This window comes from Silene latifolia, chromosome Y (genome assembly GCF_048544455.1).
Source record: "Silene latifolia isolate original U9 population chromosome Y, ASM4854445v1, whole genome shotgun sequence".
NCBI lineage: Eukaryota > Viridiplantae > Streptophyta > Magnoliopsida > Caryophyllales > Caryophyllaceae > Silene > Silene latifolia.
Genome location: NC_133538.1, coordinates 483,595,731 through 483,667,819, shown reverse-complemented (window position 1 = coordinate 483,667,819; position 72,089 = coordinate 483,595,731). Strand labels below are relative to the sequence as shown.

General features: G+C 36.2%; 1 protein-coding gene across 1 annotated transcript; it reads left to right on the top strand.

Moving 5' to 3' along the window:
- Positions 1–19,783: 19,783 nt before the first annotated feature.
- LOC141633031 (uncharacterized) lies at positions 19,784–48,938 on the top strand. The gene is made up of 5 exons (XM_074445528.1): positions 19,784–20,336; positions 20,441–21,418; positions 42,254–42,441; positions 48,358–48,795; positions 48,888–48,938. Exons 1-5 carry the CDS (start codon positions 19,784–19,786, stop codon positions 48,936–48,938), a joined length of 2,208 nt encoding a protein of 735 aa, XP_074301629.1.
- The last annotated feature ends 23,151 nt before the right edge of the window (positions 48,939–72,089 follow it).

Below are 72,089 nucleotides of genomic sequence, written 5' to 3'. Positions count from 1 at the left end.
ACGATTTAGTCGTGATGGGATTATCAAAGTGAAGACCTTGATATAAGCCAAAGGAAATGTGATATAAGATCACAAGTTAATCTCTCTTAGCACGCATTATGGAATAATGTGTGGTTGGATAAGAAATCAAACGCTATTCGATATGGTTTGGACTTCAATCAAGTTACTTTGAGTTACTTGATCCTTTTTGGGATTTTATCATTTTTGTCTAAATTATTTTTCCACTAAATCGAATCATATGAGATATGAAATGGTAAGGGTACCATGTTTGTAAGTTTTCACAAGAAACAAACACTCATTTTTCCCTTTTCAATTATCACGAGTACGACGGGTTTGCGGCTCGTGAAGCTGTCTTACTAAAATACAAGTTTATTTATAGAAGACAGAGTGGGAGAAATTATTCAAGAGCCACAAAGAATGCCACAAAGAATGTTATGTCGCAAGAAACTGGTCTTTCATGGCTACATGAGACATTTTGTGTAAGACGTTGTTTCTTTAAAACCTAGGAGGTTAAATTCGTCACTTGTTAAAAATGATGAATTCATGCTACTTTTAAGAAAGTAAAGAGCTTATAACTTACAAAAGAAATTGTTTGATTCAAGTTGATTACTTCTAGAAAGTAATGAACATATGACTTACATAAGAGTGTTTAAGTCACAACTCAATACAAGGCTTAGAGCCATGAAAATCCGAAATGAAAGGGCTTGATTAGTGACAAAGGGTTTTGCACAAATAAAGAGATATTTCAAAGCAAGATTGGTTGCAAAGGGTTTTGCACTAATTGAAATGATTAAGTCTATTTGGATCTTCTTAGGGATTGTGTTTCATTATGAGGATATGCATACAGCAAGTGAATCTAAAACCCACTTCTTCAATAGAAGGAATGTATTCAATACATGTCATGAGTTTTATAGATTCTTGCAATCCTAAGATAATGTGAAACTTAAGAGAGAATCTTAAGTAGGACATCAATGAGTTGGAGTCAACATTTTGATCATGTGATAAAACTGTTCTCGATAAGTCGAGAAGTTGTGTTTATACATGGAGTTTAGTGGGAGTTACGGAAGTTTTAATTAGTCTTATATGTGAATGACATATTGATCATTGCGAATGATATAAGACTTTTGGAGTATTATGATACATCTTTATTATCCAGATTTATGAAGATAAATCCACATGATATTAGCGTCAATAAGAAGTCTTATGTTGATAAGATTCATGACTAGTTCAATTAATTTGAACATATTTGATTGATTCCATTTGCTTCCTTGCCGATCAATTAAATGAGTAATGATGTATAACACTTCATATGCTTTGAATATGATGAATTGTTTTCAAAATCGAATTTAAGTAATCTTTACCAAGTAAGCTATAAAGATTACCCTTAAGTGCTTGCAGAAGCATTAAGGAAGTAAAGCAAAGTGTTTATGATGCAATATTGTGTAAGGGTGTTACACAAGTGACAATTGACAATTGAGATTGCGCATGGTTTCCGACAAAACCATAATCAAAACACATTAGGATGGTTAAGATACCATTGTGGCAATGTTAATTAAGAAGTAGATTTTCTAGAATCGTTGTAGGCAATAAAGAACAATGAGAGATATTTATAACGGAAATTGAGTACACTTGCGATCATGAGATGTGCAAGAAAGATGAGTCCTGCACCCTGTGAAAACAGTGGGAGCTATTCTTAGGCTAGAGGGCCTATGTCTTGATTGGATCTCGACACGTACTCAGAAAGTTTTGTAATGCAAATGTATACATTACAAAGGAAAACGAGTATGTAGTAAGGTTGAGTAAGGTACAAGAAGTTGATAAAACCTACTAACCAAAGCCTTCTCAAAGGCTAAACATGATGAGTCATGTCATTTCAATTGAATTGAAATGAACAACTACATACAAGATCAAATTAGATTATAGAATATGAAATAGTAATCAGGCATTGACTATTCATATGTGATAATCACATTTGTCGTTCGAGTTTTACTTTAAAACTATCTTATTATACTTTGTTACATCCAAACGGGTTGTAGAGACAATTGAACCCCGTTAAAGTGAACACGGATTAGCATTGTATTCGCCCATAGTCATTTGTATGAGGTGACGTCTCGAAGTGACTAGAGTGTGATGCGATTGATGGCAAGTTCAAGTGCCATACAGTCATGTGAGATGACTAGTCGATCACATAGGCAGATTGTTAGGAACACCTTGTCGGGCCTTATGACCGCTTATAGAGTTCTGGCAATTTATATAGCATGGTCGTGGCGAGAGCTACTATAGTATTCTAATGAGTCGATTCTTTTGACTAAAGATTATTCACCTAAGATGGCACAGTTTCAGATTAACATTGATTTGTGTTACTACGACCTTCGTAAATGGGGTCAAGTGGGCATATTTTGGGTTATGATGGATGTGGCTAGTCAAAGGGAATAAGTGCGATAGGAATTGTCCACCCCCTTGTCAGGGTTAAAACAATATCTCAGGGCCACTCGAGGAGTAATGCACTGGAAATGCGTGGCCACGCTCGGAATGTATCTATGATAGATAAATCCGGTCAATCAGTTATTCTCCAGATCGAGGAAACCACTCTCGATATGATCACTTGCAAGTACGACCTGAAAGACACCTTGCATTGAGTGGGAGATAGTAATAGGACAAGAGAATTGGTGACGCACACTTGTCGAGGACAAGTGGGAGATTGTTGGGAAATGTGTCCTCAACAATAGTGCGATCACATGATTTAAATATCATTATTAAATCTCATTTTAAGAATACATGTGGGATGTAATATTTTACATCAAAACTGGTCCACACATATCGGTAATGATTGGGTGACTAGAGTTTGACATTACGCGTGTGCGACGGTGGTGATCAGTTGATCCCCTTAGGTCATACCTATAAGGAAATACTATTAATTGATTATTTAATTGATCGTATACCGATACGAGTTAATTAAATTGCTTAAAATTGACGGATGATTTTGCGAGTATAATTTACGTATCTTATTGTAAATATGTTTAAATAAGACACGGTCTAAGTAATCGAATTATTTTATTACTTGGATGAAATTATTGTTTACAGAAACAATTGAAACGGAATGAATAAATTATTATAAATACAGAATGTTGTAGTTTATAATTTGGAAACATTTTTTGGTACAAGTAATTACGAATTACTAGTCGATTTTGTAAATGACATATTTTATGAGTATGTTGATTTTTAATATGTTAAAAATACATTACATTGTGACATGTCATGTAACATGTTACATGTGACAAATTTGACAAATGACAAAAATAAAATGGATTCTCCATTTTATGCCCAAAACCGAAAATAAGGGGGTGTGTACATAGTTTATATTGTGTTGTTTATTTTTAAATGAAAACACAATCATGACACTAGGTAGTAGGCTTGCATGCCTAGTCTCTTGTGAAGAGCACAAATGAAAAGTGTTGGGCATCCTACCCAAGCATTTTTTCGGCCACTCCAAAGAAAAGAGAGAAGAGCTTTTCTCATACATTATCATTATTCATTCCTATCATCTAATTTTCTAGAGAAAGAAAAATTGATATGCTTTCTACATCTTATGAGATTTCTAGAGAAATAAAACACACAAAATACTACCTCTTGACCGAAATTTTCAAAAGTAAAATACAATTTATTTTGTGTCAATTTTATAGTAAAACTAATATTATTACTAGATCTAAATAATATTGGTTATTATGAGTTTTCCTTGGGTATATGCTTTTGGGAGGGATTCTATACTTGAATCCTTGTTCTTCCATTTGGAGAGCTCAAGAATAAGTGAGTAGGTGAACTCACTTGTGCCCATAAATCCGAAGATCACAATGTAAGATGATGGTTTCTTCTTTATATTGTTTTAATGTTTGCATGCATAAGTTCCACCATTTAATTTTATGACAACTTAAAATATAACATATATGAGTATGTTAGTATATAGATCTACTTTTCCTTCATTGTCAATTATCCTTGTATCATTCAAAGCACTTGGAAATGGAGCTTGTGGCTCATATTCCGGAAGAGGTTCATTGATCTTAACTTGTTCGGGTGTAGATGCTTCCCCATGTTCCACTACCACTTCAATTTCATCTTCAACCACATCTTCCACTTCATGAACAATAGGATGTGGCCTTGATTCCTTAGGAGCCTTGGGTGCCTCTTCCAATTCTCTACCATTCCTCAAAGAGACCGCTTTTGCTTGTTCTTTGGTGGGTGGAGGAATTGTGTGGGAAGGGAGGCTCCCTCCTTGAGTGGGTTGAGGATTGAGTGTGTTGAGAATTTGACCAACTTGGGTCTCAAGGTTAACAAACCTAGAGTCGGTGAGCCGATTTTGTTGAAGCATGGTGGTTTGAAATTCATTGGTATTATTTAGCAAGGCTTGGCTTTCTTTTTGCATTGCCATTTGATTCATAACAAGTGTTTTCATTATGTCTTCTAAAGATGTTGAAGTTTTAGGAGGGGGTTGTTGAGAGTTTTGAAAGTCCCATTGATAAGTTTCATTAGCCAAGTATAGAAAAAATTCCCACTTCTCTTCATAGCTAAACATATATCTAAATTTCCCCTCACTCAAATGATAAACATGTAACACCGTTTCATCATTCAAACCATTAAACACCACATGACATAACTCCCAAGTTCGATATGGGTATCGACATCTAGAGACATACTCACTCAACCTATCAAAATACTTGTAAAATGGTTCAACCTTAAATTGAGGAAAATCAAGAGAAGCCATTAAAACAAACAAGAGAGCAATAGAAACTAGTTAAACTAATCCTAATATTTACAAAAACACACAACTACTCTAAAAACACCAACAAAAACACTAGCAAAACCGTTACCTTCCCCGGCAACGGCGCCAAAATTTGACACGCCTAAAATGTCGCACTAAAAGACGGCCAAATTAACAATTTATATACCACTAAACACACAAATTAGCACTAATTATAAACTAGTAAAATAGCAAGCAAGGGGTCGAACCCAAGAGAAGATGGGTTTTGCAATAGTGAAATTAAAGAGCAATTAGAACAATTGTGACAACAATAACAACAAATATATAAAAAGGGGGGGTGGTTTTGGTTGCGTTTTCAATTGTAACAAAAGCAAGGCAAATTCAAACAAGAGTGCAAGGCAAGTAAACAATCAAGAGTTTAAGATGGAAATTAATCAATATTAAGAGAGACTTAACCCGACCCAAAGTTTGGCACTTTAGTTGACAAAACCCCTCATTCAATCCTTCAATTATATATTATCACTCTATTGTGAAGATAAATCTTCTAAATCTCCTTAGTAATGGCCAAATGACAAAGAAATCACACTTAATCAAATAACCCAACTTATCAATTCTACCAAGTAGAAATCACATACATTGGTCAAATTAACAAGAAGATATGAGCACAAGAGATTCAATAGAGGTAATTAGACACAATGAAATCACAATTAATGCCTAATTACAAGATAATCCTTTACTTGCTAATTAAGCCAAGAAGAAATCACATTCATTAGCATAATAACAAGGTGTTGCAAAGATGAGATTACAAGGAAATCACACTTAATAATCCCAACAACAATAAATTAAGGAACTTGATTAATTAAGCAACAAGGAAATCACACTTAATTACTCAATATAAACAAGGATTCCAAAATTCAAACAATAAACACAAAAGGATTAACAATGATAATGAAAATTAAGGAAGGATTAAAGGGTCTTACAACCAAAGATTAAGACTTGAGTCGGATTAAGATAGGAGATTAGTTCTCCATAATTAGATCTAAAACCCAATTCAAAAGATGAAAAATATTCCCAAATTACAACCTAGATTAATTAAAGTGAACAAAAGATCTTGAAATCCTAGAGGCAATCATCTATATATAGTCTAGGTATGAAAGGGATTAATAGGTCATAACATGGTGCAAGCCCGTAATCAAAACATGCCAAAACACGCTGAAACCCAGATATTTCGCACCGTGCGAAATATGGGTCCTGGAATTTCGCACGGTGCGAGTTCCCTGCTGGACAGCATTTTTTTCGAAGGTCATATCTCTCACGTTACTTGGCCAAATGAGGCGTGTGACCTACCGTTGGAAATCTAAGAACATAAGCTTTCACCTCCACTTGGCCTTGTATCGATACGAGCTATAGAACTCAAGATATACCGATTTGAAGTCGATCCTTATGCAAACGACGCTTCAAATCTTCAATTGCTTCATCATTTCACTTCTTCATGTCTTAGCTAGTCTTCCTTTTTGCTTGTAGATATTTTGTACCATGGTAGACTTCAAGACATGCCTTTGCTTCCGATCATTGCTCAAAACTCCATTACTTACTCGACATTAAGAATATGGTAAATGTGACGTAAATCATGTGAAACCACGTCCCAAATGACGCTTTATTATGCATAAAATAAGCTAAATAGATAGTATAAATACGAGCTTATCAGCGGCGTAAAGATGCTTTCGACCGGATCGTTATAGATCGGTCGGTTTCGTCTCAGTAAGGGTCTCGAAACGATTAGAGATGTTCGGAGTCGCCACCAAGCATTTGTGGGATGCCTGGAACCCGTTCGAAATCCACTTTATACCTCGGTCAAATCGAAGCACAAAGCAGCGTTTGACATAGGTACTAAAGATAAGGAAATCGTCCCTCTTTAGTATCCTATCTCTAGAATGAATCTCGTACGCCTTGGATAAGGTCGTCCACTATCCAAAGTTTCTGAGCAAGAGGTGAAGGTACGTATTGGGAAGCCCTTTAATCAGACACCCAATCCCGTTCGCGTTTAGCGGCCTCTACTGATCGATCTTGGTTGGTTGAATGCAAAAGTTGATAAAACGGTTTAAATGCATGAATGCGCATCGAATGATTTAAACCTTACATGTGAGAGCTTTCTAAGTCGGTTGATTTAATCTAAGTATCAAGTATAAGATGTCGAGTTGGATTAATTGTTGATTTGCATGCAAGACGGAAATTAAACATCCATTTACCGTATTAGGTTTAGGGTGCATAACATGATCCATTTGTCTTAGTAAGGCATTTGGCAAATATGGTTTGAATATTCGTCTGATCCGTCCTATATCCGGGTTAACCGGAGTCGGGATCGTCCTGGACTAATGCTGGAAGGAAACAGGCCCTGTACCAGACGGCTATAAGAGGCGCGAGCCAGCCGGCGGTGTAAGGGGCCTTCCTCTGGTTTTGAAAATGGGAAATGGGGAGCCTGTTTGAGGCGCGGGTTAGCCAACGGTTATATGCCGTGTTCTGACTATTTAGAAAACGTTATAAAACGTGTTGAAAATGGGTATTTGAACCCGGTTTGATTTTGAAAGGGTCGTTTAGACCGCATTTGATAATATTCTTTGTCGGGTTCGATTTGACAAACATGAGATGAATAGTTTTGAAAAATGATTATGGACTAATTGTTTTAAGTCTATTTTGAATGTAATTATTAGTCGATACTCGTCATCGTACCCGGGTTAAAATCTGGCATGGTATGTAGAACAAAGGATGATTTTGTGTTGGTGACTAATATGTTTGTTTGAAAATGTGAGGAAATGTAATAAAAGGCTTTAAAATAACTTCTAAATGTCATTAACCAAATATTATCACCGAAACACGGATTTAACCGCCATGGTATGAGGAACCAAGGGTGAAAAATGTTTTATGGTTAAAACATGTGAAATGAAACAAAAAGGTTTCGGAAATACTTGAAATGGTAAAAACCGATTACAAATATGAAAAATGGATTAAGGGAAATGACGAGAACAAACACGGTTGATTTTTGGTCTGAATACCCCATTTAGGCGCAAGCCAGTTGGCGACCTAAGGGGCTTCTACCTCAGACCAAAAATCAGTTTTGGCTCGTTTATTCCATATTTTGGTTCATGTTATGCAACTATTAGCATGTTAGAGTCATGAAACAAATGAAAACATAATAAAAGAGGATTTTTACACCCTCATACTTAAATGTTTTGTTATGGCGAGTGACCGACGTAAGTGTAACAACTCGTTTGATCGGAAAAAACTCGATTTAAAACCGTTTTGGTAAGTAAAAATAGTGTTTTAAAAGTTTAGTGATGGTGTAGTGGTCGAAGTGGTCGGTCAAGTGTTTTAATGCACGATGACGGTACCAAACAATGTGTAAGGCTCGTGTTTACGATCGGTAGGTCGTAAATACGCGTCGGATTGTGACTTAAGAAGTCGAGTCGAGAATTTTAAGGGAGAAAAGAGGGGGCGGACACTCGCGTAAGTCTCAAATGGGTGGCATTTGAGGGGTATTTATAGGAGAATGAGTGGTTGTGTGAGTTTTGAGCGACGTGGCCACCTGGGCTGCTCAAAGAGGCGCGAGCCACGTCGCGGGTCTTCGAGCTGTGTTGTCGCTTTCACAACAAACGCAATCATGATTTGTTCTATCCTAGGATTTGTAGTCATATGTTTGGTACTTGACCATTCATAAATCCAGGAAATCTTAGCATAGAAGGTCTGAAATGTTTGTTTTTTGTGGGTTGACTTGGTTTGGCTCGTTGTTGGAGTCGGGATTTGAATTTTTTAGTCGGTTTTTGGTCCGGTGCCGGTTTTGACTCTAGTTAGTGTCATCGCGACCCCATCGCCGTGCATTAAACACTCCAGGTATTTTTGAAATGTTTTGAAATGTTTTATTTTCGAAATCGTTTTATGTTTTCCGACGTAAATTTGTGCACAAACTGTCGATCAAACGCCGCGATTCCCAAAACATGTTGTAGTCCGATAATCATCGGGTGTTTGTTGGAGTCTCAGCAGATACCGGGTATCTACAAGATGTAAACAATTGATTAAGATACTAGTATGTCATGGGATCATAAGGAAATCATGGTGAGATAGCATAAATGCGTTATGTGGGTGCAAGCAATTATTATTGCTGGAATTGAGTTAGTTCATGTCTTATAATTCATAAGAAGATTTGGGTCCCGGAGCCGAGTCATTTGTGACTTTACAACACCTACAAGTCAACTTAATTCTTCCTATTAAACTACATGCATGATAAACAAATTCTTAGAGAAACTTACATCTCGGAGCCGAGTCGGTTAAGACTTTACAACACCTACACATCGACTCAGGTTTTCCCTACTTCAACTATATGCGAGGTCTAACAAGGCTTGAGTTGGTTTATATCTCACAAGCCTTGTTGAAAGGATAAGAGAAACATGCTAGAATGTCAATCAAGCATTTCATCAAACATGATATGTGCATAAGTTGAAGAACAATAAGCAAGCATTCATATGAACTCATATTAAGCATAAGTCTATCACATGATTAACCCCTCTAATCCTTAACTAGTCCTAGTTAAGTAACTACTCACTCATTATCATGGAAGACATGTTATTAATGTTGTCAATCATCACAACAAGTATAAACATGATTAAAGAGTGAGGAAATAAACAATAAAGAGTAAAGAGTAAAGATATTGTACCAAACTTAAGATGAACAATTGGAAAGGAAAGAATAATAGAAGAACACTTGATTTATTGATGAAGAGTTGTCAATTCTCCAATAATAACCCAATAATCTTCAATTACCCAGTAATAAACTTGAATAATAATTAAGGAAAGATTAATGTGTAATTTTGTGGAATGATTGAGATTAATCTATTCTAATCTACTCCTAATGAAAGCCTTGCCTCCACTAAGAGGGCTTGGTCTATTTTATTACTATAAATTGAGTATATATAGTGGTACATCATTAGTTTAAATAAGGCTAGATTAGTAAATAACATGCTTAAGTGTTGAATAGAACTTTGCAAGTCCCGCAGGGACATGCGCGTCCTAGCTTGCAACTCTCTCGAGGACACGCGCGTCCTAGCGTGCAGAGAAAATCTTGCTGCATAACGATCTGCTCGACCCGAACGAAAAATGCGCATTCTGAGCTTCAACTTAAATGGGTAGAGATTGACCCGAGCGGGTTGAGGAACAACTCGAGCGGGTTGAGCTGCAGTTTCCCTTTTTCTTGCTTTTAAGCCTATGATCCTTCTATATACTCTTTATTCCTACATCCTTGGTCATCATTCTTGCCTCCTCTCCATACTAGTCCATCCAAGATCGTCAACAAGCTTCCGAATATGCGCGAAAGTCGGGAATTCCGTCGCATTATCTCCTTTTCTATAAAACATATAAAATGCACTAGGAAAACAAAATAGAAAGAATTTGGTGGATGAAATGGCCATAAAATGCTATATTAGTATGCAAAATTAGGTTTAATTAGGGGACTATATTTGTGCAATTCAGAGCTACATCAAACATCCCCAAATCGAACCTTTACTCGTCCCGAGTAAAGAGGTGACTAGAACTAGACCTTTATTAAAACTATCTTAATAATATAACCGATGTGAGAGAATTATAAGGTCTTACTCTGCCCCTTCAACTCACAACAAGACATCTATGAGGTAAGATGCCTTCTTGCAAGGCAAGGTGGAGCTAGCCAAAATGATGATACATCCAAGCATTAAGCACACAAAACAAGTAATGGATGCATCTACAAAAGAATAGCCACTTTCCTCATCTAAGTAGCGGAAATCATCGAAAGGGGAAGCAATCTAAGGGTACACATTCCATTGTAGATATCATTTCTCCAAGTTACTAAGTCTAAAAGCATACCAACAAATCATCTCCAAGTTGTGTCAAACTAGGGTACCTTTGTCCACAATCGCTAAATGCTTTTGTCAAGAGCAGTCTCCTTATGGTGTTAGAAACACTGTAGGATCGCAGAATTCCCCCTCTTGCCTAGACAAGAAGAAGGGTCGTCTCCTCTCCACCATGCAACAAAGTAGGATCATCAAAGGATAGAAAGGGTTTCAAGATGCATGAGTTTCATAATAGTAGTTTGATTTTGATTTGTTTTTCCCCCCAAATTGTTGTGGCATTTGACTTTTTGAGAACATTTCTTTGCCATTTTTTATGTTTGTCATTTTGATACTTGCCAAATTTTTCAATGTTTTCATTTTTGAACATTTTTCAGAGTAATCCCATTTTGTCCAAGGGTACTTTTATTGAAGCATGGGAGTTTATTTTTTTATTCCTATTTTCATTGATGCAATTTGCAAACTTTTTGATTTTGATTTTGATTTTGTACTTGACCCCAATTTAATGATTTTTGTGCCCATTCCCTTTTTGTTGAGAAAATATGATGATAAAATTGTAAGAACGGTTTCATGGCTTCAAAGGTCACCTCGGAATAAACGGTAGCCAAGGAGATATCACACCATAAGGTACTCTTGACTAGGCCTTAGTCCATGGGTCAAAAGATATTAGTATGACACATCCTATGGTATCTTGAAGGTATTCTAGCGAACAAAGTCTCAAGGAGAAAAATTATTTACAAGGGCCTTATATACACTTGTCAAGCTTCCCAAATAGGCATTTTCACAACATTTTTCTAACCATGCAAACTACATGCCATGATGCAACTAACATATATACAACTATAATACATATGCTTCTATCAACTAAAATGTCATATAATCTAGATGCAAACTCTTAGCAACACATTGGTTCATACCGCATCAATCAAAATATAGCCACATTATCATTAACATATAAAAAAGAGGAAGGAGATTTGGAAAGATCATACCATGCAGTTTTCTATTTCCTTCGTGCCTCGAATATGGCGTAGTTGACCCAGTGTGATAAGAGTTACAAACAAACACACAAATATATACAATATATACAATTCTACACTAAAATAGAAAGAACATATTTTTGAAATTTTTAAATTTTCAAGTTTTTATGGATTTTGTTTTAATGAAATTATAAAATATATTTTAGGGATTTTTTGAAAATTTTCAATTTTTATGCATTTTTGGAATATAAATTCCCATCCCCCACTTTATTTTGGACATTGTCCCCAACGTACATGTAGGAGTAAGAATGAAAAAGAAATACATGTTTTTGGATTTTTAAAGTTTAATGAGACTTGAAGTACAAATGCAATGATATGATATTAATGAATGCATGTTCTAACTAAATGCAATTCTATATGACATATATAACAAATGAATGCAATCTAAACTACACTAAATGATGCATGTTCTCACATATGATCAAACCTCTCCAAACCGATTTAATCACTATTTCTAGTGTAGAAAGGGATAGGTTTGGTCATTAGTGACTATGCATGAATTCTAGTCTATATGCAACTAACTACATGAATCATGTGAGATATATTACAATGCAAGCTATACTATATGAGTAACTATGATGTATGTTAGTTCATGCTTGAACCTCCCAAAACCGAATTTAAACACTATTGCTAATGTAGGAAAAAAGAGGTTTAATCATGAGGTAACTACATAAATTTAACCATACATGAGAGATAAGGAAAGAAAAGGGTTCTTACAATCATTGTAGGAGATGAAGATGGTAGATAGGATGCATATATAGCCATGCCACGAGCCAAATGAGAGGAAAAGTTGAATTTCATGGTCAACCCACTCTGGTCAAATATAACCCACTCGAGTTCAGCCTTAACCCGCTCGAGTTGATTTCGACCCGTTCGGGTTGAAGCTCTGGGACGCGCGTATTTTCAGGAACTCGCCCAAATTCTTAGACTGGAAGAATTCTATCTTTCCTTGGTCTTCAACCCGCGCGAGTTGGGCTTGGTCCCCACGGATTGATGCACTACTTTGCCCAAAACTCCTATAATGATATGTAGGATATGCACAAGCCCAAATTTTCGATTTTCTTCATTTCTTTAAATTTCCATCTTCTCATTTTCATCAATTTCTTTCAAGATACTTAATCAAAATATGAGACCCCTTATTTTCATCTCTCATGTGATGAATGCATGCAAGATTAAATGCAAGCATATTACAAATTATGGTTTGAGATAGGACTCCACCAATACTAAGTCAAATTAAAATTTTCATTGTCCATGAAGCTTAATGATCTTAATAGGCGATCAAAGGCTTGTGAATAGGCCTCAAATAAGCACAAGTAGGACCTTGGCCACTTCAAAATAGAATAGATCCAATCCACCACAAGGGGCTTCTTACATAAATTTCTCCCCTTCACTTTGGCCTTTTCACCATAGCCTTCTTGTCTCTGCAAACTAGCAAGCTTATAATTCTTTCATCGGGAGGCTTCCATTCTCTACCGCCTCCCTCAAAAATGGTGATGATGATAGCATTTGTATTTATAGATCCTTCAAGAATAGAGGGAGAATTCTCATAGCATTGATGACGGGGTAGCTTAAGAATTGAGATTGTGGGTGCCAACTCTCCACAAGTAACCTCATTCATAACTTTGTTCTTGAGCTTCTCCACCAAGTACCTTTTATATGACAATTTGACTTCTTGGAGAAGGTTTACCTTATCATCTCCAACAATCATAGGTTCCATGGTGGGTGCGAAAAGGTCTTTATAGTCAATAGGAACGAGACATTCATCTTCTCCATGGACGCATCCCTAAAACTTCTCAATGATGGGCTCCTCAAGTGAGGAAATCTCACAACTCAATTCCTCTTTTTCATTCCATAAGTCCTTGCAAAAAACATATTCCGTATAAGCTTCTTCCATAGGCTTGTCATCATCGCTATCTCCATACGAATCATAGATAGGGGCTTCACTCCTATTCATTAACTCTTTCTCCAACACTTTAATGTCCACATCAAATGACATACCCTCATACTAACAAAGGCTAAGACTATTTGGATTACTCAACCTCATATCTTCCTCATCAAAACCACACTTTCAAACTCAAAAGAGCTCATGGAGATTGGATCTTCCCACTTCACATCTTCTTCATCAAAGGTCATTGCCTCAAATTCACATTCATGGTCAATGCTCAAGGATTGGTGGGGAGTGGTTACTTGGGTTTTTTATTGGGTTGCCTTCATTTGGGCAATTCGAATTGCCAACTTCTCACCATGGGTAACAATGCTTTGGAGAAAATTATTCCTATTTTGGCTTTCTTCTAGAATTTGTGTGAAGAAATTTTGTTGGTCTCCCATCATTTGGAGAACCATATTTTGAATGTCAAAGTTGGGCTCAGCTTTTTGTTGTGGTTGGGTGTGAAAGTGCTCATATTGTGGCATTTGAAATTGATTGTAAAGTGAGTTTTGGGTGGGTGGTTGTTGTGGGTAATGGGTGTGGTGATTTTGGTGGGGAAAGTTGGGGTAGTAGTTAGGACTTTCATTTTATGAGTTGTAAGGTAGGTTTGTGTTGACTTGCTCCTCAAACTCCCCATACCCATAGTCATACTCAAAAGCTCCACCACATGCTCCATATGTCAAGTCTTGAGCCATCATCATAGCTAAGACAAGGAAACAACTACAAGCACGGAAACTACAATAAAACGGTAAGAACGACCTAGAGGAACAAGTTCCTCAAGGTTAAAGCACAATTAAAATAGACACACATGTAATAACTTAATCACATAACACCGTCCCCGGCAATGGCGCCATTTTAATGAGCGTTTCATTGTTCACTACATCAAACACATTTATAATCTCAACAAACAACTAGTTAATGGTTAAGTCGAGGTCGATCTACGTGAGGGTGTGCTTTGGGTTCTAAGTCTATCTATCTCAATTTATGCTAGTGTCACAATTATTGGGGTTTGAAGTTGACGAGTCTAAACTAATGAAAGCAATAAGGTAAAACAACCAATAGATTAAAAGATGTAAACAATTGATTAAGATAATAGGATGTCATGGGATTATAAAGGAATCATGGTGAGATAGCATAAATCGTATGAAGAATTGTGTCCGGGAGCCGAGTCATTTGTGACTTTACAACACCTACAAGACGACTTAATTATTCCTATTAAACTACAGGCATGATAAACCAATTCTCAGAGAAACTTACGTCTCGGAGCGGAGTCGTGTAAGACTTTACAACGCCTACAAGTCGACTTGGGTTTTCCCTACTTAAACTATATGCAAGGTCTAACAAGGCTTGAGTTTGTTTATATCTTACAAGCCTTGTTGAAAGGATAAGAGAAACATGCTAGGTTGTCAATCAAGCATTTCATCAAACATGATATGTGCATAAGTTGAAGAACAATAAGCAAGCATTCATATGAACTCATTAAGCATAAATCTATCCCACGATTAACTCCCCTAATCCCCCACTAGTCCTAGTTAAGTAACTACTCACACATTATCATGGAAGACATGTTAATAATGGTGTCAATCCTCACAATAAGTATAAACATGATTAAAGAGTGAGGAAATAAACAATAAAGAGTAAAGACTAAAGAGATTATACCAAACTTAAGGTGAATAATTGGAAAGGAAAGAATAATAGAAGAAAACTTGATTGATTGATGAAGTGTTGTCAATTCTCCAATAATAACCCAATAATCTTCAATTACCCAATAATAAACTTGAATAATAATTAAGGAAAGATTAATGTGTAATTTTGTGGAATGATTGAGATTAATCTATTCTAATCTACTCCTAATGAAAGCCTAGCCTCCACTAAGAGGGCTTGATCTATTTGATTATTATAAATGAAGTATATATAGTGGTGCATCATTAGGTTAAGAAAGGGTAGATTAGTAAATAACATGCTTAAGTGTTGAATAGAACTTTGCATGTCCCGCAGGGACATGCGCGTCCTAGCTTGCAACTCCCTCGAGGACACGCTCATCCTAGCTTGCAGAGAAAAGCTTGCTGCATAAGGATCCGCATGAACCGAGTGAAAACGCGCGTCATGAGCTTCAACTCAAGCGGGTTGAGATTGACCCGAGAGGGTTGAGAAACAACTGGAGCGGGATGCTCTTGACCTGAGCGGGTTGAGCTGCAGTTTCCCTTTTTCTTTCTTTTAAGCCTTTGATCCTCCTATATACTCTTTATTCCTACATCCTTGGTCATCATTCTTGCCTCCTCTCCATACTAGTCCATCCAAGATCGTTAACAAGCTTTTGAATATGCGCGAGAATCGGGAATCCCGTCTCATTATCTCCTTTCCTATAAAACATATAAAATGCACTAGGAAAGCAAAATAGTAAGGATTTGACGGATGAAATGGCAATAAAATGCTATATTAGTATGCAAAATTAGGTTCAATTAGGGGACCAAATGTGCGCAACTAAGAGCTATGTCAATGCTTAATAACAATATCCCTCATCATGTAACTCAAACCTCATTAACTATCCATAAGTTCAAATGTTCGACCTAGATCACGCATCACTCATTATCCACAAATTACCTCATACCAGTATTTTACACAATTCAAGAAACCTTATGCAAGCTAAAGTCACTTTCTTCTAATCCTAATTTCCAAACATGAATCTTGAGAAGCAAGTCTACACAAACCTACCTTACAACTCAAAAAATGAAAGTCCTAACTACTACCCCAACTTTCCCCACCAAAATCACCACACCCATTACCCACAACAACCACCCACCCAAAACTCACTTTACAACCAATTTCAAATGCCACAATATGAGCACTTTCACACCCAACCACAACAAAAAGCTGAGCCCAACTTTGACATTCAAAATATGGTTCTCCAAATGATGGGAGACCAACAAAATTTCTTCACACAAATTCTAGAAGAGAGCCAAAATAGGATTTGGATTACTCAACCTCATATCTTCCTCATCAAAACCACACTTTCAAACTCACAAGAGCTCATGGAGATTGGATCTTCCCACTTCACATCTTCTTCATCAAAGGTCATTGCCTCAAATTCACATTCATGGTCAATGCTCAAGGATTGGTGGGAAGTGGTTACTTGGGTTTTTTATTGGGTTGCCTTCATTTGGGCAATTCGAATTGCCAACTTCTCACCATGGGTAACAATGCTTTGGAGAACATTATTCCTATTTTGGCTCTCTTCTAGAACTTGTGTGAAGAAATTTTGTTGGTCTCCCATCATTTGGAGAACCATATTTTGAATGTCAAAGTTGGGCTCAGCTTTTTTTTGTGGTTGGCTGTGAAAGTGCTCATATTGTGGCATTTGAAATTGGTTGTAAAGTGAGTTTTGGGTGGGTGGTTGTTGTGGGTAATGGGTGTGGTGATTTTGATGGGGAAAGTTGAGGTAGTAGTTAGGACTTTCATTTTATGAGTTGTAAGGTAGGTTTGTGTTGACTTGGTCCTCAAACTCCCCATACCCATAGTCATACTCAAAAGCTCCACCACATGCTCCATATGTCAAGTCTTGAGCCATCATCATAGCTAAGACAAGGAAACAACTACAAGCACGGAAACTACAATAAATCAATAAGAACGACCTAGAGGAACAAGTTCCTCAAGGTTAAAGCACAATTAAAATAGACACACATGTAATAACTTAATCACATAACACCGTCCCCGGCAATGGCGCGATTTTGATGAGCGTTTCATAGTTCACTACATCAAACACATTTATAATCTCAACAAACAACTAGTTAGTGGTTAAGTCAAGGTCGATCTACGGGAGGGTGTGCTTTGGGTTCTAAGTCTATCTATCTCAATTTATGCTAGTGTCACAATTATTGGGGTTTGAAGTTGACGAGTCTAAACTAATAAAAGCAATAAGGTAAAACAACCAATAGATTAAAAGATGTAAACAATTGATTAAGATACTAGGATGTCATGGGATTATAAAGGAATCATGGTGAGATAGCATAACTCGTATGAAGAATTGTGTCCCGGAGCCGAGTCATTTGTGACTTTAAAACACCTACAAGACGACTTAATTATTCCTATTAAACTACAGGCATGATAAACTAATTCTCAAAGAAACTTACGTCTCGGAGCGGAGTAGTGTAAGACTTTACAACACCTACAAGTCGACTTGGGTTTTCCCTACTTAAACTATATGCAAGGTCTAACAAGGCTTGAGTTTGTTTATATCTTACCAGCCTTGTTGAAAGGATAAGAGAAACATGCTAGGTTGTCAATCAAGCATTTCATCAATCATGATATGTGCATAAGTTGAAGAACAATAAGCAAGCATTCATATGAACTCATTAAGCATAAATCTATCCCACGATTAACTCCCCTAATCCCCCACTAGTCCTAGTTAAGTAACTACTCACACATTATCATGGAAGACATGTTAGTAATGGTGTCAATCCTCACAATAAGTATAAACATGATTAAAGAGTGAGGAAATAAACAATAAAGAGTAAAGAGTAAAGAGATTATACCAAACTTAAGGTGAGTAATTGGAAAGGAAAGAATAATAGAAGAAAACTTGATTGATTGATGAAGTGTTGTCAATTCTCCAATAATAACCCAATAATCTTCAATTACCCAATAATAAACTTGAACAATAATTAAGGAAAGATTAATGTGTAATTTTGTGGAATGATTGAGATTAATCTATTCTAATCTACTCCTAATGAAAGCCTGGCCTCCACTAAGAGGGCTTGGTCTATTTGATTATTATAAATGAAGTATATATAGTGGTGCATCAATAGGTTAAGAAATGGTAGATTAGTAAATAACATGCTTAAGTGTTGAATAGAGCTTTGCAAGTCCCGCAGGGACATGCGCGTCCTAGCTTGCAACTCCGTCGAGGACAGTCTCATCCTAGCTTGCAGAGAAAAGCTTGCTGCATAAGGATCCGCATGAACCGAGTGAAAACGCGCGTCATGAGCTTCAACTCGAGTGGGTTGAGATTGACCCGAGAGGGTTGAGAAACAACTGGAGCGGGATGCTCTTGACCTGAGCGGGTTGAGCTGCAGTTTCCCTTTTTCTTTCTTTTAAGCCTTTGATCCTCCTATATAATCTTTATTCCTACATCCTTGGTCATCATTCTTGCCTCCTCTCCGTACTAGTCCATCCAAGATCGTTAACAAGCTTTTGAATATGCGCGAGAATCGGGAATTCCGTCTCATTATCTCCTTTCCTATAAAACATATAAAATGCACTAGGAAAGCAAAATAGTAAGGATTTGACGGATGAAATGGCAATAAAATGCTATATTAGTATGCAAAATTAGGTTCAATTAGGGGACTAAATGTGCGCAACTAAGAGCTATGTCAATGCTTAATAAAAATATCCCTCATCATGTAACTCAAACCTCATTCACTATCCATAAGTTCAAATGTTCGACCTAGATCACGCATCACTCATTATCCACAAATTACCTCATACCAGTATTTTACTCAATTCAAGACACCTTATGCAAGCTAAAGTCACTTTCTTCTAATCCTAATTTCCAAACATGAATCATACACCTAACAATGTACACGGTTCAAATTCACTTCAAACAGACAACATACATCAATCCCAATAAAACACATGTTTCACATTCATAACTCTCAAGTTGCATACCCCTCTTCATATGAATGCTCATTTTATTACAGTTCAGGTGACTGAACTAGGTACAAGATATAATTTTTTGCTGTCTATTGTTTATGGCTCTAATGATGATGTGGAGAGACAGGATCTCTAGACTCATCTGAGGACTATGAAAAATCAATATCATGGTCCTTGGGGGGGGGAGGGGGGGGGGAGGGGGGGGGGGTATGTGGGGACTTCAATAATGTGTTAAATTTTAATCAGAGAATTGGCAATGATGTTCTACGGGCTGATATTTCTGACTTTAGAGACTGTGTTCATTATTGTAGTTTCAATGATATCAAGGACATGGTGCTTTCTTCACTTGGAATAACAAGCAAGCTCCTGCTACAAGGGAATTTTATAGGATTGATAGATTTCTGGTGAATGTTGAGTGGATGGATTTATAGCCTAATCCTTATGCACATTTCCTCCCTGAGGGGTTATTTGATCATACTCCTATTGTCTGCTATAGGAGTATAAGTAGGGAGAAAAGAAAGGGTCATTTTAAGTACTATAATATGTGGAGCATAGATCCTAAGTTCAAGAAAATTGTGCATCAGTCTTGGAACTGTCAGATAAATGGGACTCCTATGTTTAAATTGGTGACTAAATTAAAAAATCTCAAGAAGCCTCTGAGAATGCTTAATAGAAATGGCTTTTCTGATATTGGGAAAACAGTAGTTGTTGCTAAGGCTCTCTTCGAGGAGCTTCGACTGGCTATGCATGCAAATCCCACTGATTTGGGTCTTCTTGCAGCTGAGACTGATGCAACTGAGTCTTATAGGCAACCGTGTAAAATGCACCATAGCTTCTTATCTCAGAAAGGTAAGGCTGACTGGTTATCTCATGGAGATGAAAATTCCAAGTTTTTTCATTCTCAGATCAGAGCTAGGCAAGGTCATAATAGAGTTATGAGCATTCATGGCTTAAATGACTTGCTGTACTCCACCTGCCCAGAAGGGGCTTTTTTGGACTATTATAAAAGCCTTCTTGGATCTTACATGCCTATAAGGCTGTCCATGTGCCTACTGTTAGGAAAGGGAAGCTACTTACTGTGGAACATCACTCTCTGTTGCTTGCTGCTGTGACTGACATTGAAATTAAAGAATGCTTATTTGATATTGGGTCCTCTAAATCTCCATGACCTGATGGATATTCAAGTCAATTCTTTAAAGACTCTTGGGAGACTGTTGGGGGTGATGTCACTGCTGCATTTAAGGACTTTTTTCAGACTGGTCAGCTTTTAAAGCAGGTGAATACTTCAACTTTTACTCTTATTCCTAAAACTTCCAATCCTGCTAGTGTACTGGAATTTCATCCTATTGCTTGTTGTAACACAATTAACAAGGTGTTGGCTAAGGTTTTATGCAATAGACTTGGTAAAGTCCTACCTGACATAGTTAGTGAGAATCAAGGAGGGTTTGTTCAGGGTAGAAACATTGTAGAAAACGTTCTTATTTGTCAAGATTTGGTAAGACTATACAATAGGAAAGCTGCATCACCAAGGTGCTTAATTATAATAGACCTCAAAAAAGCTTATGATTCTGTGCAATGGGAATTTTTACATCAAATGTTGTATGCTCTCAAGTTCCATAGACACTTCATTGATCTGGTATTGGCATGTGTGACCAGTCCTAGTTATTCTCTTTCAGTCAATGGAAATAATTTTAGTTTCTTTAAAGGGAAAAGAGGATTAAGGCAAGAGGATCCACTCTCTCCCCTCCTTTTTACTCTTTGTATGGAATATTTGTCCAGGATTCATGCCATTGTTGCTCAACAGGAGGACTTCAGATTTCATCCTTTGTGTGGCCCTACTCGTTTGAATCACCTCCTCTTTGCAGATGATTTGCTCTTATTCTGTAAAGGGACTGACTCTTCTATTATGTGGATGCTTAGAGCTTTTGCCGCCTTTTGTGTTGCATCTGGTTTATGTTTGAACAAGAATAAGTATGAGATCTACTACAATGGGGTAAAGACTGATACATTGGATGCAATTTTACAAGTTTCTGGGTTTCATAGGGGTACTCTCCCTTTTAGGTATTTGGGTAACCCTCTCTCTTCAAAAAAATTGACAATGAATGAGTGGATGAAGATCATTGATAGGATTGTTGCTAGGATTAGGGGGTGGGGAACAAAGCATCTATCCTATGCTGGTAGATTGGTTTGTTGGAATATGTGTCCTCCGACAATAATGCGATCACAATTGTCGATCATAATGATCACATGTCTGAATCTCATTTTAAGAATACATGTGGGATGTAATCTTTTACTGTCAACTGATCCACACATATCGGTAATGATTGGCTGACTAGAGTTTGACATTACTGTCATGCGACGGTGGTGATGAGTTTATCCCCTTAGGTCATACCTATAGGGAAATACTTTAAATTGATTATTTAATTAATCGTATGCCGATACGAGTTAATTAAATTGCTTAAAAATTGACGGATGATTTTGAGAGTAAAATTAACGTGTCTTATTGTAATTCGATTATATTAGATACGGTCTAAGTAATTGAATTGTTTTATTACTTAGATAAAATTATTTTTTACGAAACAATTTAGAATTGAAATTGAATGAATAATTTATTATAAATACAGGACGTTGTAATTTATAATTTAATAAACCGTTTTGGTACAAGTAATTACGAATTACTAGTCGATTTTGTAAATGACATATTTTATGAGTATGTTGATTTTTAATATGATAAAAATACATTACAAATTCACATGTCAAATAACATGTCACATATGTCACAAGTGACAAATGACAAAATAAAATGGACCTCCCATTTTATGTCATATGTACCGAATTTATGAAGGGAGTATTAGGTTTATATTGTGTTTTTATTTTGAGTGGAAAACACAATGATAAGACCTTGATTGTAGCCTTACATACCTATGTTTTCTTGGGTAAAAAAACTAGCCCATGCATTGGGCACAAAAACTCCCTCCAACCGGTTTTACATAAAGAAAAGGAAAGAGTTTTTCCTATATTTTTTTCATTCATTCAATTTTATATAATAGAATTTCTAGAGTAAGAAATTACTATTCTCTCTACATCTTATGACATTTATAGAGAAATAAAACCTCATAAAAGCTCTCTCTTGAACCGAAATCTCAAGAGCAAAAAATCACATTTTTGTGTCAAATTTAAGTATGATTAATATTATTACTAGATCAAAATAATATTAGTTATTATGAGTTTTCCTTGGGTATATGCTTTTGGGAGAGATTCTAAACTTGAATCTTGTTCTTCCATTTATGGAGTGCTCAAAAACAAGAAGGAGATCTTACTTGTGCCCAATAATCCGAAATATCAATGTAAGAATGATGATTTCTCCTTAATATTTACTTATGTTTGCATGCATAAGATCTAATTAATTTTATGGCTAAATTAATTTTGGAATATATATGAATATGTTGTAATAATGAGATATAGATTATTAACAAGCGGTATCATGAGCCTTAGGTTGTTTGCATGCAAATCGGTTATAGTTTTTCCGAGTTATACGATTAACATATAAAACTTATAAATTTGTGTAATTATGATATATCACGAGATTAATTATGCATGTTAAATTTTCAGATCCGAAAATGTATTTAGGATTTTTTGGTTAATTTATGAATTTTTATTGTTCATTTTATAAAATAAGGGCATTAAAATGTGATTTTGTGATAAAAATGCCATTTTCGGACTAAAATTAGCTAAACTTTGAATTTTTCAGTGGTTTTTGGATATGATTTGACATATATTATTGTTAAATGACCTGTAAAGTTTCATAATGTTTGGAGTTCTTATGCTCCAAATATGGTTTTTTCATCATAAAAATCGAATTTAAATGAAAAATAGGTTAATATGAGAAATATTTCGAATGTGGTCATAGAAATTTAGTATGTTGTCACATGAAATTTTACAAGATGTGTGTAAAATAATAGGCTTTAATGATGTCTTTATACATGATTTATGATTTTTTGATGAACAATAGCATAAATAGTGACTTTAATTAGTGAATAATTACTAAAACATACTTCATGACTAAGGAAAAACGTCACATGTTGCATTTTATTACCTATTTCAGATCTAAAATTGAAAAGTTGATAAATATAATTTTTCTCATGTTTTTATGATTATATTTGTTAAAACCGATAAATCGCAACAATGTTTTTCCCGATAAATTTCAAAATTTTTAACCTAAGTTTTTGAATATTATGAGTGTCATGGTATTTTTCCAGAAAGTTCATGTGTTTAAATTTGAAATTTGAAATTTATTTGAAATTTTTATGATTTATTTGGAGTTTAAGGCATTTTATTGTAATTTTGAGTCCATTAATGAACAAATTTTGAGAAATATAAGTTAATTATTGTCAATATGTTAGTGGAGACTAATTTTGAGTCCTAAATTGGTTAGGGTAAATAACTTGTGCATAAATATGTTTTTATGTAAATTATTGTGATTTTAAAAGGTTGAATCACGAAAATCCGTAAAAACCGATTAATATACGATATTGGCTCCTTAAAGGCGATTTAGCATAAAATTGGGCATGTTCATACATAATATAATCCTGCATTTATTTATGATTGTCATAATTTTTATTTATGTAATTTTACTTAGTATGGCCTTAGTTTTTAATTGATATTACCCGAAATGTATGGGAATATCGATTCGGTTGTAATTTATTTTGATCTCGTATCACCGTTTTGTAATTTAATAGATTTATTTTATTTTAATTACAAATGTATAATAGGAAATTATGTAATTTGTTATGTAATTTATTTATTCCGGAGTTCCTTGAAGACGGTGCCACTCAAGAAGGCGATACATAAAGACGGTGTCACCTCGAGATGCGTGCCAAAACCGAAGTTCAAGGGACCAATGGAGTTGGTTGCCGAATATGTAATAGTTTATTAGATTTACTATTCTAGGAAGGCCATACTAGGATTTAATTTATGCTTTGCATTTTATTTATATGTTGCATGCATCGCTAAATCGCCATAACTAAAACATGCATCATCTTTTAATCGAGTTTATCGACCGTGTCAATTAAAATTATCGTAGTTCACCGCTTTAGTTCACTTAAAACGTGATAGATAATAAATTAACATGACCTCTCGCTAAAAATAAACAATTGAGACTTAGCCTTACCAAAAAGTAGAAACCATGAAAACCTATTTCGCGAGGGAGTGAACTCGGCCCTACCGGGGTAAAAACCTTGTTACATAGGGGAAGTGGGTGCTAAATGTCTTTCCACCGAATTCATGTTTATAAGGGATGAATCGGCCCTACCGTGCCCAAGTTGATGTGGATTCGGATTATGGACACATTTATTCGAAATTTGGATTGAGCTCAACGGAAATATTCGTGACCGTAGTCGCATGTGTTCCGGGCTAAAGATAAATGTTAATGTAATTTTATCGACCAAGAGTTCTAAAAGTAGAATCGATTAAAGAGTTAATCCACCGAGTTATATTGATAAGGGATGAATCGGCCCTACCGTGCCCAAGTTAATATGAATTTGGATCTTGGAATCATTTATTGTAGTTGGGTAGAGGTCACTACATAAATGCTCATATCTCGTTAAATTATTTACAAGTATTATTATAACGATAAATGTTTTGTTTTCCACTATTCGGTTATCATATTGTTCTATTTATTTACCACAATTCATATACGATATCATTTCGAATTTTGATTCAAACCTCCATTAAAACATCGTAACAAAAGACAAATATGAATCTTCTTCTAAACACTACTACAAATCCAGGCAACTACAACGCCCCTTCAACAACGATTATTCACGAAAATCACAATAGACGTTGTAGAATGTATGGCGCGAATTTTACTAAAATGAATTACAACGGGTATGGTTATAAAACCCGTTGTTATAAGTTTTAACAACGGGTTACACATGCACAACCGTTGTTAATAATTTGGCGCAAAATTGACGCAAAGTTAGTGAAAAGTAATCACAACGGTTACTTTTGGAACCCGTTGTTAAAACTTATTTGACAACGGTTGTTGATTTACAACCGTTGTTAAAACTTATTTGACAACGGTTGTTCTTTATAACCGTTGTCAATACCTTCCATACTATAAACCACACAAACACAAGTCTGCTACAGCCACACAACACAAACCTTAATACACAAAGACAAACCCAGCAGACAAACACAAACACAAAACACACTTTCTCATCGTCTCTTTCTCTCTTTCTCATCGTCTCTTTCTCTCTTTATCATCGTCTCTTTATTTTTTTTGCCGTCACTGTTGATTTCATCGTCTAATTATCAGGTAAATCTCGCCGTCACTGTTGGTTTCATCGTCTTTCATCGTCATTATTTTCTTTTTCTAATTATTTCATTTGCATGTGTATGTGTTAGTTTTTATCGACCATTATGTTATTTCTTTAAGTATTATTCGCTTAATTCGTCTTTAATCATCATTATTCGCTTAATTAACAAAGATGAAGCAAGATGACAGAGAGGAATGCCGATAAACATAATTAATATATATATATATATATATATATATATATATATATAATAAATACATAAATTTAAAAATAAATTACATTAATAAAAATGCAATTCTTATATTTTCATAGAGGGTCTTATTCTCCTCTATGATATCCGTCCTCTCCTCCTTGGCTATTTGGAGGTTCCGTTCAGCAGTTGCTATATCGTCATATAGCTGCAACTGCTGTTGCTCCGTCAAGCCATCTTCTTTGGCGTCCTTCAGAATGGATCGAGCATTCGCAAGGTAGCTCCTGAAACTTTCCTCAATGTGGAGCAACCGGCGGATGAAACTGTTGTTGTTCTCGATCATAGTAAGAGTCTTAAGGATGATATCATTCATCTTGTTGGAGTTTGGGGTTTGTTTTGAAAGATTAAGTAGGGTTAATTTATTTGGAGTTTGTTTTAGCAGTTAGGGTTTGGAGATGTATATAGTGAGATAATGGAAATGTTAGTTGAGGTAATGCATGTATTTATACTAAGCAATGTGTGGGTTGAGTTGTTTTTTAATTAATATATATGTTAGGAAGTTGTGCCATAATCATCATCATATCTCTCAATGCTGCTTCAAATCTTCTTACTAACCCTTCTCATTCCATATTGTCCGTTCATATGCACAGTGATGGCAGTAATAATGCATGCATCGGAATTATAACGGCCCATAATTATGCATGCATCTAGTAATATTTAATTTAATATTTTTTTATTTTTTAAGAATAAACAACAACGGTTATTTATTAAAAAACCGTTTTCTTTAGTTATAACAACGGTTTTGTATATTACAACCGTTGTTATAACTTTCCCCCAAAATTGAGTGACACTTTCCACAACGGGTTTTTATATTTAAAACCGTTGTCAAAAGTTTCAACAACGGGTTCCTTAAGAAAACCAACCGTTGTTAAAACCTTTTACAACGGACGCTTTAACAACGTCTGCTTTTTTATATAACAACGGTTTTTAACCGTTGTTATAGCCTGTATCTGTAGTAGTGAAAACCTCGAATTATCCTTTGTAAGGATCTCTTGTGAAGAGTATAGATGGAAGTTATTTGTGATCAAAAGGGTTTTTGATTCTTGACTAACATATCTACTTACAATTGTTTCTCATATGCTTAATTAAGTTAAGTACTTTGAAACGTTAAAACATTTTGGTAACTAGATTTGTTGGAAATCAAAATTGACCAAAATACCGCAACCACTTCAATGAAAGTTTTAAGATTAAAACGAACGAATGAAGAGTAGTCTTCATGAATTTAAATTTTGCTTCTATTAGCAAAGACTCATTGAAATGAGTGGGAGCATTCTCTTAAACCTTTAAGAAAGGGATGAGGTTCAAAGAAGTAAAATTAGAATGGAATTGAGACAAGGTAATGTTAAAAGTAAAGTTAATGAGAATACCGATACTAAACCTATCAATCCCGACCGATAAAGTTTCCATTGTCTTAATTGTTGGACGCTAGAAAGGAAACTACCCCAAATTATTGATGAATTAACAAGTTAGTTGTGGGACATCTAATGGGACCTTCTTCTTTAAATGTTTATTTGATTGACATAAATTTTGCTAGTACTACTTCGTCAATATTAGAAACCGGTGATGGTTTTCATCATTGTATTTGATACATAGGATGATTAGAATATGACGACTAGCAACAATGATGTTGAGAGATAGAGTCATTATGTACTCAATCTAGTTTTGGGTTTATATTTATACCTTAATTATGACTATTAAGTGAATAAATTCTAAATAAGAATATAAACTTGTTAAGATACAAAAGGAGGTTTCACTTTTGTGACCCTATACACCATGTTTTGATGTATGGCTAGCCCATTATCAAGGTGATTATATTCTAAACCAAACTAGAATGATATATCATGAAGATGATGCAAGACTCAAAATTGGTAACCTAATATTAAACCTTAGATTCTGGAATGATGAACGCAAAGAGTTATCGAGTACTCTTAAAACCATTAGATCTTATGGTATATGCGTATCTTGTATTTAAAGCAAGATGTCCCGTGCCTTTTGGTTGAAAAGGAGATCGAGATTGTAAATCATTGATCAAATATAGGTTGATCATTTTCTTTTACCAACGATTTAAGTTGACGCTAATGTGTTCACTTAATAAGGTAAATAGAGAAATCTTTGAAGAAGTTCAAAGAGTTCAAGGAATCACGATTTAGTCGTGATGGGATTATCAAAGTGAAGACTTTGATATAAGCCAAATGAAATGTGATATAATATCACAAGTTAATCTCTCTTAGCACGCATTATGGGATAATGTGTGGTTGGATAAGAAATCAAACGCTATTCGATATGGTTTGAACTTCAATCAAGTTATTTTGAGTTACTTGATTATTTTGGGGACTTTATCATTTTGTCTAAATTATTTTCCACTAAATCTAAAATGAATCATATGAGATATGAAATGGTAGGGTACCATGTTTGTAAGTTTTCAAAAGAAACAAATGCTCATTTTTCCTAATTATAATCACGAGTACAACAGGATTGTGGCTCGTGAAGCTGTCTTTCTAAAATACAAGTTTATTTCTAGAAGACAGAGTGGGAAAAATTTTTCAAGAGCCACAAAGAATGTTATGTCGCAAGAAACCGGTCTTTCTTGGCTACATGAGACGTTTTGTGTTAGACGTTGTTTCTTCAAAACCTAGGAGGTTAAAGTCATCGCTTGTTGAAGGTGATGAATTAGTGTTAGTTTTAGAAAGTAAAGAGCTTGCAACTTACAAAGAAATTGTTTGATTCAAGTTGATTACTTCTGGAAAGTAATGAACATATGAGAGTGTTTAAGTCACAACTCAATACAAGGCTTAGAGCCATGAAAATCCGAAATAAAATCCAAATGAATTGTTAGATATCAAAGCTTGATTGGTTGCAAAGGGTTTTTGCAATAGTTGAAATGCTTAAGTCTATTTGGATCTTCTTAGGAATTGTGTTTCATTATAATGATATACATATAGTAAGTGAATCTAAAACCCACTTCTTTAATTAGAAGGAATGTATTCAATACATGTCTTGAGTTTTGTAGATTCTTGCAATCCTAAGATAATATGAAACTTAAGAGAGGGTCTTAAGTAGGACATCAATGAGTTGGAATCAATGTTTTGATCATGTTGTAAAACTTTTCTCGATAAGTCGAGAAGTTGTGTTTATACATGGAGTTTAGTGGGAGTTACGGAAATTTTAATTAGTCTAATATATGGATGACATATTGATCATTCCGAATGATTTAAGACTTTGGAGAAATATAATACATCTTTAATATCCGGATTTATGGAGATAAATTTACATGATATTAATGTCAAATAAGGATTCTTATGTTGATAAGATTCATGACTAGTTCAATCTAATTGAACATATTTGATTGATTCCATTTGCTTCCGCTGCCGAATCAATTAAATAGGAAATGATGTATGACACTTCATATACTTTGAGTATGATGAATTGTTTCAAAATCGAATTTAAGTAATAGTTACCAAGTAGCCAAATAGATTATTCTTAAGTGCTTGAGGAAGCATTAAGGAAGTAAAGGAAAATGTTTATGATGCAATTTTGTGTAAGGGTGTTACACAAATGACAATTGACAATTGAGATTGCGCATGGTTTCCGACAAAACCATAATCAAAACACATAAGGATGGTTAAGATACCATTGTGGCTATGTTATTTAAAAAATAGATTTTCTAGAATCGTTCTAGGCAATAAAGAACAATGAGAAATATTTACAACGGAAATTGAGTACCCTTGCAATCATGAGATGTGCAAGAAGGATTAGTCCCGCACACTGTAAAAACAGTGGGAGCTATTCAAAGGCTAGAGGGCCTATGTCTTGATTGGATCTCGACACGTACTCAGAAAGTTTTGTAATGCAAATGTATACATTACAAAGGAAAACGAGTATGTAGTAAGGTTGAGTAAGGTACAAGAAGTTGATAAAACCTACTAACCAAAGCCTTCTTATAAGCTTAACATGATGAGTCATGTCATTTCAATTGGATTGAGATTAATAACTACATAAAAGATCAAATTAGATTATAGAATATGAAATAGTAATCAGGTATTGACTATTCATATGTGATAATCGCATTTGCCGTTCGAGTTTTACATTAAAACTCTTCTTTTATACTATGTTACATCTGAACGGGTTGTAGAGACAACATTGAACCCCGTAAAAGTGAACCCGGATTAACATGGTATTCGCCCATAGTCACTTGTATGAGGTGACGTCTCGAAGTGACTAGAGTGTGATGCGATTGATGGCAAGTTCAAGTGCCATGGAGTCATGTGTGATGACTAGTCGATCACATAGGCATCAATTAGGAACACTTTGTCGGGCCTTATGACCGCTTATAGAGTTCTGGCAAATTTATATAGCCTAGTCGTGGCGAGAGCTACTATAGTATTCTAATGAGTCGATTCTTTTGACTAAAGACTGTTCGCCTAAGATGGCACAGTTTCAGATTAACTTTGATTTGTGTTACTACGACCTTCGTAAATGGGGTCAAATGGGCATATTTTGGGTTATGATGGTTGTGGCTAGTCGAAGGGAATAAGTGCGATAGTAATTGTCCACCCCTTGTCAGGGTTAAAACAATATCTCAGGGCCACTCGAGGAGTAATGAACTGGAAATGTGTGGCCACGCTCGGAAGGTATCTATGGTAGATAAATCCGGACAATCAGTTATTCTCCAGATCGAGGAAACCACTCTCGATATGATCACTTGCAAGTACGACCTGAAAGATACCTTGCATTGAGTGGGAGATAGTAATAGGACAAGAGAATTGGTGACGCACACTTGTCGAGGACAAGTGGGAGATTGTTGGAATATGTGTCCTCCGACAATAATGCGATCACAATTGTCAATCATAATGATCACATGTCTGAATCTCATTTTAAGAATACATGTGGGATGTAATATTTTACTGTCAACTGATCCACACATATCGGTAATGATTGGCTGACTATAGTTTGACATTACAGTCGTGCGACGGTGGTGATCAGTTGATCCCCTTAGGTCATACCTATAGGGAAATACTCTTAATTGATTATTTAATTAATCGTATGCCGATACGAGTTAGTTAAATTGCTTAAAAATTGACGGATGATTTTTTGAGTAAAATTAACGTGTCTTATTGTAATTCGATTATATTAGATACGGTCTAAGTAATTGAATTGTTTTAGTACTTAGATAAAATTATTGTTTACGAAATAATTTAGAATTGAAATTGAATGAATAATTTATTATAAATACAAGACGTTGTAATTTATAATTTGATAAACCGTTTTGGTACAAGTAATTACGAATTACTAGTCAATTTTGTAAATGACATATTTTATGAGTATGTAGATTTTTAATATGATAAAAATACATTACAAATTCACATGTCAAGTAACATGTCACATATGTCACAAGTGACAAATGACAAAATAAAATGGACCTCCCATTTTATGTCATATGTACCGAATTTATGAAGGGAGTATTAGGTTTATATTGTGTTTTTATTTTGAGTGGAAAACACAATGATAAGACCTTGCTTGTAGCCTTACATACCTATGTTTTCCTGGGTAGAAAAACTAGCCCATGCATTGGGCACAAAAACTCCCTCCAACCGGTTTTACATAAAGAAAAGGAAAGAGTTTTTCCTATATTTTTTTCATTCATTTATTTTTATATAATAGAATTTCTAGAGTAAGAACTTACTATTCTTTTCTACATCTTATGACATTTATAGAGAAATAAAAGCTCATAAAAGCTCTCTCTTGAACCGAAATCTCAAGAGCAAAAAATCACATTTTTGTGTCAAATTTAAGTATGATTAATATTATTACTAGATCAAAATAATATTAGTTATTATGAGTTTTCCTTGGGTATATGCTTTTGGGAGAGATTCTAAACTTGAATCTTGTTCTTCCATTGAAGGAGTGCTCAAGAACAAGTAAGAAGGAGATCTTACTTGTCCCCAATAATCCGAAATATCAATGTAAGAATGATGATTTCTCCTTAATATTTACTTATGTTTGCATGCATAAGATCTAATTAATTTTATGACTAAATTAATTTTGGAACATATATGAATATGTTGTAATAATGAGTTATAGATTATTAACATGGTTTTGGTACAATCTGTCATGACCTCTCTCCATTCATATTGGGCTACTATTTTTTTGATCCCTAGTGGCATCATGAATAGAATTAATTCTATTTGCAGAAATTTCTTATGAGGTGCTTCATCTGATTATAAAAATCCTCCCACAATTAATTGGGATACCTGTTGCATTCCTAAGGAAGAAGGAGGGGGGGGGGGGGCTTGGTGTTAAAGATGCAAAACATTGGAATACGGCTTAGTTGGGCAAATATGTTTGGTGGCTTGCTAACAAAAAGGATCATCTTTGGGTACGGTGGGTGAATCATGTTTAAGTGAACGGTACATCCTGGACTGACTACATGGCTCCTTCTGATTGTAGTTGGTCTTCGAAGAAGATTGTCCTCATTATGTTTATTTTCTAGCGAGCCTATGTTAGCAACAACTGGTTAAATTCTTCTAAAGAGTATTCGGTTAAAGCTGCATATGATTAGCTTGGAGGTTAGAAACCTAAGGTAGATTGGAGTTATGTCTGGTGGAATCATCTTAATTTGCCAAAGTCTTCATTTATCCGCTGGGAATTTATGCATAAGTGTCAGCCCACAAAAGACAGACTGATCAGGATGGGTTTTTCTATTGATCCAGTTTGTCCTACTTGTTGCCAAGCACATAAGACTCAATCTCATCTGGTTTATGAGTGTGCCTATGCAATAGAATGTTTCAAACTTCTTCACTGCAGGCTGCACATTTGGTTCAGAGTGCAGGATCTTGTTCACTTGTTTTCTATTGTAAGAAGACTCACTAAACTGCAGAAGAGGTTTATTGGCGCGTGTCATGTGGCTCTTATTTATTGGTTATGGAGAATTAGAAATGATGCTAGGATGAATGTAGTAGTGAGGAGGCCTGAACTACTTGCACTACAAGTTCTTCTTGATATCAAAGCTAGAGTTTTGGCTCTTAACAATGCTCCTCTCCTCCCTAGAGATCAAGCATGGTTCCAAAACTTGTAATTTTTGTAGCTTAGTTCTTTTTGGCTGATCGGTTTTTTCTTTTATGAAAATTCTATATGGAGAGATATGATTCTTTATTATGATGATATATATATACTTATCGTTACCAAAAAAAAAAAAAAAAAAAAAAAAAAAAAACTCTGAAGTTGCAACACCACTCATCACACATTATGAACACGTGCCCCTTTATCTTCATAAGCTCGTCGACTTACTCTTGTTTCACATCCTCTCAATCATAACCACGTGCGTCTACACGTCTTTACTCACTGAAAACATACAACCCACAAGGTAAACAAGGCATTAAGACCCATATATAAGCAAAATAACACATTATTAACGAAGATTGTAACATTACGAAACAATGAAACTATGTACAAGAGTTTAATTCTAATCATATACACTATGATAAATAAAAAAACTTTCAAGCAAAATTTTAAGGTAAGATTCTCGATTCAGACAATACGTAGCATTATGTACAAAAATTGAAACCTTATTACTCAATGAAATCAAGAAAACTTTAAAACGAAATTTTCAAATTTGAAGACCATACCTAACATCATTTAACGACATTTGAATCTTTATGACATAATTAGACAAAATAAATGAAGTATATAAAAATCGGATTTGTCGGTATAACTAACATACATGCCAAAACTTGAGGTGTTTTGTAAGGCAAAACAGCTAGCCTAATACAACACAATGCATCGCAACAAACACTAAATACCAAGAAACAATTCCATCCCGTTTTGAGTGCAAAGATCAAAATCATTCGTTTTAAGATGAAATGTCAAAAGATTTGGACAACATTTTAAGATGAAATTTCGGTTCAAAGTAATACATGCCATTACTAACAAAGAAAAATCAAAACTTAAGCACGAGAAGATTCTTGTGCCTCATTAGTAAACTAAACTAAGTTTGTAAACACGAAAATCAAAACATACACATGAACATTAAACTTTCAAAATTTTCAGGACCAAATTTCAAAAATATGACAAGAGTTAGCAATGTTATAGAAGGTGATTAATATTATGAATAAAAAAAAACAAGCAGAAGGTCATCATGCCCAAAACATATAGAGAAAAAGAAAACAAAAAACTTTAAGCCGAAAATTCAACAAACTGTCGGAAGGTAAAGAAAGGCGATCAAGAATGAGAAAAGAGATTCAACTAGAATAGTCTTGGTAGAAGTAGCTAAACAACAAAATAATGCAGCTAAAAATCCAAACAGGTTAAAGCTAAGCTCTCTAATAGAAGTCAGAAGAATCCCTTTTATGGTTGGGACTAATGCTGCCCAGATTCTCCAGTCGAACTGCTTTCTCCAGACCAACCACTGCAAAATAACTGTTCCAAATATGTGTTTCATCATCTAAAAATAGTTTGTTTGTTTTTTCACAAATGCTGATAAAGGGAAAATTGTAAACAATGCTCCCAACTAAGCTGTTGTAGCAGGTGTAAATGACCAACACTTGGCGTTTTCAAATTTCTTGACATATGAAATTTATATTTTTGGAGCACATTCAGGTCTTCTTTGAAAGCACCCTCCTCCTTCGAGCATCAAACAACAACCAGTATGTAAAACGTTCACATAAGCTACAAATTTAGGTCAAATTTCAAATATACAGTCTCATACTTCTTCAGCAACAGTCCGTACTCTATATCATAGGATTACAATTTTCGTGAACACAGTTGAACATATAAACATAACAATTATCACAACTTTGTGTTTTTTATCTTAAATTTCGTGGTGCACACAACTAAACATCTAAACCTAAAAATTTTTGTGAACACTCGAGAACCGCTTCTCAATTACTCGTAATCCGAAATTCTCAAGAACTATAAATAACATATATCATCAATAAAATCACGCGATTGTAATTTTTAAGACGTCATAACCTACAAACTTAATTAGAAGCAAATTAAATCAACAACACACTACTACAAATACAGGCAACTACAACGGCCCTTTAACAATGCTTATTCACGAAAATCTTCAAAAGATGTTGTAGAATGGATGGCGCGAATTTTACCAAACTTAATTACAACGGTTCCGTGTTGTTAACCGTTGTTATTGGTTTTAACAACGGGTCATACTTTCAAAACCGTTGTTAATATAAAAACTAATAACAACGATTGAATCTGTAATACATTTTAACCGTTGTTAATAATTTGGCGCAAAATTAGTGAAAAGTAATTACAACGGTATGTTTAGAACCCGTTGTTATTAGGTTGTAACAACGGTTGTATACTGAGTAACCGTTGTTATTAATGTAATGACACATCTTAAGAACAACAGATTGCTTTATTCTGCTATACGCTACAAAACACAAACACAAGCTAATACTGCTACTATATCATCCTCTATTCCTCCCTGATCGTCTATCTGTCTTCATTTCCGTCGCTGTTGTCACCGTCTTCTCTCCCTCATTGTGTTTATCAATCAGGTATATATGTTTCTAAGCAACGCTTATAGATATAGGATTTTTTGGGTTATTATCTAATTTGTTGATAATTTAGCTTAATTGCTTTCCTGAATTTCGTTTATTTGTTTGCCTATTATTGGATTTTCTGAATTAGTTGACTATATATTACGAATGTAGAAAAATGACTCGAACTTGGATGATTGATGCAAATATGAGTGACCGCAACTATAAGGATGGTTTAGCAGAATTTTATGAAGTCGTTTCGAACAATTTGAAAGGTTCTTCTAGTATTGCATGTCCTTGTGAAAGATGTGGTAATATTAGCTATATGGCTTTTCCGGACGTTAAAATACACCTAGAAAAGTGGAGATTTAGTCGATCCTATACACGTTGGATTTTTTATGGGGAACCATTAGAGGACGAGAATAGCTTTGTAGAAGATTATGTTGAGGTACACGAACGGCTAACTGATGATCCTGAAGAGAATGATGATGAGTCGAATGCTTTTGAAGAGTTGGAAGTAGAGAAGTTGAATGTTGGGTCTATAGATAATGAAGAGAATGATGATGAGTCGAATGCTTTTGAAGATGTAGGTGATGACACTATTAATTGGGATGACCTTAACAACATGTATGAGAAGTTATGTGAGTCTGAAGCACCTCTGTATCCTGGTTATAAGTTCAATATTGGCGGAAACCTAGACCGCGCTAATAGGAATAACGATTTCCCTCGAAAACCGATATTATAATTTGACAACGGCTGCTTAACAAACCGTTGACAACAACTTTTTAACGGTTTCCAAAAACTCATTATAGAATCACTCTTATCAACGGTTGTTAGAAAACCGTTACCAGTTTAAGATATCGGCATTTCGAAACCGTTACTAAATTAACACCAGCAACAGTTTTTGTTACCCGTTGTTATGTTATAGCTACGGATTTTTTGTAACCGTTATTATTTTCTATTATGAAATAACGGTTTTTCAATTCAACCGTTGTCAGTATTTGATTAGATTTTTCGATTTGATTACTGCATTCAAAACTAAACTTTAATAAATTTTCAATTTGACCAATAATATTCAATTTGACCAAAATAATTCTATAAATATGTCTTAATAATGTTTTAGGTTAAATTCTAAATTATCAAACATTTACTCTTTAATTTCTTTCTAAATTTCTCTCTTAAAAAAATATGGTTGGTTTATCGGAGCTATCACATTCTCGTTATGCACAGCCTTTTACTTGCATTCTACATAATCTCCCGGTTCATTATGGTGTGAATGAATAGGGTTTAAACCCTAATTTTGGGTGGTTGACGCAATACTTCATGAATCCGGTTTCACCGCGGTTAAAAAAGTGTACCCTGTGTCTACAAACAAGTAAGGTTTTGTAGGCTTCGCTTTTATCGTGTTTGATGACACCAACTGCCATAATAGTTTTCGCCAGGCTAGAAAATTAAGTGCATTTGCGGGGGAAGATACAGGGAAAGAGGACTTCTATTCGGATGATAAACAACAAGGCCCTTATATATAGGGTTGCGACCCATCTTGATCATCATGTGCTGAAACATTGCAGGAAGCATCACATTCTTGCCACCGTGCCTATGTCATGGGAGAAAGAGGCCATTCCACCTGCGCTTCCTAGTGATAATGAAGGGCCGATCTACGACTTGCTCTATACCGAAATTCATAATGAGTATCCTAATACTTTATCGGATTCTAATAATTAAGTCTTTAATTATTATCTTGCATTATAATGTTGTATATGGATTATGATGGTGGTTTGAATTAAAGTTTAATTATTTATGTTTTTTGTTACGTTTTTTGTTACCTGATCCTCTGGAATTCAGAGAAAATATCAACAGAAAAATATCAAACTTTTATTATAATGACTTAGGTTTTTAGGAGTACATTAAAATATCAAGCTAAAGAAAAAAATCGCGTAAGACAAGCGTTGACAAACGTGAAAAAGCAAATGTGTAGTGTGGAGTTGAATGGAGGGAGTATGTTTTTTGCTACCCCATCCTATGGAATTCAGAGACAATATCACCATATATGTCTCTTTCACCTTCCTCCGAATCCACAAAGTCGTTTTCCCATTCCCACAGCACTGTCCCCTGCTCGGTAATGCGACCTTGGCGGTGCAGAATCGGAAGTAGTAGGAGACGGTCAGATTCATTCGCAACCCATAAATATGGGCCTACACGCTGATCATAGTGATCAAACCAGAGTCTCGAAGAGTCATTGTTATATAATGCCCGCTCAAGTTTGCGAGCCAGACGAAAGCATTCCCGCTCCTCCCCCCCGCTAAACTCGATAACGGCGCACCGCCCGAAGCCATCTTGTGTATCATTGTCCGGGTAGGTAGTTTGAACCAAATTCTATCCGGCTAACCGAATCAAACCTATTAACCAGTCAAGGCTATACGAGAGTATAGCCTTTCCATGCCCGTCCTCTGTATACGGGAGATTGTGAATGATGCACGTAAAGGGTTTAGCGTTCATAAATCTACTTGGGGGTCCTACAAGAGGTTCATATGATGCTTCATCAGCATCATCATCATCAGCGGATGAATAATATGAACAACTATAAGTTGATGAACTTGACGACATAATAGATGTGGAAAATTAATAAAGGACTTAATAAGCTAAGAATTGGAAAGTCCAAACGGTACAAGTTAAGATTTTGAAAATTATAATTCTACTTATAATGAATTTGGGTTGTATTGGAAATGGTATAATAAGATGGAAAGAATTGGAACCGATATAATAATAAGATAAGAATTGGAAACTTAACAAGTTAAGAATTGGAAAGTGGAAACGGTACAAGTTAAATAAGAATCGGTCAACTCTACCGTGTTAAACATATTAGCTTACAATAGTTATCAAAAAACCGTTGTCCAATGAATAAAAACACAACGGTTATCAAAAAACCGTTGTCTAATTAGTAACAACAAAACAATTATCAAAAAACCGTTATCCAATGACTAAAAACATAAAGGTATTGATTTGACTAATGCATGCCTTGTAATTTTTACTTTTTCTGATTTAAAGTTGCAGTATTGCGTGTTTGACCATATGTATAACAAAAAATGATAACGGTTCTTTGTTAAGCCATTATCATATTCCATATATCAACAACAGTTGGACAGAACCCGTTTAAAAAAAAAATTGTTTAATTATCTGTGATTTTCTAGTGTTTGTGATTTTACTAATGCATGCCCTGTAGTTTTTACTTTTTCTGATTCAAAGTTGCAGTATTGATTGTTTAACCGTATGTATAACACAAAATGATAACGGTTCTTTGTTAAGCTATTAATATATTTCACATATCAACAACGGTTATTGTAAATCCGTTGTCATATTACACCAATAAACAACGGTTTTTCTTATAACCATTGTGAATACAGATCCACTGTGAAAACTGAAGAGTTTGTGGTTTTACCAATTCATGCCTTATTATTATTGGTTGTTTGACCATTATTCACCTCATGCATGCATGCACAATTAATACAAGTTTGAATGTAACGTATGGATGAAATTAATCTAATTAATTATAGCTTTATTATACTATAAATAGCATCACATTTGCAGTTACAATAAGAATCACTTTATTATTACTAACCTTTCTACTTCTCTTTTTAAGTAATCTACATATACATACATATCATAATTAAAATAATGTCGTCGTCTTCATCATCCGCAGTCGCACCTCTTCGGCAAACGGTAACCCGCTATATCAACCCGATTACGTGCATAATTCACAATTTCCCAGTCATACGTGATGCTGATTGGAATCCAACTTCTAAGTCTCTTAACCCATTGAGGGATATCCTCATTGAGAATGGGTTTTCAAATGTTAGGGCAATCAACCCGGCTTGGATTTCTGGTCGTGGGTTTCTTGGATATGCTCTGATCGTGTTTCGAGGGGATGGTCATGACGATTTTCGCCAAGCAAAACAACTCGCTCGAAGGTATGCATCACGTGACCATCAAAGAGGCAAAAGTGACTTTTATGGGGACGACCCTAAGGATCATTATGTTCGCATTGGGCCTCACTTATGGGTTGCCACCGCTGAGGACGCTCATCTGATGAGAAGGTTCATTTCTTACAATTTTATTAATGTATCGAAATCATGGGAAGACAAAGAAGTGCCTCATTTTGATCACCGTTTTCATGCTGATGTAGTACGCTTGATTTATAATCAAGTTTATCCTCAGTACCCACCTCCTAGTTAAACTTCTATTAGGATGTTTGATTAATGTACTAATAAGTTAATTGTTTGTCTTTAGGGTTTTTTAATTTTTTTTATTGTGTTTCCTTTTTTCCCCTTGTTGAACAAATTTTTTTTTTTTTTGCGCCATTGTATAATATGCTCGTTTTAATATATACTTATACTCTTTATTACATACAAATGCTTATTAACATAGATTTTAAATAACTCTCGAACAGACAAATGAATGAAACAATAACTTATAATATAATGAGAACGGTAGTTGATACGTGCATTTTGTATAGTCTTTTTAAGTCTCTTATGCATGTATTACGATTCTCGTGGTTCTATGCTACGAAATGCTCCGAATATTCTACTTTGGTTTGGTTTGCTTTATTTGCAGGAATGGACCTGAAAGTCGCGGAATCAAGCCTTTTATCGTCCGTTTTGCTTGCATTTAGGAGGTTAGTGGATTTGGAGCGGAATCGTTGCTGCCTTGTGACGCGTGAAGTCATTTCGGAAGCTAAATCAACAAGTCATAGCTGAAACTAACAACGTAATGAGCTGGCTAAGTTGAAGTTCCTCGTTCGCAGGCTCTTAATGCTCGATCGAGTAGTTTGAAGAGGAGAATACCTCGATCGAATGAAATATTTGTTCGATCGAGAGGAGCTATTTAGGAGTTCCTCGATCAAGTACTTCTGTATCTCGATCGACAGGTTTTCGCTGGATTATGTTCGATCGAGCATTTCCAAAGGGCTCGATCGAGTGATTAGCTGTTGGACGCGGGCTTTTGTCTTAATATTATGTTTTAGGTCGAATAATAATATCTCTCCTATAAATAGGAGAGAGGTAATTAGGTTTTAGTATCACTTCATATATCACTTTTCCTATTCTTATTGTTGGACGTTACTCTGCTCTTGTTTTGCCGGACTCTAAACCTCTGTAATTTCTCTTTACTTTCTCTACTTATTTCAATTCTCCTTTGCTTATCTCTCTTTACCATGTTCACTCTTGCTTTGTCCTTCGTTATCGCTTTATCGCTTTATTTATTATCATGAGTAGCTAGATACCTCGTGTTAGGGCATAGGGCAGCCATGGTAACTAGGACGTATTGAGATTAGATGATTAGGTTTGGCTAAATTTGGTTTGTGTTGTTAGTCGTTGCAATCAATTGTAATTAGCTGCTTGAGTCGACGCATTTAGCTGATTAACTTTGGTACACCTTAACCTGGATCGGAAGATTAGAAGGGGTAAGACCTCCAGTGAATATTAGAGCATTCTAATGACGGCGGAAGCTAAGTTAGTAATGTTTTAGGGTGAATAGCGGACCGGAAGGCCCTTTTCACTACCCTACAGACTGAATTTGTGCCGACCTTTGACACTAGTTTTGCATTCTTAGGAAACCATGGTGAACCGACAACCCTAGCACTCTCTTCTCTCCCTTGACCACATCTTTATCCACCTAGCTGCTTTTAATTCTATTTTTAGTTTAGTTTAAAAAACTCAAACCCCCCTACTTTGTGACCATAGACAGACTGAATAACAAGTAGAGAGTGGCCGCCTCCCTGTGGAGATCGAACCTACTTCCACTAGCTTATGTTAGTTGTTTTAGGTATTTATTTTTGGTACTAAACGACGGTATCAAATTTTGGCGCCGTTGCCGGGGAGGCAACTATTTTATTTGCTTGTTTTATTTTTGTCTGTCTTTAGCATCAAGGAATTTATTCATTGAGGCAGTTTTTATCTTTTTCCTTTAGTGTTGTTTTGATAGGTCCAACAGGTTCTACCTAGACAGGATTCTAAGAGAAAAATTATCAAAGGGAAGGCTTGAGTATCTTTGATTTTTCACCCAAGATTTCTAGCATCTCCAGAATTATAGCACAATTTGAAGCTCAGAATCCAAGATCTGACCAGCTGGAGAGTAGACGATCTTGAGGTAGTTCGCCTCAGTTCCATACTGTGGCAGAACAAGTGATCCACTGTGAGAGATGTGGTGCTGCGGGGCACGATGCCGTCATTTGCCTAGCGGATGACGATGAAGTCTATGCGTTTAGACGGCGTAGACAAGCAAGTCAATCTTTTGCATATGTGCCGCCACATCCGTTTCAGCAACGAGGGTATCAAAAGCCTCTATTTGTTTGGCCGCCCCCACAACAAACTCCTCTTCCTAATAAACAGAAAGAAGAAATTGCTTAGTTAACGTCTATAGTGAAGACACTTGTGCTTCAAGTGCAAGAGGTTATGCAAACTAAAGACGCCATTATCAAGAGACTTGAGACTCAGTTGGCTCAAGCCATTTCCAAGCAAACTTCTTCAGATGTTGAAAATACTGTTCAAGAGGAAGAATACAATGTAGTCTCGCCTACCCCTGTTCAAACATTCGATAGAGATCCCTACTTAGCTCGATCGAATGAAATTATTGAGGAAGTACTCGATCGAGAGGATGAAAGCTCTCGATCGAGCAATGAGGAAAACATGGACTTCGATCGAGTGACAGAAGTTACTCGATCGAGTAAAATTGTTGAAAAAATGCCTCGATCGAGTTACTTAAGTGCTCGATTCAGTAATTTTTTTGCTGATAATAATAAATGGTCGTCTAAATTTATTTCGGACGATAATTCTGCAATTAAGGTTAATTCCTTTGTTACTTCTTCTGTAAGTACTAATAGGTTGACGGGCCCAGGAGGTGGGCATCATATGTTGACTTTGGAGACTGGAACAGTGTGAATTGATGACCCAGGCGGAGGATTGGACGACGCTAGGCCGTACAAGAAGAAAGCGCGCAAGAGAGCCAAAGGTGGAGGCCATTACGCTGTAATAAGTTGCTATTCTTCTGTTGATGCGATGGTATGGAGGCCTAAGGTCAAGCTCATGGATGCTGAGGGGACATCATTCAGTCAACAGCCTTGTCGTGGGCCATTAATTACTGTCAGTGGATGATAAGAAGAAGGTCGAGCTGGGACATGTCTGAAACTTGCGCTGTCCGGGAGGCAACCCGGAGTTTAAATTTCTTTTTAGGTAATTTTCGAACATTTTAGTTTTGTTGTGTGCTTAATAATTGGTTTACAAACCATACACTGTAAACAATTTTAGACTTGGTTTTTGTCGCCATTTGTGGTCTGCAGGTACCCCTTCGATCGAACGCTTATTACTCTTGATCGAGTGATTTATTTTCTCTCAATCGAGCACTTTCGCGGCCATATTTAATCGATCGAGTACAAAATTCTTTCGATCGAGTTCAGTCATTTGGATTCGATTCCATGTGTTTGCTATGGAGCTGTTAGTAATCTCCCATGTTGCTGGCTGGTTTGGGGAGGTCCCTTCTTCGCGTAATCTTATAAGTTTTTTGCAGCTTCACTCTCTCCTTTTTAGTTTGAATTTCCTTTCCCTATTTTTGAGTACAATGAGGGCATTTTACGGTTTGGTTTGGGGAGGTTATGCATCCATATCTGTGTATGCATGTCGTTTTTATTGCATTTTTGTTATCACGTTCAATTTCAGTATGCATTGTTGTTTATTTTTATAAAATTCAAAAATCCCATTAAAAAAAAAAAATCACGTTTACTTTTGCTTATAGGTCGAGTCGGAACGACAGATTTCAATGATGATATTGCACTATGATTTGTCACTTTGCTTAAGCCTTGCATTAAACTGTTATCTTTTAGCTTTGTCTTATTGCATATCTACGAGTTAATGTTAAAATACAGCTGAACAAATAGACTTGACCTGAAATTTTGGCAAACTACTAATAAATTCTAAGGATTAGGGCTTATTAAACTGGTGTCATTTATGACCGGTTTCATGTAGGATTGAGAGTAGTATACTCCTTGCATAACATGTTCACTAATTTGCACGTTTATGAAATTCAATTGCTTTTTGCCTACATACATTCGGGTTAGTGGTTGGTGTCACATGCAGGGAGGTGCTTACAATTTTCCTTTATTTCATTTTTGCCCATTAAACTCCACATTTAGCCAAATTTGCCTTTTGACCCTTAACTACTTCAAATTTGGCATGGCTTATCAAGCTAGTTTAGTGTATGTTTTTAAGTTATATAATTTATCGTACCGAGTTTGGTTTGTATTGTTTTGATTTGGAGTTGGTAATTATGAAGGAGAAGAAGGATGAAAAAAAGGAAGTTGAAAAGGAAAAAAAAGAATTCGAAAACAAAAACAGAAAAATAAAACCGTGGAAAACAAAAAGAAAGAAAAAAAAGTAAAAAAAAAGAGTTCAATTGACGGTTTCTACTCCTATGCTTTATTTATATATTATGAGGAGCATGTTTGGTTTAGTTAGTGAGTTTGTATGCCAAAATAAAGGCCACTTATACTTGATTTCTGGTGGATTAAGAATCGGATATGGTTCATTTGGTTCTGTTAAGTTAGCTAGCTTGGCTATTAACCTCACAATCCCATAATTATTTTGCCTTTTCTTACCCATTGCCTCACTAAACCATATTTTTGTAAGCCCTCAGTTGTGACAGACATTGATTGGTTGGAATGTATGTGCAGTAGTTAGAATTGTCTATCATATTAGTTGCATGCATTTTTATATGGGTCGTAGTATAGGTGAGTGACTATTTTTCTTCTTCTCTTACAATTCATATGCTTACCCTTTGCTTCATGAGAGAAGAGTGACCCGTGAGAGTCCATTATCAAAGGTCTTACAAGGTCGACAGTTAAGCTTTGTTATAGACATCTTATAACTCGTTTGCACTTGACTGTTCTGCTATAAGTGTTAGTTTGCTGCATTAAATTTTTTTAAGTGGGCATTTTTAGCTGGCTATGAGCTTTCTTTTTCCGTTCCATTAGTTTGCATTTAGTTTACTCGAGGACGAGTAAAGGTTCGGTTTGGGGAGATTTGATACGTGCAATTTATATAGTCTTTTTAAGAAAGCCCCGAATATTCTAAAAGCCTTTTATCGTCTATGCTATGAAATGCCCCGAAAATTCTACTTATTTCAATTCTTTTTTGCTTATCTCTCTTAACCATGTTCACTCTTGCTTTGTCCTTCGTTATCGTTTTATATATTATCATGAGTAGCTAGGTCCCTCGTGTTAGGGCATAGGGGAGCCATGGTGACTAGGAAGTATTGAGATTAGATGATTAGGTTTGGCTGAATTTGGTTTGTGTTGTTAATCGCTGCAATTAATTGTAATTAGTTGGTTGAGTCGACGCATTTAGCTGATTAACTTTGGTACACCTTGACCTGGATCGGAAGATTGGAAGGGTTTAAGACTTGCAGTGAACATTAGAGCATTCTAATGAGGGCGGAAGCTAAGTTAGTAATATTTTAGGCTGAATAGCGGACCAGAAGGACCTTTTCACTACCCTACAGACCGAATTTGTGTCGACCTTTGACACTAGTTTTGCATTCTTAGGAAACCATGGTGTACCGACAATCCTAGCACTCTCTTCTCTCCTTTGACCACATCTTTATCCCTCTCGCTGCTTTTAATTCTATTTTTATTTTAGTTTAAAAAACTCAAACCCTCCTACTTTGTGACTATAGACAGACTGAATAACGAGTAGATAGTGACCGCCTCCCTGTGGGGATCGACCCTACTTCCACTAGCTTCTGTTAGTTGTTTTAGGTATTTATTTTTGGTACTAAAAGACGGTATCAGTAGTGCATAAAAACCGTGTTAGAATATAAACACCCCTAAAAATAAATGGAAATTGGAAGATATTAATAAGATAATTACAACGGTTCTGCTAAGAACCGTGTTAAATTATGCAATTGCTAAATAACATTATTTTAAATAACCTTCTCTCTTTCTTTATTTCTTCATTTCTTTCTCTCTTTCTCTCTTTCTCTCTCTCTCTTTTTCTCTCTCTTTCTCTCTCTCTCTCTCTCTCTCTCTCTCTCTCTCTCTCTCTCTCTCTTATTACTCAAATTATGTCAAGTGGTAGCTCTTCTTATTCCTTTATTTCAATAGGGACATGTAATTGCTCAGTTGCGGCAGCATTGCGGACTTCATGGACTTTGCAAAATTCGGGAAGAATGTTTCTTACTTTCAAATTCTATAATCCCGAGACTAAAATGCGTGGATGCAATTACTTCAAGTGGGTTGATGAACCAATGACTGAGTGGCAGAGGAAGGTTATAAACAGGTTAGTGAATGAGAAAAAGAGCATGGATATCGAGATTACTCAAGTGAGAAGTATACTATATCAACTTGAAGAATCGAAGCAGGGAAATGACAGTGAAATATTGAAGGCAAAAGAAGAATGCTAGAAGTTAACCATGGATATCGTAGAACTCAAAAATATTGAGGCATGGCTTAAGTTAATTGTCAAATTGCTTCTTCTAATTGTTATTTAACTAGTTTATTATGTATGGTCGTAGTTTGTACTCTTTATGTGTAAACTTGTAATCCTTTAAATTAACGGAAATAAGTAAGATTTTCTAAGAAACATATTATAATTTGCTGGCATATACCAAATGATGCCTTATTTCTTGACGGTAAAATTAAACACAATGAAATATAAAATAAAACGGTTATACCCAAACCATTGTTCAGGACGTATACATTTATAATGGTTCAGGCCGTTGTTATGTATATAAAAAAGATGCTTTATTTATTGGCGGGAAAATCAAAAAACATGAAAATATTACAGACAACGGTTATTTCTAACCCGTTGTAGATAGTACTAATCAATTACGGTTTCAAACAAAACCGTTGTCTGTTTGGAAACAAAATACAACGGTTTTTCTTATACCGTGTTTATTACTTTCCAATAAACAAGGTCTTGCAAGTGTTGTATTATTCACACATATATACTCTGAGCTTCCCCTCCCCCACATAATATCCTCGAACATTGAGCTTCCCCTCAACCACCAGCCTACCCCATCGCCGCCGCAGTCATCGTCGTCATTGCCATTGCCGCCGCTAGATCAATCTGGATTCTCCTCTTTAAAGAAGTAATAAACCCTCCTCTCTAGAGATTTGTTTGTTAATATAAGTATGCATTGTTATTATTTGTTTATTAATTTCTGCTTTAGATATGGTCGAAAAGCGCAAAAGAAACGATGGAAATGCGTCAGGCGACAACTCAGGTGATGAGAATAATTTGCAACACATTGCGGGTCGAATGAGCCACATGGTTTCCCTAGAAGCAATGAATTCAAAGATACGTAATCTATTACAGTTGGATAAAGATACGGGGTTGCCATATGGTGAGTATGTCGGGTATTTTGTGAGTTGGATTGGTTGTTTTGTAAGACAGTATATGCCTCTCGGTACGCCGCGTATTAGTGAACTGAGTAAAATACGGAACATCATGCTAATAAACAGAATAATGGTATGTATATAAAATAATAAATGTTTTAGCTGAAATTAAGTTACTACTTGATATGTGTTTTAGCCGAAACACTTGTACCAACTATGCTCATCATATATGCAGTTAGTTTACGTTGTGCCCAAAATGTATGATAAGTACCTAAAAAAAGATAGGGGAAGCCCTTAGTTCTTGGAAGTTAAAGATTTTTGAGAAGCACTTGTTCAACAAGGAAACCGGGGGAGATGAACAAGAACCCACCAACAAAGAAGTATCCGTATGCCAGTCAAGACCATAGGGATAGCTATACCGCTTATAGGCAGTCTGACAAGTTTAAGTTAACTTAATAATAATAAGTAAAGAAGTATACTTAGTTTAGTGTTTGGTCATGCTTACGTTTCTTGATACAATTTATTTGATGAAGGCCATGAGTGAGAGGAAGAAGGTGAACATTTCAAAGAAAAAGACCATCTTTTACGATTCCCGAGGTGGTTATAGATTGATTAAGAAGAAACTTGTAAGTAAATAATTCTTATAGTATTAGACTATTAGGTGTTTTAGTCGGATGTTATATATGTTCATAGTAATCATACATATTTTGAGAGAATATCAATGGATAAATGAATTGTAGGCAAAGCTTGGAGAATTTAGTCGTCACGACTCTTGGGTGGAAGGTCACACTTCTAAGAATAAAAAGACGAAAACCGAATATGATAAGGACATCAAAGAGAAAATTATAAGTTTTATTAAATATGTCACCCCTACCGCTGGTGGTCGGAGTTATATAATTGTGAGTTGCTTAATGGTTTTATGGTTATGTAGATGATCTGTGAGAAGGAGCTAGGTAGAGGAAGGAAAATGGAAGCCTGATGGACGTGATGACATTCTTGCTAGGGCAATCGGCAAAGCAGAGCATCCAGGTCGTGTGAGAGGGGTATCGACGCATGTTTGTATCATTGAGTATTTTGGGAAAACTACTCGAAGTGGTGATGATTCCAAGAAGGTAATCTATAAATACTGTATTTGAACCAACGTAAGTTATAACTATATATGCTGATATTAATTTCTAATACACAACTATATAAAATAGCCAGATTGATGATGAGAATGTTGGAAACTGGGGAAAAGCCATCAGAAAAAGAGTTGAATATGGTTCAAGAAGTCGTAAAGGAAGCAGAGGAGGAGGATAACGAGGAGGAGGAGGAGCAGGAGGAGGAGCAGGAGGAGGGTGAGGAGGAGGAGGAAAAAGAGGGACAAATCTCTCACTGGGCAAGTCAAACTCTATCTTATGCTAGCAAATTACAACTGATTAACTCAACTATTTTTGGCCTTGAGAGTTTCTGGTGCTCCTATGTATTCCTACTAGCAGGCATAATTAAATATATTGAACAGTCTTGTAGAGAGTTCTTGTGAGGATATAAGAAAGGGGACAAGCGTATGGTATTTTTGGCTTGGGATAAGATGTGTAGATCTTCCAGAGTAGGGGGCTTTGACATTCGAGAAATTTTGTGTTGGAACAAATGTTTAATGCTTAAACATTTCTGGAAATTACTATCTGGTCAGAGCTCTATTTGGACTGTATGGGCAACTGCCTATCGAGTCAAGGGCGTTGATATTTGGACCATTGCTCTTTTGGCTTTCTCTTCTCCTCTCTGGAAAAAAATCATGTTTACCAGAGATCATTATATTCAGCAGGTAGGAGGGGTTAGCCAGGCTCAGCGATTCTTCTATGCTTCCACTACACATCACAAACTCCATATGAAGAAGTGTTACCAGCATTTTAGGAAGCAGCAATTTACTTTGTACTGGACTAAAGCTCTTCAGGACATTGTTGTTATGCCTAGGCATCGCTTTATCACTGTGTTGGCTATGCAACATGGTCTATCTACCATTGACAACATCTATAAGCGAGGCTATTGCATCCCTAATAGATCTTCTCTCTGTTTCAAGGCTTGCGAATCCCAGCTGCACCTTTTCTTTAAATGCGAGTTTTCTGGGCAGGTTCTTCAAGATATCCTAACTTGGCAAGGTATCACTCGTGCTCCACTCAGTCTTAATCATGAACTTTGAAGATTGTCTAAGCTCACTGGCAGGGGATGGAGGAAGAAGTGGGCCCGTTGCGCTTTGGCAGCAGTGGTTTATAGTTTATGGCAAGAGCGTAATGCCCGAATATTTACTGATACACACGCTACTTTAGAGCAACTTATTCATAAAATTAAAACTCTAGTTAGAATCCGTCTTTTATCTAATCTTAATAGTGTAAATAGTGAGGAGATTATCCTCGCTTTAGAGTTGTAGTTTTGCTTATTTTGTTTCACCTATTGGTGCTTCCTTTGTATGTTTGGTTCCTTTCTTTAATGAAAGATCGCTAAGTCTTGCAAAAAAAAAGAAAATAAAATAAAATAAAAGGTAATAATACATATATATATATATATATATGTATATATATACACATATATATATATATATATATATATACACACAATGTGTTATATGATTTTAAAAATCAGTGCGTGTGATATGGACAATTGTTAATGTACAGAAGGAAGCCGAGGAGGACATGGCAAGGGAGAAGGAAATGGCAAAGGAGATTGAGGTGATAGCCGAGGATCGATATCAGGCAGTTGAAGAGGAAGAGGAAGTCAGAAAGGCTGTGACAAAGGACGAGATTGAGGTAGTTGATGATCAGACGTTCTTTTCTACACCGAAAAAGGTAATAGCTGCTAGTTTATAATTATTCATCTTAGTAAACGTTTTTTACTTATGAAATTTATTAAAGGTAGTGAATGTATGTGTACTAATTGATTAAAGCTGTCGTGAAGGGCGATTGCAAGGTGGCTTGTCGTCTGTTCTATTTACAGGGGAAACAGAAAGTTGTTGCCAGGGGATACGTGTTCGCTTACGACCTGCTTCAACAAGTTAAGGTTCATGGTATACCCCTTCGTCACAACTGCAGTAAAGTGGAAGTGTCCCATTTATATAAAGACGAGTATGGGGAAGTAAAAGTCCCATTTCCTAATGAGGAGATCACTTAGTTGAAAGAAGCCCTGAGCTCTTATGTGCAATGGCCTAACAACCTCATCAATGTTGTCATCCTCGAGGTACCTATGCGCAGACGTTAATTATTACTTGTTCTTTAAATATATTAGGGTACGAATAATAACACATCGTAAGTACTTTAATCTTTACATTTGCAGAAGTTAAGCAAAGCCATGGCGGCATCTAAAGCAATTACTACTACATCAATGGAAGTTGTTGCAGTCAAGCCTGCTTATGATTCTTATTATGAATCGTGTGAATATAAGAAAAATAAGAAAACTTCTTCACTGATGGCTTTGCACAACCCGGCTGTAAAGAACTCACCTAGAGGGGATGTAGTCATGATTAAAATTGAAGAGGAAATTATGGGCGCAACTGATATAGCCATTCTGGACCCGAAGCAACTGATGGAATTTGTCGACCTTGACAATTTAGATGCAGTTCACATTTTGATTTGGATTAAGTAAGTTTTATTAATACAACTATTTAGTCATTTCCATTTACGAATAATGATGTTTTGTTAAAATTATCAATTACAATAACATTTTTCGTTCCATGTGGCGTAATAGGTACCTGAATAATCAGATCGCTCGTCGGTTGATGTCCCAATTCACGCCTACGGATTCTTAAGTCCTAAGGAGTTCTTTGTGCACAGAATTTCATACGAAGAACAAATCAATAGTATCGCTCGTCGGTTGATGTCATCCAAAAACTATGGCTTGCCCCCTACAATGAGAATATGTATGTATAGTACGTGATTATTGTAATGAATCACGGTTCTATAAATTTATTATTAACATGCTTAAATGCGTGTAAATGAACTAACAGTTCAATGTCCCAAATTTAATAGGAAGCATTGGGTGCTACTGGCAATCCAAGTGAAAACAAAAACAATGTACTGGATTGACTCTCGCGAAGGCAAACCCTCTGATAGTTGTGTAAGGATGATAACTGAGTAAGTTTACAACCTTCAATAATGTCATTTGTTATTGTATGACTTGAGCCATATATATGCAAATAATAATGGCATGTGTGTATATTTATGAGTTAGTATTTTTGAATAAAAAAAAAAGATTATGTCCACTAGGGAAATATAAAAGCAACAATGTTCCCAATTTTATCACGCCATTAGTAAGTGTATTCTTAATAATTACTCGTATCATTTAATTAATGTTTATGCGAGAGGTTGATTATCTAATTCAGCTGATTTGTGTGTGATTTATATAATATTCTTCTAAAGCACCAGACGACAAACAATGCGCCTTTTACGTTTGTCAGTCCATGTGGGAGGTTATCAACAGAAAACTATCTACCATTCTGATACGGGTTAGTGTGATTTAAAATCTATTTCAGACGTAAATTAAGTTAAATTCTGTATACTTCCATGTATTATATCTATTTTGATTATGTGTATTTTGAATTGTAGTTTGCACTAATACTCAACAAAGCCCCGGAATATTCAACAGAGGACATCAACCAGATGAGAAATATGTGGGTGAGTTATGTTGTTTCATTAGCGGAGTCTCAATAGTTTTCTCATGCTTTATGTATGAGTGTGTATATAAAGATCCATTGTGTATTGGTTGCTTTTGTTTTTCTGAGGAAGTTGTGTTTTGGCTATTGATCATCCTGTTTGTACTGTTTTTAAACTGGGTTTAATTGATTGCGGGACGTAATATTTTGATACAGGATTGAAATTTTGCACTGCACAACTGCTGGAATGCTATTTTTCAAAGAAAGAAAAATAGCATTTCAAAGAAATGCTACAAACGCTTTTGAAAAAATAGCATTTCAAATGTTTGCTAGAACAAAGCTAAAATTCTTTTTTAAAAAAAAATTAAAAATGATAACGGTTAAAAACAACCCGTTGCAAACAATTATTTGACAACGGTTTTATTAAGATAAATAACCGTTGACATATTTTCCCTCCCATTCAAACCGCCAAAAATATAAAATAACGAATGATAACCGTTGTCGAGTTCAAAACTTTTACAACGGTTTATTGAAGCAAAACCGTTGTCAAAATTTCATCAATAAAGATAGATAACGATTACATACCGTTGTAAACAGATGAATATAACAACGATTTTGCACGTAATAAAGCCGTTGTTAACTTTTGACATTCTATTAAATAAGATAACTAAATGAACCGTTATCATATATAATATTTAACAACGGTTTTGGAACGTAAGACGTTGTCAATAGTAAACTACGACAACGGATTTGAAACCGTTCTTAAGATTTAATAACGGTTTCTTAGAAAATTTTATAACGGTTCTTGATGTTATATAGCGGTCGCGTGTTATTTGTACAACCGTGGTATATATTTAACAACCGTCGTTACAATAACGGTCCTGTGTTTCTATTTTAAAATGGTAATTGCATTATTTGACCGTTATTAGATGTCTTATTTGGCGTAGTGCTAGTGTTGTCGTGGGCGTGTCCCTGACACCGTGTGATGGAGGTGGGTGTTTGAGTTGTTATGCATCCATGTATTAAATCCTTACTTACATATTCATGTACATTATCATTGTAGTATGCATTCATGAACATTTGTATTATTGGAGCTAACTAAAGTGTTTTCAAAATGTCTGTGGTGAACCAAATGATGATTTCTGCTTATATGGGGAGCAGTGACTTGACAGGTTAGCTTGTATGTATTCGGAGACTTGGGGGCGGTCTTCACATTATTGTCATCCATTTTGTTGTTGTCTAGTTTTTGAATCTTAACCTCCACTTTTCACTTCAATATGGTTGTAACTAAATGGAATGGTATTTGCATTTCTAAACATGTAACTAATTATCTAACTACAACTTATCTATTTAAATTGTAGTCTTAAATTACTCTTTACTCGTTTGTTCGCACTACAAGCTTGAGGAACCAAGTATTGTGACACTCTCATGTGTTGGGATTGCCTTGAGGAAGGATCGCGACTCATGGGGGTATTACAAAGTTGTATCAGAGCGATGATTTTGGAGCCTAAAATAATAAATCAATCAACTTAGGTGTCTTGATGTTAAATGAACCTGATTTGAGTTTTAGGGAACTTGTGGCAAGCTAGGGAGACGTCCCAATGTTGTACTCTTGTCCTCTTAACTTGAATCTGTCACAACACGTGGGGTAATGGGACGTTCTTGGTGCATGTGGTGGTTGAATATTCTTGCTTCATACTTGTGAAGTAGTTTCATGTTTAGTAGCACTTTATGTGGTGACATAGATGATTATATTCAAGCTAGTAAGGAACATGTTGGATGTTTATATGTTACTATATTAAAGTGTTAAAGTCGGTAATTTGTAAATAGGTATGTAAATCACATGTTAATTATTGTCTTATGTATATCGTATGTCACATCTACGCTTATATTTTCATTGCTTGCATTTAGAAACATGCAAACTAGGGTTATATACAGACTTATGTGAATCGGAATGGGTAGATGATCCATTAAGGAAGGGGGAAATGGGGGGGGGGGGGTGTACTTGGTCAATTGGAAGAGGGGACACGGCCGAATTGAAGGCACTCGACCAAGTGCCCATGCCACTCGACCGAGTGAACAGTTTTCCAGATCCTGGAAAATTCCTGATGTTGAAACACTCGATCGAGTATAGGACCCACTCGGCCGAGTGTGAGCCACTCGACTGAGTGGAACATCACTCGACCGAGTGAAGCCCTATACTCGATCAAGTGGACCTGTATAGTGGTCAATATCGTTTGTCTCTTATTGTGCAACATGTATTGACGTTTGCTATGGTTATTGAAGAGATACGACGCCGTGAAATCGTGCAAGGACACCATCACCATTACCACCACTCCGTGGGTTCGAGGAGAAGGTGGACTGGATCATTGCAAAAAAATGAAGCTCTCGCCGAAGCTTTTCGGAATGTCACTACAGAGAGGGACGCGAAAATGGATGACTCGGCCGTGAGCACAACTATCTCATGCCACCGACCCACCAAATACATTAGATTGGGCGAGCCTAATCTCTTTAGTTATTGGGTAAGAGAAATGTAAAATGTCTTTGAGGTGGTAAGATGTCCCGAAGGACTCAAGGTGGAGCAATCCGCCTTCTACCTTGGGGGTCTAGCAGGAGGTTGGTGGTATAAGGAAAGAGATGCTATGAGGGACTACTATAATGAAAGGGGTGAGGCCGTCATTCCTTGGGCCGACTTCAAGATGGAGATGAGGAATGGTTTTATGTTGGAGTATGTGTCCTCGACAATAATGCGATCACATGTTTAAATCTCATAATAAGAATGCATGAGGGATTGTAACATTTTATTGTCAACTGATCCACATTAATCGGTAATGATTGGCTGACTAGAGTTTGACATTACTGTCGTATGACGGTGATGATCAGTTGATCCCTTAAGGTCATACCTCTAGGGTAACACTCTTAATTGATTAATTAATTAATTGTATGTTGATATAAGTTAATTAATTCCTTAAAATTGAACGAATGATTTTGTGAGTGAGAATTCGTATCTTACGGTAATCCGATTAAATAAGATTCGTTCTAAGTAATGTAAAATTGTTTTATTACTTAGGTTTTATTATTGTTTATGAAATAATTAAAATAAGAATGATCTATTATAAATACAAGTTGTTGTGATTTATAATTTAATGACCCATTTTAAGTACTTGGAATTATGAATTACTAGTTAATTTCTGTATGTGATTTATTTTGTTTATATAATGATTTTTAATGAGTTAAAAATGCATTATTAAATAACATGTCTAGTAACATGTCCAATATGTCACACTACACAAATTAACATAGGACTAACTTAAAATGGACCCTTTTAAAATAGGGCGTGCCGTGTAAATGGAGGGGTTAGGTAGGTTTAGGACTTAATTGTTGCTCTAATTGAGAATTGAACATAATGATTATGTTTCTAAAAGACTTAGACCTACAACCTACACCTTGAGAAGAACAATCTTGAGCATGTATTGGGCCTTCTTCCCCCGTGCATTTCGGCCAACCACATGAATAAGGAGAGTTTTCTCTTCTTATTCCCTTAATTCATTCTTACAAAACATACATTGAAAATTTGTGTATTCTCTCATAAGTTAAGAACTCTCAAGAAGGAAAATCACAAAATCACTAATATTTATATATCATTACTGGAAGTAGTAAACTATAATATTACACTACAACAAATTGTCACTTGCGCCACGAATTATGCCACGGGAATTTATAATTTGTGGCTAAATTCTGCTTAGGCACGGGAAAAATTTATTCATTATTTTGGACAAAATTTTATGCCACGGGATAACTTTTTCCGTGGCAGAAAGTCACTTGTGCCACGAAATAGGCTACAACTGTGGCAAATAATCATTTTAGCCACAAACTATGTCACACCTGTGACGGAATTTTAATTAGCCACGAATTATTCCGTGGCAAAAAAAATTTAGCCACGAACTAACAAACTCCCGTGGCGAGTATCTTTTTCAACTTAAATTAAGATATCTCATGTTAAGGCAAACTTAAAATCAAAAAGAAATTTAATCAAATATAAATAATATAAAAATGCATTTAAATATAAAATTTTGCAAACACTTTGATTAATTTAATTAATATTTTTTTATTGTTTTATTTACTTTAATAAGAAATTTTAAAATTTTATAAACTTATATGCAAGCAAAGAAAAGTTTATCGTCTAATTTTTTTTATTCTTTTAGAAATCACAATTACGTTTTGCAGGTTTTTAAAAACACTTCTAATTTAAGAAATTTGTTTTAATATATATTTTGTTTATTAGAGTCGTGAATTTCTTTTAATTTTTTAATTAAAATATTATAATCTTGAATAACAATCTTAAATGATCGTATCACATTTAAAGACATGGCATATAAAATTAAATAAATAAGTTATTTATCATCTATCTTTGATAAATCTAAAATTAACTTATTGTCAAATTGGTTCAATCAAAATTTGATTTACAACTTTATTTGTAAGATATTTATAGAAAAGTTTGAATTTGATATAAAATTTAACTTGGTGAGAAAAAAAGTTTGGGAAAATTTTTTTTAGGAGTGAAAAAAAATGACAATTAGATTACAAAATTTATTAAATGAAATAAGTGCGCTGAGAAATGAAAGAAAAAAAATGATCTCCCACAAATCAATTAAGAAAAAAACATATCGGAAAAATTACCAATATAAAAACGTAATTGCTATTTCCTACACATTATTTTACTAAATCTTACACAAATTCTCATATTCTTCCAAAATTGCCCTTCTCATTTCATACCTTTGAAAAAAATTGAACGCAAGTCCCACTCGACAAGCCCTCCCCGACCTCAATCCCCAGTCCCGATTCCGACCGTCGCTTCGCATTTGGCTTTTCACAAAAGTCGCTGAATCAAGCCCGACCCTAAGTCTCTCCTTCTCCGTATCATCGCCGCCACTAGCGGCTTTCCCTTGAGCCTGGCCTGGACGGCGGCTTTTATCTTGCTCGGACTAGGTCTCGACTCGACTCCGCCGTTATCGAAGGAAGGCTTTATCGTAGTTTACTGCGTGTTTTATGTGTTTGATTGCTTGTTCTTTGAAGTTATTACTGTACATAATTGGGTTCGGAGAATTAGGGTTAGGGAGATTTTGGGGATTGTAACGATGAAGAAGAAAAGCAAGAAGTTTCATAGGTTGTTGGGTTAGTGGGGGAAAACATTGGTGGTGGTTATCGCCGACCGATGACCGTGAGACCAACGGTGGCTGGGGTAGGGACGGGTGGTCAAGGCAAGGAGTTAAGTTTCAATTTTCTTCTTTGTGAGTGTGAAATGAGAGGGTTAAAATCGTAAAAATACGTAAATTTGTGTAGGATTTAGTAAAATGATGTGCGGGAAATAGCACGTCCCTATAAAAAATTCAAGGATTAATTGATAAACATTACCAATATAAGGACCATTTTTCATAATCAGTATCAACATAATAAATAATTAGTAATCAATACCAAAAATATAAATTTTTTCTACGTTCGGTACTAAGTCGCCTGAAAATCTAATCTCAACCTACTTGAAAAGTCCAAAAAGCCATCATTCAAGTACAAATCTTCACTCACTCATTTCCAAAATCCCTCACTTAAATAAAAACACCTTTAAAGTAGGAAAAAAAATAGAGTAAGAAGGCGACTTGGTACCTATCGTAGAAAAAAGTTAATATTTTGGTAGTGATTACTAATTATTGATTATGTTGATATTGAATATGAAAAAGATGACTAAAGTTGGTAGTTTTTATCAACTTACCCAAAATTCAGTATGGAATTTTTTTTTTTTCATTGAAAATGAGCACATCACTGGGAAAATATAGAAATTATAATAATTTAAAGTCACATGTGCAAATAATGTGAAAATTTTGGGAAAAAAACGATAAATCATAACAAAAAGGAATCAGTTTAAGAAAATAAGCGATTCTGTTGTACGAAAGCGTTTTTCATGTTTTTTAAGTAAAAAGTGACTACATTTTGGTTAATAATGACCAATTTGGGGGGGGGGGGGGGGGGGAAAGACCTTAAGTTATAAAAAGTGGTCATTATTTTACCAAAAAATGGTTAATTTTTCATATCGTACATACGACGGTCATACAATAGCATTTGCGTAAAAAACATATACGAAAAAATGAGTACAAGATAAATGAAAATAAGAATGTCGATAAACTAAAGAAATAAAAAAATGTTAGGAAAACACGATTAAGTTTACTTTCTAGGGAAAATGGTTTTGTTAACTTCGCAAAAAAAATGATGTCAAAATCATTATTCGGGAGGGTAAGATCGAAAATTTGATTGTTTTGGCCAAAATAATGTTTTTTCCGCAAAAATTTGTAAATCATGTAACATTTTTGTAATTAAATAGTAATAAAGGTATATTTTGAAAGGAAAAAAATAAACTTAAAAGGATTTAAAGTACTAATCATATCAACAAAGTTAACTTTCAGTTTCGGTTGTACATCAAAAAAACGAGTTAAGCGTGCTCAGGTGAGAGTAGTGTTGGGATGGGTGACCTCCTGGGAAGTCTCTTTGATGCGCGCGAATGCATGACCTGTGAAACCAAAGAACGTTCAAATGAATCGAGTTAACTAGCGAAACCAGTACCGAGATTGTCACTATTCCATATTTGATAAAATATCGATCGTGAAAAAAATTATTTAACATTTTATTTTTTTTATTTTCATATATATTTTTTGCCATGGGAATTATTTTTTCGCCACGGGAAATTTTTTGGCCACGGGAGTTATTAGCCACGAGAGAATCTGTGGCCAAAAATTTAATAATAGCCACGTTCTTGTTTTTCCTGTGGCTATCTCTTTGCCACGGCCACTTGCGTCACGGAAGGTATTCCCGTGGCCAAATGATTTAGCCACGGAAATTTAACACTTGCGCCACGAATTTAGCCGTGGCCCAAGTGATCATTTGTAGTAGTGTTAGTTGTTAATTTAAGGGCATTTATTCTAATTTCTAGTAACAAATTAATACTTGTGTTAAGAAGGTTACCTTGGTACAAATCCTTGAGGAGTAGATTCTATTATTGAATGTAACGTTTTCTTGGAGCACTAAGATTTTCTTAAGAAGACTAATTTGAAAGGTGTCCAAGTTATTATACACATTTCGGCCCTCCTTGTAAGTAGATCGGTTTTCTTCTTACTTTGCATATTATTGTTATGCATGCATAAGATCTTGTTAGTTTATGACTAAAATAAATTTATATAGTTATTAGAAATGTCTAATAAGAGGTTTATGAATCCTCAATTGGTATCAGAGCAATGCTTGTTGAATGCATTATCGGTCATTGTTTTTCCGAGTTAAAATGTTAACATATAAAACTAGAAATTTGTGATTTATGAGGATAAATACCACGAAATTTTTGCATGAATAACATTCTGGTGCTAAATTGATTGTAGGTCATTTTGATGATTTATGGTATAAATATTGCTCTTTAATTTATTTTTAGTATTTTTATTACATTTTATTTGGTAAAATGACTTTTAAATACTAAAATATGTTAGACTATGATTCTGACCTTGAAATTTTAACACGACCTCACATGCATATTTTACTTATTGTATGTAAAATTTCGTATAAAAGTGTTTTATATTGCATGTTTTATGATTTTTACATGAAAAAAATGGATTAAATGGAGGTAATTTTGTTAAAATTAGTTAGACTTCGTTTCTGTCCATGAAATTTTAGTATGTTGTCACATGCAATATTTACACACTGTATGTAAATTTTGAGGTAAAATGGTTTTATTTTGCATGGTTTATGACTTTTAGATGTAAAAATCATTTAAATAGTGACTATATTAGCAAAAAAAGCTAAAGTAAATTTTATGGTATGAAATTTTTTCCAAAGGTTGTATCTATGATATGAATATCAGATCTAAAGTTTTATGTCAAATTTCGTTTGATTTGGATGTTTATTGATTTTTATATTGTAAAATTGATAAATAGCAACTTTAATAGTCATAATTGTAAATTCGATTTTTGGACATAAAAAAATTTGTCTTTTCCAGGTTCTAGAAACTTACATTGAATCTTCAAAATTTTAATTTTGATGTTTTACATAATTTTATGTTTAATTTGGAATTAAGGGGTTAAAGTTATGTATTATGCGATTTATTTGTGAAATAAATTAAAATATTCAATCGGCAAATTTTTATTAAAATTTTGGAATGTTGGGAATTTCCAGAATATACAAAGTTATGACCGAGCATTGCCTAAGCCATGGGCACCAATGACCGAGCAATGCCCATGCCATGTGCAGCCATGACCGAACACTGCCTAGCCATGACCGAGCACTCCCTAGGCCATGGGCACCAATGACCGAGCAATGCCCAGGCCATGTGCACCCATGACCGAGCACTTCCTAGCCATGACCGAGCAATGCCCAGGCCATGTGCAACAATGACGATCACTGCCTAGGCCATGACCACCCATGACCGAGCACTCCCTAGGCCATAGGCACCAATGACCGATCACTGCCTTGGGCTTCCCTTGAATAGCCATGCCTAGGCATTTTGAGGTTAGTTGCCTAGGCTATGGGCGTAAAATTCCTAGGCCAAGGGGCATTTTGAGGTTAGCTGGCTAGGCCATGACCGTGCATTGCCTAACCATGGGCGCCTTATGACGCCATGCGTAGGCCATCATGCCACGACGGGGTCGTGGGCACCGTGAAACACAATAGAACGGGAATTTAAGAGGTTTCTAAGGTAATTATATGATTGGGGGACCACGAGTCATAAAGGACAACCAACCGAAAGTCATCCCGACTCGGTTACCTTGATCGCTCCTTAGCAGAAGATAGGAAAGGCTATACCTCAATTACCGAGACGACATCCCGGGTCACCGTACCAAAATACTTAGTAGAGTTGTTGGGGACGGTCATAGGTTAAATTTTAAAAAGGAATGGAAACTAGATGCTTGCTTTGTCCCATACGACGCACCACCGACACACACACCCGATGCTCACCATCGTTTCATTCGGCCTTCCTAGGCCCAACCCAACCCATTCGACCAATCGTCCCGTCTAAACGGTCCTAATTCTTATTTGGGCCTAAGGATGGATAGCGATTGACGTCATCCATACCATGGTACTTACTCTTGTTTGTATCAAGGACTTTCACTACTTGAAGAAATGGACTAGGAATCGACTTTAATCTTGTTTGGTACGAGCCTCTCCACAGACTTCGGGTTTGATTGTTCGGTATGGCAACCTATCCTTTAAACCAAAACCCATTTAAATGCACTCAGCATCACGTTATAATGCTTTTATATTGTTTTCACCATACGTGATCACCCTTTTCTAAATAAAACCATGACGATTTTTGTAAAATTCAAAATCCTTCTTTAACATGTAAAATTTCGAACTTGGGCCTAATGTTAGTGCAAAACAAGCCGAAACTCTGTCCAATTGTCAAGTCAAAATTCGGGCCTCAAAACCCATTTCAAAACCTCACTTCGAGACCACTCCTAAAACTACACTAAAGTTGACTTGGACCGACATTTTTCAAACTTTGTCATTTCCTCAAAGCTCACTGACACAAGTGGCACACTCCCACTTCACGAGTCAAAACATGTCTTTTCAAGTAAGTGTGCTAGAGTGGTCGATCGTGTTTTGATTCATCGTCGGTCTCGTATTCAGTTTCCAAGATGCCTGGAACAAGCGACGTGAACTTCAATCAACTCCAGGATAGTAATGATAAAATCTTAACCGAGCTAGCTCGTCTCCAAGTCACTTAAGACCAAGTGCATGATCGCCTTGACACCATTGAAGGCCGAATATATGCCATGGAAACGAGGATGCCTCCTCTATAAAGTGAAATCGTTGATGACTTCGTGAATGACTTCGGGGATGAAAACCCTCCCATGGGTATGACTGCAGCTGAGAAACGACTCCAATACCTAGAGGAGCATTTGATGTATCTTAAAGGGGATGACATTTATAGGGAGAATAATCGCAAGTATGAGGTCGTGAGTTCCAAGTTGCCAACCAACTTCAACATGACGGATATCCCAAAATTCAAGGGGCATGAAAACCCTTTGAACCATATCCGTGCCTTTAGGTATTACATGTCTATCAAGGGAATTAAACCCGAGATGTTCTTAAGGATCTTTCCTTCATCTCTTGACACCATCCCAAAGCAATGGTTCTATTCACTAGATCACAAGAAAATCGCTACTTGGGACGATGCCGCAATCGAGTTTGCTAAACAATATGCGGATAATGCTGAAATCCAAGTCAACATGCGCATTTTAGAGGTTCTTACCCAAAATGACAAAGAAGGTTTCACCGATTTCCTAAGTCGGTGGAGGAAGACTAGTACTCAACTTGTTGAACGTCCGGATGAGGCTATCCTTGTGGAGAAATTCGTGGACAATCGAAAGCCCATCTATGCAAATCATTTGAGGTATCAAAACATCAAGACTTTCAAAGTTTTGACCGTACTAGGGACAAGAATCGAAGATGACATTCGTAAAGGGCTCTTGTCCAAAATGATAGGTCGTGGATATCAAGGCTCAACAAGTCGTTCTTACGGCTCTACTAGCAAGACTGATGAAGTTAACCTCCTTGAGCCATCTAAAAAGAGTACCCCTCCAAGGAAATTCACAAATCTAGGGGACACATATTCCAACGCTCTGAAAAGATTGATAAAACTCGGAAACTTCAACCCATAGGCCCTACGCCTGAACCAGAAAAGAAATCCATGTTCTGGGATGAGAATTCGTACTACGAATACCATAGAGGTAAGGGACATGATACAGAGAAATGCTACAAACTGAAAAATGTACTTCAAGACATGATTGAAGACGGTCGCCTACCAATACCACCTGGAGGTAAGCCTAACAACACTAAGAATCCTCTTGGAGTTCTAGTGATTACAAATGCAGAATCTACCATAGATTGTTCACGTCTCATTTCTCCAGTCGAGAATGAAGTTCATGCAATAGAAAATGGAGGGAACTACTCCACCATTTCTCCAATCATCACCGTGAGTCTACTATTTAAAGAAGATCGATTTGTTAAAGCCGCGCATGACGAGATCATTACTATGATACTTCAAGATGATCACTTCAACCCTACCGCATTAATCACAGAAATAAACACCAATCACGAGAAAGGATGGAGAAAATCGATCAAGTGGACAAACAATCAAGGAAGACTCTTCAAGCTCACTACTGGAGAAGGAGAGATGTTCAAAGGAGAACCAGAAGACGATGAAATCGAGTCAGAGTCGGAGTTAGAGTAGAAGTCTAGAGAAGTTCCTAGAGAGTCCCATGTTGTCGTCATTCCCACTCCCCTCGTCTCTCTTATTCTAGTATCGAACAGCAACGGTAGTTCGGGAAATGTCCCAACTGCTGTCCCTTTACCGCCACTGACCAAAGAACAAATGGCTTCTTTGTTTCAACTTTTCTCAAATCTTAATATGAATAAATCGGGTTCTGCTTACTCTTCGTGTTGTCTTGAATGCAATTCTGTTTACGATGATGATGAGAATGACCCAGACCCTGACTTAATCGAAATACCTCCCTACATAGCCAAAGAAAAACTACAAGAGGGGGAAGGGGGGCCAGTCATAGAAGATACCAAACCCATCAACGTAGGAACTGAACTAGAACCCCAAGAACTTAGGATAGGGACAACCCTGAGCCCCACCGAAAGGGCCAATTTCATAGACCTCCTACACGAGTTCAAAGACGTTTTTGCTTGGTCCTACAAAGATATGCCAGGGATCGACAAGGAGATTGCAGAGCATAGAATCCCAATCAAACCAGGGTTCAAACCCGTGAAGCAGAAACTTCGACGAATGAGGACAGAATGGGCTCTCAAGATCAAAGAAGAAGTCGATAAACAATTCAAAGCCGGGTTCATCAAAGTTTTCGAGTACTCAGACTGGGTAGCTAACATAGTACCCGTACCCAAAAAGGATGGGAGAATTAGTGTTTGTGTTGACTTTAGAGACTTAAACAAAGCAAGCCCTAAGGATGACTTTCCTCTACCACATATCGACATATTAGTGGATAATACAGTGGATCACGCATTGCTATCCTTCATCGATGGATACGCGGGATATAACCAGATCAAGATGGCCTTAGAGGACATACATAAGACCGGAAAAATCCATAATATTCCGACTCGGGTTTAAGACGGTTTAGAAAATAGAAGTGGTTTTTTACCCGGACTCCAAATGAACTCTAATTACTGTCAAAACGATCGTATCGGCGCGTAGATAACGACCATGAGGTTGACTTGACTATTGGAGCTATCACGTGTTGACGAACTTATGAAATGTCATAAATTTCTCCGCATGATCAAACATGCGGCCCAATCACAACTGGTGGTTGGCGGGAGGTGTAGAAACGAGATGTCTAGAGGTTGTTCGTTTCAAGTAGTGGTTCAAGAGGAGTTAATTGGAGGTTAAAAAAAATCTGAAGAGAGTCAAAGTAGGACTTTTTCGCGTGTCAGTTTACTCTCCTTGAACCACCACTTGCAAGCAACAACCAACACAAACAACATAACTACGACCTACCTTGCACTGCCCTTTACCTACTTATCAAATTTCAGATCAAACAAAACATCATCAACATATTAAAAGACCCATAGGAAACCCTTGAGCACCCGCTGTAAACACAGATTTAGAGCAACCCTCTCTGACCAGCCTTATTTACACACTAATATACCCCATAAAAGGCCATCTATAAACACCGTGGTTATAATCCCTGCAAAGATACTCGAAGAAGAAGAAGAAGAAGAAGAAGAAGAAGAAGAAGAAGAAGAAGAAGAAGAAGAAGAAGAAGAAGAAGAAGAAGAAGAAGAAGAAGAAGAAGAAGAAGAAGAAGAAGAAGAAGAAGAAGAGTAGCAGTAGAAAAGCACCCTCTAGAAGAGGCGCAACAAATGCTGCGACTATTCCAGAAGGCGCATCTGCTGATGCGTTTCTTCTACGACATATTTCGCTGCTGTTTTGAAAAAAAGGTTTGGAAGGATTTCGAAAGCGGTTTTGAGCGTACTTGCGATATAAATACGTACATTAATTTGTACAAAATAAAATGTAATAAATAAAATTGGGATTTTACACCCTCAGACATACATGTTTGACGAAGCGAGATTACATAAGTTGTCGTATTAGTGATTGCTCGACTCGATTTAATACAAAAGTGCCCTCTTAAGAGGATTTAGAACAAATTGATTGACTTGATTAAACTGACGTGGTCAACTTGTTCTGTCATGCGAATATGACAAATACTCCGAATGATCTGAGAATACGTTGTCGCGTAGAAGTAGCACGTTGGAGTAAAAAATCAAGAGCGCGATCATAGAATGCAAAGAGGAGAGAAGGGCGGACACTCGCGTGAGAAAAAATATCTGAGGCGGAGGCCTCTATTTATACTCATCACGTGGAGGAATTATGGTAAAAGTAGAATTAGGAAAGAAATCTGGAAGAAATATCAAAACTGGAGAAAAAATAGACCAGGAATAAGCGCAGCAGGAACTGCGACCCTTCCAAGACGCGCATAACCTGCTGCGTTCTCTTTTAGGCAGTTTCTCCTCAGCAAGAAAGATTTTCGCGGTTGATTTAGAAATTATGGAAGAATTAGGCATACTATTCCGCAAGGTAGATATTTTCGTGATAATAGATATGTTTTAGGAATAATACTCCGGAAAATTCCATAATATTCCGACTCAGGTTTAAGACGGTTTAGAAAATGGAAGCGGTTTTTTACCCGGACCCCAAATGAACTCTAATTACTGTCGAAACGATCCTATCGGCGCGTAGATGACGACCATGAGGTTGACTTGACTATTGGAGCTATCACGTGTTGACGAACTTATGAAATGTCATAAAATTGTCCGCTTGATCAAATATGCGGCCCAATCATAACTGGGTGGTTGGCGGGAGGTGTAGAAATGAGGTGTCTACAGGTTGTTCGTTTCAAGTAGTGGTTCAAGAGGAGTTAATTGGAGGTTGAAACAAATCAGAAGAGAGTCAAAGTATGACTTTTTCGTGGGCAGTTAACTCTCCTCGAACCACCACTTGCAAGAAACAACCACCACAAACAACACAACTACGACCTACCTTGCACTACCCTTTACATACTTATCAAATTTCAGATCTAACAAATCATCATTAACATATTAAAAAGACCCATAGGAAACCCCTGACCACCCGTTGTAAACACAGATTTAGAGCAACCCTCTTTGACCAGCCTTATTTACACACTAATATACCCCACAAAAGGCCATCTATCACCATCGTGTTGATAATCCCTGGAAAGATACTCGAAGAAGAAGAAGAATAAGAGTAGCAGTAGAAAAGCACCCTCTAGAAGAGGCGCAACAAATGCTGCGTCTATTCCAGAAGGCACATGTGTTGATGCCTTTCTTCTATGACGTCTTTCGCTGCTGTTTTGAAAAATAGGTTTGGAAGGATGACTTTGAAAGCGGTTTTGAGCGTACTTGTGATAAAACTCCGTATATTAATTTGTACAGAATAAAAATTAATAAATAAAATTGGGATTTTACACCCTCAAACTTACATGTTTAACGAAGCGAGATTAACTAAGTTGTCGTATTAGTGATTGCTCGACTCGATGTAATATAAAAGTGCCCTCTTAAGAGGATTTAGAACAAATTGATTGAGTTGATTAAAGTGTAGTGGACAAATTGATGGGTCATGCAAACGTGACTGGTACTCTGAATAATCTCAGAATACGTGGTCGCGTAGAGCAAGCACGTAGGCGTAAAAAAGTAAGAGCGCGGTCTTAGAATGCAAAGAGGAGAGAAGGGCGGACACTCGCGTGAGAAAAAAATATGTGAGGCAGAGGCCTCTATTTATACTAATCACGTGGAGGAATTATGGTAAAAGTAGAATTAGAAAAGAAATCCGGAAGAAATATGAAACCAGGAGAAAAAACAGCCTAGGTAGAGGCGCAGCAGGAACTGCGACCCTTCCAATACGCGTAGTACCCGCTGCGTATGGTCAAACATGCGGCCTAATCATCATTGGGTGGTTGGCGGGAGGTGTAGAAACGAGGTGTCTATAGGTTCTTCGTTTTAAGTAGTGGTTCAAGAGGAGTATATTGGAGGTAAAAACAAATCAGAAGAGAGTCAAAGTAAACTTTTTTGTGGGTCAGTTTACTCTCCTTGAACCACCACTTGCAACCAACAACCACCACAAACAACACAACTACGACCTACCTTCCACTACCCTTTACCTACTTATCAAATTTTAGATCAAACAAAACATCATCAACACATTAAAAGACCCACAGGAAAAGCCCTGACCACCCGCTGTAAACACAGATTTAGAGCAACCCTCTATGACAAGCCTTATTTACACACTAATATACCCCACAAAAGGCCATCTATGACCACCCTGTTGATAATCCCTGAAAAGATACTCGAAGAAGAAGAAGAGTAACAGCAGAAAAGTAGCCTCTAGAAGAGGCGCAGTAAATGCTGCGACTATTCCAGAAGGCGCATCTGCTGATGCGTTTCTTCTACGACGTCTTTCGATGTTGTTTTGAAAAATAGGTTTGGAAGGATGATTTTGAAAGCGGTTTTGAGAGTATAGTACTTGCGATTTAAATTCGCACATTAATTTGTACAAAATAAAATGTAATAAATAAAATTTGGATTTTACACCCTCAGACATACATGTTTGACGAGGCGAGATTAACTAACTTATCGTATTAGTGATTGCTCGACTCGATGTAATACAAAAGTACCCTCTTAAGAGGATTTAGAACAAATTGATTAAATTGATTAAAGTGCAGTGATCAAATTGGTCGGTTATGCAAACGTGACTGGTACTCCGAATGATCTGAGCATACGTGGTCGCGTAGAGCAAGCACGTAGGCGTCAAAAAGTAAGAGCGTGGTCTTAGAAATGCAAAGAGGAGAGAAGGGCGAACACTCGCGTGAGAAAAAATATGTGAGGCGGGTAGATATAAGCTTACTATTGCGCAAGGTAGATATTTTCGTGATAAAAGATAAAATTTAGGAATAATACTCCGGAAAATTCCATAATATTCCGACTCGGGTTTAAGACGGTTTAAAAAATGGAAGAGGTTTTTTACTCGGGCCCCAAATGAACTATAATTACTGTCAAAACGCTCGTATCGGCACGTAGATGACGACCATGAGGTTAACTTGACTATTGAAGTTTTCACGTGTTGACGAACTTACGAAATGTCATAAATCGCTCCGTATGATCAAAAATGTGGCCCAATCATAACTAGCTAGTTGGCGGGAGGTGTAGAAACGAGGTGTGTATAGGTTGTTCGTTTCAAGTAGTGGTTCAAGAGGAGTTAATTGGAGGTTAAAACAAATCAAAATAGAGTCAAAGTAGGACTTTCTCGTGGGTTAGTTTACTCTCTCGAACCACCACTTGCAAGCAACAACCACCATAAACAACACAACTACGACATACCTTGCACTACCCTTTACCTACTTATCAAATTTCAGAGCAAACAAAACATCATCAACACATTAAAAGACCCACAGGAAACTGTAACACCCACGAATTTCCCATTTTGACATTTAAAATTTATTAAACCGTTTGAATTACTTTATCACGATTTTTATGAACGTATTATATAAAAGCACATTTTTATAAAAATACTTATTATTATTAAATTATATTTTTAAGACATAATTTATATAAGAATTGTGTATACGTATTTTAGTCGGACAGTAATAATAGTGACTGTGATAATATTAGTGTCTGTCTCAAGTTAATATAGACTCGAAACATTATTCCGTCTAGCTATAGACCGTCACATTTTCACTTGTGAGTCTAACCTTTCTCGACCTATCCTATATTGACAACACATCACACCCACCTAACATCTTACACTCTACCTTTAAATATATTTATATATTATTATCTTTTATTATTATTACTAACATATATTATTATATATATATTATTAGTAGTATTATTTTTTGGTGTGGTTATAAGAACCCGTCCCCACCCCCCTTCTTATCCCTTCTTCTTCTTTTTCACGCTGCAACACACAAACAACAACAACAACAACAACAACAACAACAACAACAACAACAACAACAACAACAACAACAACAACAACAACAACAACAACAACAACAACAACAACAACAACAACAACAACAACAACAACAACAACAACAACAACAACAACAACAACAACAACAACAACGAAAACAACAGTAGAAGCCAACCACCATTTCCGCCACCTTCAATCTCCATTTCCTCCCTTAATTCTCAACCAAACTCCATTATTTTTACACCATTAGCTTCCTCTCTTCTTCCTCGTTCTTTTAAGGTAAGAAAGCCTTGATTTTGTTGAATTTTCGAAATGGGCATCTTATAACAAACTTGGTTTTGGTGACTCATATAGCTCGTTTTTCCTCCGTTTTAGTTGAAGACCTCGAATACTGAAAAAAGATCGTGCTTTGGACGTCTTCACTCGGGAATTCGAGAGTTACAGTGAATGGTGATAGGTTACTCGACAATGAGTCGATATTCCATCCTTTCAACTCGGTTTTTACACTCCTTTGTCGTAAAGTTTTATTCTTTAATTGTTATTGATGTGTAGTTGTTGTTATTAATGAATTAGTTGTGTTTAATTTCCATCTTAACCTCGCCTGAAAAGTCATCTTAAAATGAGTTGAAATAGACTGTTTGAAATTATGTTTTTGAAGTCGTGCAAGACGGTTTTCGTGTTGGAATTGGACTGTTTTTATGCTCGGCCTTGGGATGGTCAAAATGGTGGTTGTCGGATGGTATGTCACGGTCTAGTCAGGCTCTTCCTTGGCAGTCCTTGGAGGGTGTTTCGTGGGTCTGATTTGCATAGTCTGTACCCTGTTTTGGGCGCCTGTTTATAGGTCATTTGGGTCGTGGGGGGGGGGTAGTGTGATGGCTTGGCCTCGACTAGGACGTGGTGGCTGGGTATTGGTGGTTTAGCGTAGGTTGTTTCCATTTCCGACTCATATATATATATATATATATATATATATATGCACCAACCAATGTGCATCTACTCTGATACTATTTACCCGCTTTGTCTTTTAGACGGGTTTGTCTTGGCCGGTTTGAACCGTGCTTGTGGTGGCGTGAGAGCTGTCTTGGTCGCAGCTAAGGGCTGACCACGGGTGGTAGTGGCCACAACATGGTTGTGGGATGAGTGACCTCCACCATGACTCGGCAATGTCGAATGTGGTCACAGGTGGTGGTGCCTTCTTTCCTTAGTTTTCTATTGCTTTCCTGGTTGTATGCTTTGAGTCGTAGGTTGAAGCAGTTTTGGAGTCAAGTGTGTTTGTCTTGTTTATTTAAATTTCCGTCTTGTGGATTTATATAACGTAAATTATCCATTATCATTCATTACATTTTATTTAACCGGCATGATAAATTATAAAATGAAATAGTTATCTGCATAAGACAAGTATGAGATATTTATTGTTAAATAATTATTTGTGAAGGGTCATATCCTTGATAATGTCTTGTATTGTTTGATGGTGTGAGTCGTTGTCCTATCGGACACTAGGGGTGAGCCATAGGCCCTCTTGTTGCGATATGATCGTCGGGACTGATGTTCCCATCCGTACTTATGGTGAGATGCAAGCCATAAGTATGAGTGTGACATTAATAATCCTGTCCCATGTACTTATTTGATGTAAGTTATTCTATTTAACCGGCATGTATAATTATGAAATGAAATGTTTATTTATATGTTACAAGCATGAAAATGTTATTATAAATAATTACTTGTAGGAGTCGTATTCTTGTAGAAATGTCATATTACCATCGTATGTGCTTGACATACATTTTTGCCCTGCTTGTGCTGTTCTGGCAAACATGGGTTTGACCTACTCGGGCTGTTCTGGCAAGTACGGTATCGGCCTACTTGTGCTGTTCTGGCAAGTACGGCTTTTGGCCACTTGTGCTGTTCTGGCAAGTGAGTCTTATCTTAGTCTTTCCGCCACTTTCGTGTTGTTCTGGCGGTTGGGGTACTCGGTCTCCTTAGTAGTCGAGTCTTGGGTACGTGCTGTGCTGGCGCACGTCGAATCGGGATGTACACCCGAGAATCTGCATATTTAGACTACGACCGTATTATTATCGTAGTCCTACCCGGGGAACTTATAGTCTAAGAGTGATAAATGTCTTGCATTATTTGGATGGTTACTTTGGTCATATCTCCTTGAAATACGTGCTCGTGGCTAAGTGGTCGTGTCTGTTTCCTTGTCTTTCTTCTCCATTTATTTATTGTTGCTTATGCCTTACTTGTTTATTCCATCATTTCTTTATTCCTTGTTGGTTTAAACACGTATGATCCCATTTTTAGTTATGATTCGATTCACTCATGTCTTATCTAATGTGATTGTTTGTTTATGTTCTTTGTTATGTTCGTTTCGACATATTGTGGCTGGGAGAACCTTGAGTTACTCCCCACTGACTGTGACGTTCATGTTTACATGAATGACAGGTTGTGAAGATGCTTACGTGGGGAAGTCCCGTGGGCTAGCGAGAACTAAACCCTTGGACCTTAGTTTCTAGTTTAGAAACCCTTTATATGTTTATTCGTGGGATTCTTTTCCCCGCCTTCTAGACTTGGGTTGTAATTACCTAATTTTATCTATTATTGTGTTTGTTTCATTTCATTTTGGCAACCGCTTGTTAATCTTTAACTAATAACCAAATAGTTTTTAAAATATCACAAATTTCTGCTTTAATTTATTATTTATATTTTCCGCGTTATCGCGGGGTGTCACAGTTGGTATCAGAGCATATGTTGCTCCCGACGCACACACGTGTACCCCAAATTTAAACTGAACTTGACCTTGACTAATGAATGAGAGATGGGTAGACTTATGGACCTAAGATGGTAGTCTACAATGTGTTTGCTCCTTGTCAGGATCTAACATGTTTGTTGATCGTCATTTAATATCTGTCGTGCCTATGGATCATGACCGTGAGCCTACCTACATGAAGATCAAGATTTGGTGCCTATTGCCGGAAATTGAAGATTTGTTCAACTTTGAAGAACGGTTCTACTTCCTCGAAGATGTTTCTCACTCTTTGTGTACCTTGCCTTATTCATTATCTCTTGGTGCTTATCCTTCTTCTAAACTCTCTTATCTTTTATTTTGAAATCTACTCTTATACCCCTAACTTGTTCTTTGTTCCTTGCTTATCCTTACTTAACGCCTTTCTAATAATACTCTTTCTTTTGAGGAATGTTGACCTTGGTTGGGAATTTGACTTTTGAGGAGATTGTGGTGTTTGACCCTTAACTCTAGTTTTGAGAGGCTGTGATGTTGGAAAGACTTAAGTGGTGTGATGAGACATACTTAGTGGTTCTTATACCTAGATCCTTGATAATGTGAGTATATTTGATTGGTGGATTTTGTGTGTCAAGTGTGAGTTGCATTGGTTACTAAGGTTATAGAACTTGGCTTTGTTGTTTATGTTTGGGAAATTAACGCTTAGTACTTGACCTAAGGTGGATGAAATTGAATGGTGGATTTGAGGATATAGAATTGACTAAGTAAGTCGAGTTTTGATTGGCTTCCATAATTACTTTGGAGATGAGAGTTTGAAAATGTGTATAACCATATGAGAAAAGGTAATGGTGAGATTATTAGTTGGTTTAAGTGAGTGATACTGATTACTACTTGGGGTATGGTATGAGAGTGAGAGTGAGCTACATTGTTGGGAAGTCTTAGCACTCGTTTTCGTAACTAGAAAGGATAATGGTATGGTTGACACCAATTGTTGGGTTAAATAACATA

What these genes read in the sequence shown, in the direction of transcription:
- LOC141633031 (XM_074445528.1), top strand. Translation starts at nt 19,784, where the DNA reads ATGTGGAGCATAGATCCTAAGTTCAAGAAAATTGTGCATCAGTCTTGG. An exon ending in ACTGTGGAACATCACTCTCT is followed by an intron (nt 20,337 to 20,440) that starts GTTGCTTGCTGC and finishes AATTCTTTAAAG; the next exon opens with ACTCTTGGGAGACTGTTGGG. An exon ending in AAAGCATCTATCCTATGCTG is followed by an intron (nt 21,419 to 42,253) that starts GTAGATTGGTTT and finishes TTGATGACCCAG; the next exon opens with GCGGAGGATTGGACGACGCT.